Below are 70,844 nucleotides of genomic sequence, written 5' to 3'. Positions count from 1 at the left end.
ACTTAGCCCGCGTCCCACCCGGGGCTCACCGTCTTAATCCCCGTTTTACAGAGGAGGGAACCGAGGCAAAGAGAAGAAAAGTGACTTGCCCCAGGTCACCCAGCAGACAAGGGGCAGAGCTGGGATTAGAACTCAGGTCCTCTGACTCCAAGGCCCACCCGTGCTCCATCCACTAGACCACGCTGCTGGAAAGGGAAATGAACCCACGCCCAACCCCTCAGAGCCCACCACCGGGCAGTCGGTCGGTCAATCGTGTTGATTGAGCGCTTACACTAAGGGCTTGGGCGAGTACGGCAGGACAATATGACATACAAATCCCCTGCCCGCGGCAAGCTTACGGTCTAGAGGAGCTTACAAGCCAAGCGCCCCGACTCCCTCTTTGGAGCCGAGCCCGCGGGAGGCTGGGAGGCGGGTGGCCACTCGAGGGTGACATTCCTTCCCCTCCAGGATGAGGGTCAGTGGCTTCCCAGCCACTGCATGAAGATGGGAGATGCCTACGTCATTGTATACTCGGTCACCGACAAGGTCAGCTTCGAGAAGGCCTCGGAACTGAGGATCCAGCTACGGCGGGCGCGGCAGACGGAAGACATTCCTATCATCCTGGTGGGCAACAAGAGCGACCTTGTCAGGTCCCGAGAGGTGTCCGTGGACGGTGAGTAGTGCCAGCCCCGGGGCACGGGCCCGCTGACAGAATTCCTGTCCCCCCGGCACCGAACTGTCGGTCCCCAAGTGGGGCCTACTCCAGGCCCGCGCGTGCTCCCCTCTGGGCCTCACCTCTCTGCGATGTGGGCACCCCACGGCCCGACGGGGATCTCCGGGGAGGGGCAGGTGGGGTTGCGTGGGTGCCGTTGTGGAGCCGGGAGGGTGCGTGGGGGTCCCGGAGGGACGCACTGGGTGGGTGCCTCTGCTCTGGGGACATGGCGGCCCGGAGCTGAGCTTGGGGACTCCCCTCCTCCCTGGGGACTCTGCAGAGCGGGGTTGGGCTGGTTAGTGGGGAGAGCCATCCAGGCCAGCCGGGATTTCCAGCTGAGGGAGGGAGAAGGCGAGGTCACCCCCGTTTCCACAGGGAGGTCACCTGGCGAGTCAGGGCCCGGACCCAACCGGCCAGTCCGGCAGCCACGTTTCCGGAGCCTCCGACTGGCCGTCCGGGGCCCCCACGGGGAAACAGCCGCGGGATCCGCGGCCCCCTTCCCCAGCCTCCCCCCACCGCCGTCCCCCCGGCGCGCCCCGCTGAACGACCCCTTTCCCTCTCCAGAGGGCCGGGCCTGCGCCGTGGTGTTTGACTGCAAGTTCATCGAGACCTCGGCGGCCCTCCACCACAACGTGCAGGATCTGTTTGAGGGCATCGTGCGGCAGATCCGGCTCCGCAGAGACAGCAAAGAGGACAACGCCCGGAGGATGGCCAACACGAAGCGGAGGGAAAGCATCGGCAAGAGGGCTAAGCGTTTCCTAGGGAGAATTGTGGCCAAGAACAATAAGAAAATGGCCTTCAAGGCGAAGTCCAAGTCCTGTCACGACTTGTCTGTGCTCTAGGGCCCTGGGACGGACCGGAGGCCGCCCGGGGTGCTTGGGAAACAGCCCCGGACTGATTGGGACGGGAAATCTGGACAGGCCCCGACAGTGGCCACCGACGGGTCACGGTGACAGACAACCGGCCGCCGTCTGGCTTGGCCTGGTCCGGTCCGGACCGGTCTCCCCTCCGCGCCACAAGTCTCCCGCGCAGCTGCCGCAGGAAGAGTCTACTGCTGAGGACTGCAGCTCGGGGCGGGCAGTAAGTAGAACCCACTTCGGCGCCGGGCAGGCCCCTGGGTTGCCACTGTGTTCGACTGGTCGTTTTTCGTCCTGTCCCGGGGGATGCAGGTGGTGCCGACGGAGCGGAGAGAACGGGGCTGGATCCTCCAGCAGCCTACTTGGCAGGCCCACGCGTTTTCACCAGTAAATAGACACGACGAAGACGTTTTCAAGACACCCTCGGGGTAGTTCATCCACATCCAGATTGGGGATAGATAATCAAAATATATGCATATATCTATGTATGTATGTATATATATGTATATTGGAGTTTCGTATGTTTTATGAAGTAAATTCATTTGCACTTCCATCAACTGCTATCCAATTTGTTACTTGTTTACATGCAGATTTTATAATAAAGTATTATTTCCTGTTCTAATGGCGAGGGAGTGTTTTTCTGCTGAGCGCAGTACGGTAATAATAATAATAATAATGTTGGTGATGGCATTTGTTAAGCGCTTACTAGGTGCAAAGCACCGTTCTAAGCGCTGGGGAGGTTACAAGGTGAGCAGGTTGTCCCACGGGGGGCTCGCAGTCTTAATCCCCATTTTACAGACGGAGTAACTGAGGCACAGAGAATAATAATAATGGCATTTATTAAGCGCTTACTATGTGCAAAGCGCCGTTCTAAGCGCTGGGGAGGTTACAAGGTGAGCAGGTTGTCCCACGGGGGGCTCGCAGTCTTAATCCCCATTTTACAGACGGGGGAACTGAGGCACAGAGAATAATGATAATGGCATTTATTAAGCGCTTACTATGTGCAAAGCGCCGTTCTAAGCGCTGGGGAGGTTACAAGGCGAGCAGGTTGTCCCACGGGGGGCTCGCAGTCTTAATCCCCATTTTACAGACGGGGTAACTGAGGCACAGAATAATAATAATGGCATTTATTAAGCGCTTACTATGTGCAAAGCACCGTTCTAAGCGCTGGGGAGGTTACAAGGTGAGCAGGTTGTCCCACGGGGGGGCTCGCAGTCTTAATCCCCATTTTACAGATGGGGGAACTGAGGCACAGAGAATGATAATAATGGCATTTATTAAGCACTTACTATGTGCAAAGCACCATTTTAAGCGCTGGGGAGGTTACCAGGCGAGCAGGTTGTCCCACGGGGGGCTCGCAGTCTTAATCCCCATTTTACAGATGGGGTAACTGAGGCACAGAGAAGTGAAATGACTTGCCCAGAGTCACACAGCTGACAATTGGCGGAGCCGGGATTCGAACCTCTGACCTCTGACTCCAAAGCCCGGGCTCTTTCCGCCGAGCCACGCCGCTTCCCCTGCTGCTTCTCCTACCACCCCGGGGTCCTATCATGTGCCTTGCAGCGGGCCGAAACAGTGTGGCTTTGGGTTTGAGCAGTCTGGACCTGGCTGCAGATGTCCACGGGGCACCCGGCTTTAATTGCTCACGTTGCGTTCGTTGGAGCTGGGCATCCCTGACCTGGTGTTTGGCCGGGACTCTGGCCAGGTGGCCGTCTGCCCGGTCGCCAATTTGCTGCTCTCTCTCAGCCAGGCAGGGACTGCTCCCAGGCAGGGCTGCCATTTTGTGCTTCTTCAGTGGGAGAGCCTAGCCCTTCTGAGAATCCACCTCTGCCCTGCTGATTGCCCCTTCTGTTTCCCGGCCATTTCCCATCCCCTCCAGGGGACGGTGGAAACATTTGGGCCGGCACTGGTGGTATCCAAGGAGTCCATCTGTTTCCCGCTATTTTCTTTTCCCCTAGGGGGGTGAGCTGCCATTACCGGCCCTTTTCTGTCTCCCATCCTCCCCCTCCTCCCGATCCTCCCCTTCCTCCTCTTATAATAATAATAATAATGATGGCATTTATTAAGCGCTTACTATGTGCGAAGCACTGTTCTAAGCGCTGGGGAGGTTACAAGGTGATCAGGTTGTCCCACGTGGGGCTCACAGTCTTAGTCCCCATTTTACAGATGAGGGAACTGAGACACAGAGAAGTTAAGTGACTTGCCCAAAGTCACACAGCTGACAATTGGTGGAGCCGAGATTCGAACCCATGACCTCTGACTCCAAAGCCCGTGCCCTTTCCACTGAGCCACGCTGCTCCTCTTCAACCTCCTTCTCCTTCTCCTCTCTCTCCTCATTCATTCATTCATTCAATCGCATTTATTGAGCGCTTACTGTGTGCAGAGCACTGTACCAACTGCTTGGGAAGTATATATATGTCTCTATATGTTTCCAGCTTGCACTTCCCAAACGCTTAGTACAGTGCTCTGCACACAGTAAGTGCTCAATAAATACGATTGAATGAATGAATGGGAAGTACAAGTCGGCAACATATAGAGACAGTCCCTACTCAACAACAGGCTCACAGTCTAGAAGGGGGAGACAGGCAACAAAACAAAACATGTAGACAGGTGTCAAGTTGTCTACAAATAGAATTAAAGCTAAATGCACATCATTAACAAAATAACTAGAATATATATATATATATATATCTCCTCCTCTTCTTCCTCCTCCCTCTCCAGCCCTATCGACGTCCCTGTCCTCTCTGGGGGCCTGCCTGAGCCCCACGCGCCTGCCCCGCGTCCCGGAACGTGGACGGCCTGGCTGGGAGAGTTCTTTGACTTTCATGGACTGAGCAGTGGCTTTTAGACTGTGAGCCCACTGTTGGGTAGGGACTGTCTCTATATGTTGCCAACTTGTACTTCCCAAGCGCTCAGTACAGTGCTCTGCACACAGTAAGCGCTCAATAAATACGATCGATGATGATGATGATGAAAAAGAGGCCCTCAGAAAGACTGCAGCAAACTTCCTAGCGTGTTGGTGCTTCTGAACGCCTGCTGATATGTCTGTCTTACCTCTTGAGGTTTACCGGGCAAGACAGGCGAAATCCCGTCTTCAACCCTGGGGAAGCAGCGTGGCTCAGTGGAAAGAGCACGGGCTTTGGAGTCAGAGGCCGTGGGTTCATATCCCAGCTCCGCCACTTGTCAGCTGTGTGACATTGGGCAAGTCACTTCACTTCTCTGGGCCTCAGTTCCCTCATCTGTGAAATGGGGATGAAGACTGTGAGCCCCTTGTGGGACAACCTGATTACCTTGTACCTACCCCAGCGCTTAGAACAGTGCTTTGCACATAGTAAGCGCTTAACAAATACCAAAAAAAAAAAAAACAAAAAACAAAAACCCTGCACCCCCTGGCCCAGCGGACTGGACTCCGCTAGGGAGGAGAGCTAGGGGAATTTCCATCTGATTCCCACTGTGTCTCTGAGGTGGTCACCCAGCATCACATTCCTAGGAGAATGTGTTGGAGAAGGACCTCGTCCCCCTCTCCATCCCCCCCATCTTACCTCCTTCCCTTCCCCACAGCACCTGTATATATGTATATATGTTTGTACATATTTATTACTCTATTTATTTATTTATTTTGCTTGTACATATCTATTCTATTTTATTTCGTAGTATGTTTGGTTTTATCTCCCCCTTTTAGACTGTGAGCCCTCTGTTGGGTAGGCACTGTCTCTATATGTTGCCAATTTGTACTTCCCAAGCGCTTAGTACAGTGCTGTGCACACGGTAAGCGCTCAATAAATACGATTGATGATGATGATGATGAAGGACAAGAGGAAGATCCGGGGGGTGGGGAGGGGGCGTCCCTGGGCGACGAATGACTTTCGAGTCATGGCGATGGATTATCGGGATTGCCAGGTCACCTCTCACAATGGGCTCCCCCCCAAAAGTTCCCCATGTCTTGCCCCCTGAATAAGGTGCTGTGCAACTCTGTTGTACTTCCCAAGCGCTTAGTACAGTGCTCTGCACACAGTAAGTGCTCAATAAATACAATTGATTGATTGAAGGAATTTTCTACTCCAGCTTTGCCTCCTGGCCTGGAGCCCCGCAACAAAATAATCTAAGGAAGGATGGGCTGGGCATTCATTCATTCAATCAATCATATTTATTGAGCACTTACTGTGTTCAGAGCAGTGTACTAAGCGCTTGGGAGAGTACAATGCAACAGGAAACAGATACAATCCCTGCCCACAATGAGCTGACAATCTAGAGGGAGGGAGGCAAAAAAATTACAGACATGTACATAGGTGTTTATTTATTTTATGATGGTATTTGTTAAGCGCTTACTATGTGCAAAGCACTGTTCTAAGCGCTGGGATCGGATACAAGGTGATCAGGTTGTCCCACATGGGGCTCACAGTCTTAATTGGGCTTTGTAGTCAGAGGTCATGGGTTCAAATCCCGGCTCCGCCAATTGTCAGCTGTGTGACTTTGGGCAAGTCACTTCACTTCTCTGTGCCTCAGTTCCCTCATCTGTAAAAATGGGGATGAAGACTGTGAACCCCCGGTGGGACAACCCGATCATCTTGTAACCTCCCCAGCGCTTAGAACAGTGCTTTGCACATAGTAAGCACTTAATAAATGCCATCATTATTATTATTATTAACCCCCATTTTCCAGATGAGGGAACTGAGGCCCAGAGAAGTGAAGTGACTTGCCCAAAGTCACCCAGCTGACAATTGGCCGAGCCGGGACTTGAACCCACAACCTCTGACTCCAAAGCCCGGGCTCTTTCCCCTGAGCCACGCTGCTTCTCTGCAGCGTGCTGTGGGGCTGGGCAGGGGGAAGAACAGAAGGAGCATCGTGTCAGGATGGGACCGTCTCTAGATGTTGCCAACTTGTACTTCCCAAGCGCTTAGTACAGTGCTCTGCACACAGTAAGCGCTCAATAAATACGATTGATTGATTGATTGATTGATTGATTGATTGACAACTGGAACGTGTTACCTAGAAGGGACTTTGCTCTAGGGCCAGTGGGTAAACTCTCTGAGGGCAGAAATCGGTGCCCTACTAATTCTTTTGAACTTTCCCCAGGGCTTGGGACAGGGCTCCGCATACAGTAAAGACCAACGATTGAACAATTCCTTGGAGTTCATCATCATCATCAATCGTATTTATTGAACGCTTACTGTGTGCAGAGCACTGGACTAAGCGCTTGGGAAGTACAAATTGGCAACATATAGAGACAGTCCCTACCCAACAGTGGGCTCACAGTCTAAAAGGGGGAGACAGAGAACTAAACCAAACATACAAACAAAATAAAATAGACTAGATATGTACAGGTAAAACAAATAAATAAAGAAATAGAGTAATAAATATGTACAAACATATATATATATATATATGTATATATACATATACATATATACAGGAGTTGGAGTTCTCCCTCCAGCCTGCTTCAGACTTACCGAGAGGGATTTGGGAGCTTTTCCACCTCTCCAGCTCTGTCCCCTGATGGGCTATTGCCATGGAAGGGTCTCAGAAAGGTGCCCCCCACAGCCCCCGACACCCCCACCTGAGCTCTGACAGGGTGGCAATGGGGCACACAGCTGTCAATCAGAAAGTCTAGTGGCTAGCGACTAGACCCTCGGCTGGGCCAGCGAGTGTGACTTTCATTCCTCCTGCCTCCCGTCCTCCTGAAAATCACCTGTGTCTGCCCTTCTCTCCCGTTGGACTCAGCTCCTTAGGGCTGCAGGGCAGGGACGGGGGTCTTCTTTTTCTTCTTTCATTCGATCGTATTTACTGAGCGTTTACTCTGTGCAGAGCACTGGACTAAGCGCTTGGGAAGTACAAGTTGGCAACATATAGAGACGGTCCCTACCCAACAATGGGCTCACAGTCTAGAAGGGGGAGACAGACAGCAAAGCAGAACATATTAACAAAATAAGATAAATAGAACAGTAAATATGTACAAGTAAAATAAATAGAGTAATAAATCTGTACAAACATATATACAGGTGCTGTGGGGAGGGGAAGGAGGTAGGGCGGGGGGGATGGGGAGAGGAATAAAATACCCTTTATTTACGGTATTTTTTTTATGGTATTCTTCGGGGGTACTCGCTCTCCCAAGTGCTCTGTCCTAAATTTACATCTCCAGCCCTGATCTCTCTCCTTCCCTGCAATCTTGCATATCCTCCTGACTTAAAGACATATCTACTGGGATTGCCCCCCCCCCCCCCCCCCGCAGCACCTCAAACATGTCCAAAATGAACTCCTTATCTTCCCACCCAAACCCTGCCCTCCCCATGTCTTTCCCATCACTGTAGACAACACCGCTATCCTCCCTTCCTCACAAGCCCATTACCTTGGTGCTGTCCTTCCTTCCTTCCTTCATTCAATCGTATTTATTCATTCATTCATTCATTCAATCAATCGTATTGATTGAGCGCTTACTGTGTGCAGAGCACTGTACTAAGCGCTTGGGAAGTACAAGTCGGCAATATATAGAGACGGTCCCTACCCAACAATGGGCTCACAGTCTAGAGGGGAGAGTCCTTGAGTCACTTCTCTCATTCCCTTCACATATTCCACATATCACCAAATCCTGCCGGTTCTACTTTCACAGCATTGCTAAAGCCTGCCCTTTCCTCTCCATCCAAACTGCCACCATGCAGATCCAAGCACTTATCCTGTCGCGTCTTAACTACCGCATCTGCCTCCTCGCTGACCTCTCTGCCTCCCGCCTCTCTCCACTCCAATCATCATCATCATCAATCGTATTTATTGAGCGCTTACTATGTACAGAGCACTGTACTAAGCGCTTGGGAAGTACAAATTGGCAACATATAGAGACAGTCCCTACCCAACAGTGGGCTCACAGTCTAAAAGGGGGAGACAGAGAACAAAACCAAACATACTAACAAAATAAAATAAATAGAATAGATATGTAGTTCACTCTGCTGCTTGAATCATTTATCAACAGAAACGTTCAGTTCACGTCTCTCCACTCCCCAAGAACCTCCAAGGGCTGCCCGTCCACCTCCGCATGAAACAAAAACTCCTTAACATCAGCTTGCCCCACCCTATCTCGCCTCACTAATCTCCCACTACAGTTTAGTCCGCACACTCTGCCCCTCTAGTGCCAGCTTACTCACTGTGCCCTGATCTCGTCCGTCTCACCGCCAACTCCTTTCCCGTGCCCTCCCCCTGGCCTGGAACTCTCTCCCCCTCCATAAACGCCAGACCACCAGTCTCTCCACCTTCAGAGCATGACTAAGGTCTGTGAGCCCACTGTTGGGTAGGGACTGTCTCTATATGTTGCCAATTTGTACTTCCCAAGCGCTTAGTACAGTGCTCTGCACACAATAAGCACTCAATAAATACGATTGATGATGATGATGATCTCCTCCAGGAGGCCGTCCTTGAATAAGCCCCCTTTTCCCTGGCTCGCTCTCCCTTCTGCATTCAGTCTGTGACCTTTGGACATTTGCTATTCGCCCCACCCGCAACTCCACAACAGCGACGTACATATCTTTAAATGATATATTATAAATTACTTATTTGTTCGTATTAATGTCTGTCTCCCCCTCTCGACTGTAAGCTCATTGTGGGCAGGGAACATGTCTGCTAATTCGGTTATATTGTACTCTCCCAAGTGCTTAGTACAGTGCTCTGCACCTAGTAAGTGCTCAATAAATACAATTGATTGATTGATTGATTGACAGTGGGCTCTCAGGAAATGCTCTCCCAGTAGTTGAAGGCCAAGAGCAGGGTACGGGGCCCGTTCAGTTAAGGCTCAAGTCTCCACTGGCTCTAGGGGGTGTCTGCAGAGTGGGCCTCCTCTGATTATTGTTTTCACTCCCCCTCATCCCCCTCTCCATCCCCCACATTTTACTTCCTTCCCTTCCCCACAGCACCTGTATATATGTATATATGTTTGTACATATTTATTACTCTATTTATTTTACTTGTACATATCTATTCTATTTATTTTATTTTGTTAGTATGTTTGGTTTTGTTCTCTGTCTCCCCCATTTAGACTGTGAGCCCACTGTTGGGTAGGGACTGTCTCTATATGTTGCCAACTTGTACTTCCCAAGTGCTTAGTACAGTGCTCTGCACACAGTAAGCGCTCAATAAATACAATTGATTGATTGATTGATTGATTCACTAGCCTTTGTCAAGTGCCTACTCTGTGCCAAGCACTGGGGAACTTCAGCATGATCCAAGTCAGACCCGATAGGCATCTGGTCCCCTAGAGATTCACAGTCTGAGTGGAGGATGACAGACACATGCGGATCCGCAGAATGTCATGGAAATAACAGGGAAAACAAGCTAAATTAAGTGGCTGGGATCCTGGGTGGACAAGAGGAAGAAGGTGAGCTTGTGAATGGAGCTCTCTCTCTCTCTCTCTCTCTCTCTCACACACACACACACACACACACACACACACACAAACACACACACACTCTCTCTCTCAGGCCACTATCTGGTCCAAAGCCTGGGCCATCCATCAATCAATCAATCAATCAGTGGTATTTATTAAGTGCTTACTTTGTACAGAGAGAAGCAGCATGGCTCGGTGGAAAGAGCCCAGGCTTTGGAGTCAGGGGTCATGGGTTCGAATCCCGGCTCTGCCGCTTGTCAGCTGTGTGACTTTGGGCATGTCACTTCACTTCTCTGGGCCTCAGTTCCCTCATCTGCAAAATGGGGATTAAGTCTGTGAGCCCCACGTGGGACAACTTGATTACCTTGTATCTACCCTAGTGCTTAGAACAGTGCTTTGCACATAGTAAGTGCTTAATAAATGCCATCATTATTATTATTATGATTATTACTAAGCACTTGGGAGAGCACAATAGAGTCATTGTAGACATGATTCCCTGCCCTGAAGGAGCTCAAGGACTCAGGGTCTCAGAGTGTGTACATATGTCTCTCCATCCTTCAGAAACCTCCAGTAGTTGCCCGTTCCTCTCTGCATCAAGCAGAAATGCCTGACCACCATCATCATCAATCGTATTTATTGAGCGCTTACTGTGTGCAGAGCACTGTACTAAGCGCTTGGGAAGTACAAGTTGGCAACATATAGAGACAGTCCCTACCCAACAGTGGGCTCACAGTCTAAAAGGCACCAGTTTTAAGGCACTCACTCAGTGCCCTCCCCTCCTACTTATCCTCACTCTCTACTATACCTCAACTCACACTCTCCATTCTCTTCAGCCGACCTCTCTCGCTGGGCCTCACTCTCGACTCTCCCACCTCCGACCCCTCGCTCCCGCTCTGCCCCCAGCCTGGAGTTCCCTGACCCCCTTCACCTGGGGCAGACCCCAGACCTCCCCATCCCCTCCGGGAGGCCTGCCCCGATCCATCTCTCCTCCCCCCCAGGTCACATTCCCCTCCCAAATCCCCGCAGCACTTCGGCACACACTTCCCACCCATGTCCGTCCCCTGGTCTCGGGCACTTCTGTAGGTTCTGATTTACACACTGCACCTGCTCAGACACGGAACATGATTTTGGAAGCCAAAGGCATGACCTCCCAAATCCCCAGCCTACGCCATTGCTCCACCCCTAGCTTGTCATGGCGTAGTAGGGAGAGCCCGGGCCTAGGAGTAAGAAGGTCATGGGTTCCAATCCCTGCTCTGCCACTTGTCTGCTGTGTGGCCTTGGGCAAGTCACTTCACTTCCCTGTGCCTCAGTTACTTCACCTGTAAAATGGAGATTGAGATTGTGAACCCTAGGCGGGACAGGGACTGTGTCCAACCTGATTTGCTTGTATCCATCCCAGCGCTTAGTACGGTGCCTGGCACTTAGTAAGCACTTAACAAATACCACAATTATTATTATTATTATAATTAGTAGTAGTAGCATCAGTAAGTGCTTGGGAAGTGCAACGAAAGCACAAGACGTGGGGAAAACAGAGAGAAAAGTTCACAAGGTCTGACAGACTTGGAGGGAAGAAGTTCTAGGCCCGGGAGCAATATGAGCAAGGAGTCCGAGGCGCCCAAGAAAACAGACAGGAGGGTACAGTCAGGAGGAGCTTCTAGACTGTGAGCCCACTGTTGGGTAGGGACCGTCTCTATATGTTGCCAACTTGTACTTCCCAAGCGCTTAGTACAGTGCTCTGCACACAGTAAGTGCTCAGTAAGTATGATTGAATGAATTGAATGGCTGAATGAGGTGGGCTTGGGAGGAGTGAAGGATGTGAGCAGGGGAGTAGTGGGCGAGGAGAGCAGAGGGAAAGGTGGAGAGATCAGGGGGACGGCTTTGAAGCCGATGGTCAGGAGTCTCTGCTTGATGCAGAGGAGGATGGGCAGCCACTGGAGGTTTCTGAAGAGGAGAAGGAATGACATTTTAGGAAGTGGATCCAGCCAGCAGCATGGAGAAGGGACTGAAGCGGAGGAAGGCCGGAGACGGGGCGGCCAGCGAGGAGCCAACACAGGAGTCCAGTAGTGAAATGACGAGCGCCTGACCTTGGCTGTTCATTCATTCATTCAATCGTATTTATTGAGCGCTTACTGTGTGCAGAGCACTGTACTAAGCGCTTGGGAAGTCCAAGTTGGCAACATCTAGAGACGGTCCCTACCCAACTGCGGGCTCACAGTCTAGAAGGGGGAGACAGACAACAAAACAAAACATATTAACAAAATAAAATAAATAGAATAAATAGAAATAAATAGAATAAATATAAATTCTGTATTCTGTTTGCGTGGAGGGGAAGAGGCTGTGAGCTGTCTTGGCCCTGTGTCAGACACCCACTCCTCCGCGCTCTCCCGAGGGCCATCTTTAAGGCCTGCTGGGCCACTGATCCACTGGGGACTGCCTAACCCTGCCCGCTCAATTCCCGTCTTCCCCCTCTCCCTCCAGCCCCATCCGGCACTTAGAACAGTGCTTTGCACATAGTAAGCGCTTAACAAATGCCATCATCATCGTCATCATCATCATCTAGAGGTACAGGGGGCCTACCGGGGGCCAAAGCGGTGCCATTAGCTCACTAGCAAGCAAAGACCACCCCCACCTCACCCTCAGCTGGAAAAACCCCAGAAACCCTCGAGGCCTCATGAGTCCTGTGCCCAGGTTCACCGCCCAGAGACCCCGCGCTGGTTAGTGATTGGTACATTTTTCGTTCGACGGTCAATAATTAACAAAGGAGACTTTTGTTTCTTTGCCCTCCCACGTCCAGCTCATGTCCTTCACGAATCCAGTGGGGTGAGCGGGCGTTTTCTTGGAGCTCCTCTGCCCATTTCACCTCAAGCCTCAAAGTCCGGGACCCACACGACCACCGCAGGGTAAGGGGGCCAGTTGGATAGGAAGATGGGGGAGTGGGGGGCCGTAGGTCATGGCTGGGTACTTGGGAGGGAAGAAATTCTCCACGCTAGGCAAGGTTAGAATCCTGGGCAGAATCCATTCATTCATTCATTCATTCATTCAATAGTATTTATTGAGCGCTTACTGCGTGCAGAGCACTATACTAAGCGCTTGGGAAGTACAAGTTGGCAACATATAGAGACGGTCCCTACCCAACAGTGGGCTCACAGTCTAGGAGACTCCATCTGGAATCCATCCACCAGAGATATTGATTGAGTGCTTATTGTGTAGGGGGGGTCTGCTCGAATTAGTAAACGTGATCCCTGCCCTCCAGAAGCTGACAGTCTACTGTATTCAGAGCACTGGACTGTGAGATTGGGAGAGGACAATGGAGTAGGCTGAAGGTCCCTGATTTTGAACTCTAAAATGCTTTCCCAGCAAAGGAGAGGAGATTCACTGCTTTGCCCACTTTGCTCTAACTTCATCCCTTGGCCTTTGCTTCGGTCTCGGGTTTTCGGCTGGGGGCCCTCAGGTGCCAATCAGGCTATTTAAAGAGGAAAACAGGTAAGTGAAGTTCTTCTGAGAAAAACTGGTTTTAATAACGTTTGGGAGGGAGGGAACAAAAATAGATCCAGGAGGGCAGAGGAAGCCACCCCAACAAGGGCAGTGGTGCAAGCAGACAAATGTCCGTTATCAATTTGGGAGGAAGGAGAGGCAGTCCATCTTAGAAACCAATTATGAAGCTGACAGGATTTCTCATCGGCTTCTTTCTCAGAATGAGATGTTTGCTGTCCTAAGGGACTGACTCGGAAGGGGCCTTGAGAAGGCGTTTGATTTCAATCACTGACTATTGTGTTTCCCGAGGAGCCAGACAACGGGGGTGGGAAAGGTCCGGGTGACTAGCGATTGAGACCGGCGGGGCGGGGGGGAAAGGCCAGTTATGACGGGGGCACCAGGCCGAGAAACCCGCATTTTAACTGGAAGCCTGAGCGAGAGACAGGAAGAAAGAGAGAGAGAGCCCAGCATCCCAGCATCCAAGCGCTTAGTACAGTGCTCTGCACACAGTAAGCGCTCAATAGATACGATTGAATGAATGAATCCCAAAGCCTCATCAAATCCCCATCAGTGACATGGTAATATTGCCTGGCTGGAGAAGACCGTGGTCTTCAGAGTGGGCAGAGTGGGATATGGAGGCAGGGTCCGAGTGGGTGGAATCAAAAAGACTGGGAAAGGAGACGGAGACCGTGAGAAAGAGAAGAGAGGCAGCAAACGGACTGACAGAGACACCCAGAGAGACAGGGACCTAATAAAATGAACATGCTTTCTGAAGCTCAAACCGGGATAGGGCGTCTGTGGGAGTGGGTTCAGTGGTCCCAGTGGTCTAGGATCAGGTGGGAGAATAAAGTGGGAAAATGGGAAGGAAGACAATAATAATAATAATAATAATGGTATTTGTTAAGCGCTTACTCCATTCATTCATTCAATCTTATTTATTGAGCACTTACTGTGTGCAGAGCACTGTACTAAGTGTTTGGGAAGCACAAGTTGGCAACATATAAAGTCCCTACCCAACAACGGGCTCATATATGCCAAGCACTGTTCTAAGCACTGAGGTATTCATTCATTCATTCAATCGTATTTATTGAGCGCTTACGGTGTGCAGAGCACTGTACTAAGCGCTTGGGAAGTACAAGTTGGCAACATACAGAGACGGTCCCTACCCAACAGTGGGCTCACAGTCTAGAAGGTAGATAGAAGGTAATCAGGTTGCCCCACGTGGGGCTCACGGTCTTAATCCCCATTTTACAGATGAGGCAACTGAGGCACAGAAAAGTTAAGTGACTTGCCCAAAGTCACACAGCAGACAAGTGGCGGAGCTGGGATTAGAACCCACAGCCTCCGACTCCCAAGCCCGTGATCTTTCCACTAAACCACACTGCAAAGACAGACAGACTGAGTGACAGATAGATAGCAAAAGATTATGATAGACTGAGAAAAAGAAAGAAAGAGTCAGCAAAGTTTAACAGAAAGAGCCCAGGCTTGGAAGTCAGAGGACCTGTCCTCTAAACTGTAAGCTCGTTTTTTAAAATTACATTTATTAAGCGCTTACTATGTGCAAAGCACTGTTCTAAGCGCTGGGGAGGTTACAAGGCAATCAGCTTGTCCCACGGGGGACTCACAGTCTTCATCCCCATTTTACAGATGAGGTAACTGAGGCACAGAGAAGTTAGGTGACTTGCCCAAAGTCACACAGCTGACAACTGGCGGAGCTGGGATTTGAACCCATGACCTCTGACTCTTTCCACTGAGCCACGCTGCTTCTCGTTGTGGACAGGGAACGTGTCTACCAACTCTGTTATATTGTACTCTCCCAAGCACTTAGTACAGTGCTCTGCACGCAGTAAGTGCTCAATAAATATGATTGATTGATTGAACCTGGGTTCTAATCCCAGCTCTGCTACTTGTCTGCTGGGTGACCTTGGGCAAGTTACTTAATTTCTCTGTGCCTCAGTTACCACATCTGAAAAATGGGGATTAAGACTGTGAGCCCCAAATTGGACAGGGACGGTGTCCAACCTGATTATCTTGTATCTACCCCAGTGCTTATTACAGTGCCTGGCACATAGTAAGCACTTAATGAATACCTATCTATTCTATCTATATCTATCTATATCTATTCTATTGATTTTATTTTGTTAGTATGTTTGGTTTTGTTGTCTGTCTCCCCCCTTTTAGACTGTGAGCCCGCTGTTGGGTAGGGACTGTCTCTACGTGTTGCCAACTTGTACTTCCCAAGCGCTTAGTCCAGTGCTCTGCATCATCATCAATCGTATTTATTGAGCGCTTACTATGTGCAGAGCACTGTACTAAGCGCTTGGGAAGTACAAATTGCACACAGTAAGTGCTCAATAAATACGATTGATTGATTGATTGAATACCATTAAAAAAAAGAGTCAGCCAGAAAGGGGCTGGGAGACAGGCAGAGTTGGAGTGAGACCATAAAAAAGGAAAGAGAGAAATCCACCTAGGCCCCCCATCCCCCTGCAACACACACACCGGCTCTTATGCACATATTTTTAAACTCTCTTGCTTCCCTCACCCCAACTCTAGTCTGCCATCCTACCATCGCCTCTGCTCCACACTGAATCAGGGTTGTCAGGGAGGGGCAGCTAGGCTGTTTCTCTATCTCTCCCTCTCTCCATTTACCTACAGTGACCCTCCAGCCAACGAAACAGATGTCCAGTGATGGGCTCCAGCTGCTGCTGCCATAATAATAATAATAATAATAATGGCATTTACTATGTGCAGAGCACTGTTCTAAGCGCCGAGGGGGATACAAGGTGATCCACGTGGGGCTCAGAGTCTTAATCCCCATTTTACAGGTGAGGTAACTGAGGCTCGGAGAAGTTAAGTGACTTGCCCAACGTCACACAGCAGACATGTGGCGGAGCCGGGATTCGAACCCATGACCTCTGGCTCCAAAGCCCGTGCTCTTTCCACTGAGCCACGCTGCTGCTTCTCACTAGGGCCCCTCCCTCACCACCCTGGCCAAAGGGAAGATTTTTCCTCTATATCTTTCCTTGAAAACAGTGCATTTGGATGAGGTTGAAAAAAAAGAAAAGAAAAGAAGCTCTCTGCCCAAGCAAAGGGATATGGAGAGTGGGACAAAAGCTTCTTGAGGACAGGGATTGTGTCTACTATCTCTATCGTCCTCTTCCAAGTGCCCGGCACAGTGCTCTGCACAGAGTAAGCGCTTAATAAATGCTACTGGTCGATTCATGGATTGAATTATCTAGGTTTCTCAAAGCCGATCAAGTAAAAGGAGATTCCCTGGATAATAATAATAATAATAATAATAATAATAATAATAATAATGATGGTATTTGTTAAGCGCTTACTATGTGCCAAGCACTGTTCAAAGAGCTGGGGGAGATACAGATTTTATCAGGTTGTCCCAAGTGGGGCTCAGTCTTAATCCCCATTTTACAGATGAGGTAACTGAAGCACAGAGAAGTGAAGTGACTTGCCCAAGGTCACACAGCAGACATGTGGGAGAGCCGGGATTAGAACCCATGACCCTCTGATTCCCAGGCCCGGGCTCTTTCCACTGAGCCACACTCCTTCTCATTGTCCAGCTCTCCCTGCCCCTGGACCAGGGTAAGTGTAGACCCAAGAATCCAGACCCACTGAGCTTGCAGGGCCATTCATTCCTTCATTCAATCATATTTATTGAGCGCTTACTGTGTGCAGAGCACTGGACTAAGCGCTTGGGAAGTACAAGTTGGCAACATCTAGAGACGGTCCCTACCCAACAACGGGCTCCCAGTCTAGAAGGGGCAGGCAGACAACAAAACAAAACATATTAACAAAATAAAATAAATAGAATAGTAAAAATGTACAAGTAAAATAAACACAGTAATAAATCTGTACAAACATATATACAGGTGCTCCAATTATCTGGAAGCTCTAGGATTAAAAAAAATTCCCAAAAAGCAGTATAGCCTAGTGGAAAGAGCACCGGCCTGGGTGTCAACGGACCTGGGTTCTCATTCCAGCTCTGCCACTTGTCTGCCCTGTGACCCTGGGCAGGTCACTTCACCTCTCTGGGCCCCAGTTTCCCAATCTGTAAAATGGGGGTCCAATACCTGTTCTCCCTCCTTTAGACTGTGAGCCTCAGGAGGGGCAGGGACTAGGTACTTACCTAATTATCTTGTACCTACATCAGTGATTAAAACAGTGCTTGGCACAGAGCAAGCACTAAACAAATACCACCATTGTCGTCATCATCATTATCATCAGTATCATCATCATGCTATTCAGCAGGAGACAGCGGGAGAGAGGGCACGTCTCCTTCATGCCTCCTTATCGGGCTGGACGTCTATTCATTCATTCATCCATTCAATCGTATTTATTGAGCGCTTACTGTGTGCAGAGCACTGGACAAAGCGCTTGGGAAGTCCAAGTTGGCAACATATAGAGACGTTCCCTACCCAACAGTGGGCTCACAGTCTATTCATTCATTCAATCGTATTTATTGAGCACTTACTGTGTACCAAGCACTGGACTAAGTGCTTGGGAAGTCCAAGTTGGCAACATATAGAGATGGTCCCTACCCAACAGTGGGCTCACAGTCTATGTGATTGATAGCTGGGGCCCAGGAGTGTGGATGGCCCTGAGTTCCCCTCGAAGCACCCTTCTGGCCACCACCCTGCCTGGTCCTTGGGGGGGGGTCACCTATGCTATCCTGGCTGGCAGCGGGATGGCGGGACAGGGCGGGAAGGTGGCAAAGCCCAACCAGCTGCCAGACAGCGGGTGGGGTTTCCAACGGGAATCCTGGTTGGGCTCAGGGGTGGTAACACTGGTGTTGCCTTCACAAACATCTCTTGTCCCTGTCTGGCCCAATCCCTGGAGCTAGTGCTGGAACTGAGCGAGAATCGTGCCCTGGTTGAGGTGGAGTATTCGTGTGTGGGGGGGAGAGACTCGATGCCTTAAACAGAATCTTTCCCCGAAAAATTCAATAAGAAGCATATGCTCCCCTGGTGTAGACTGACATCTCAATCCAAATCGTTGAGGCCCAAGTGGGGGGCCTGGATTATCTGGATAATTTTGGAGTGAAGATCTGGCCGTGATCCATCTGTTCCTTGCAGATAGGGTGGCTGGGGGCTGGACAGAGGTAGAACTCTCCCATCTGTTTGGCCCCATGGCAACCGCCTCATCTCCTCATCTCCTCAGCTCCTCAGCTCCTCCGTTGAGCAAACTTTTCCAAGAAGCCAAACCACTTTCCTTTATCTTGCAACTAAGCGGTGCAACTTGTTTCAGGGGAGCAATGAAGCGTAGCAGCCGAGCCAGAGAGTTTAGCAACCGGGTGCTGGGCTCCTGCTGGGTTCCAGGCGGTGGGATCCGTGACTGAGGCTGGCTCAGTGCCTGGCCCGGAGCCGGCTCCCGAGGCCTGTGCCAGCTGGTATTTTCTTGCCCGGCCCTCCTCCGTTTGTGTGTATTGGACGGGGAGGGTCAGGACCAGTTGGGGTTCTGAACAAATGAAGTCAAGCAGAGCTCGGGAACTGAGGCTTGACTTGCCGCTGGCACCTCGGTCCTTTCCTTCTCAATGACTTCAACCAGGGCAACCACAGCGGATCTTCGCTGCCCACTCCAATCTGCTGGGCCAATCCTGCTTTGTTTTTATGAAAGAACCCGATCAATCAATCAATCAATCGTATTTATTGAGCGCTTACTGTGTGATCAGCGTTTCTGTGCAGTCAATGGAGAGAATTGGAAGGGGTGAAGACAGTATACCATTCTCACACCTGTCTCTCCTTTTGTCTGACTTTAGGCTCCGGGAATGGATCCTGTCTGGCTCTGGATCATCTGTCTGGGCTTCAGCCACGTGAGTGACCCTTTTCCCTCAGCCATGGCCCTCCAGACACACCTACACATGAGAAGCAGCGTGGCTCAGTGGAGAGAGCCCGGGCTTTGGAGTCAGAGGTCAGGGGTTCAAATCCCGGCCCCGCCGCTTGTCAGCTGTGTGACTTTGGGCAAGTCACTTTGCTTCTCTGTGCCTCAGTTCCCTCATCTGGAAAATGGGGATTAAGACTGTGAGCCCCCCGTGGGACAACCTGATCACTTTGTAACCTCCCCAGCGCTTAGAACAGTGTTTTGCACATAGTAAGTGCTTAATAAATGCCATTATTATTATTATTATTCTCTGTGCCTCAGTTACCTCATCTGGAAAATGGGGATTAAGACTGTGAGCCCCCCGTGGGACAACCTGATCACCTTGTAACCTCCCCAGCGCTTAGAACAGTGCTTTGCACATAGTAAGCACTTAATAAATGCCATTATTATTATTATTATTATTATATTATACTTACACATGCCTAGCATCCTTTGTGCTTGAAGAATGTGCCACTGTCAGTGAAATTCCCCACTGGTGGCGTGTGTGTCCCGACTGCACTAGTTTGAGAGTCAGAGGTCATGGGTTCTAATCCCGGCTCTGCCACTTCTCAGCTGTGTGACTTTGGGCAAGTCACTTAACTTCTCTGGGCCTCAGTTACCTCGCCTGTAAGATGGGGATTAAGACTGTGAGCCCCACCTGGGACTACCTGATAACCTTCTATCTCCCCCAGTGCTTAGAACGGTGTTTGGCACATAGTAAGCACTTAACAAATACCATCATCAACATCAACATCACTGACAGGACTCACACACACACACACACACACACACACACACACACACACACACACTGTCCCTTGTGCTGTCACGTTTGCTGTTGGCAGCCCTTGACCCTGTGTTCACTTTTGTGAACACAGAAGTGGCATGGCCTAGTAGATAGCTCCCGGACTTGGGAATCAGAAGGTCATGGGTTCTAATCCCGGCTCCGCCACTTGTCTGCTGTGTGACCTTAGGCAAGTCGCTTCACTTCTCTGGGCCTCAGTTCCCTCATCTGTCAAATGGGGATTGAGACTGAGCTCCATGGGGGACAGGGACTGTGTCCAACCCAATTTGCTTGTCTCCACCCCAGAGCCTTAGTACAGTGCCTGGCACATAGTAAGCGCTTAACAAAATACCATAGTTATTATCATTATTATTATTTTGCCTCCTTATGACACTTCTGCTCAAAAAGAACCGCTCCTTTTCTGACTGCAGTGTGCCATGCTGTTCTATCCATGGCAACTGATTCCATTTTCAGCTGGGATGCAGCAGCATGGGAGATTTTGCTTTCGTGTCCTCGCCTTTCCTCTGCCCTCCTGTTTTTCAGTTTCTCAACTTCAGCTCCTGATACAGCAGTTGCTTGGGCATCCGACAGTCGTCCATTCTCTTCACGTGTCGCACTCGGCGCGCTCGCGTTGCGGCAAGCCTAGCTTCGGTGCCGGGAGACTGACTTGGTTCTAGGGAATCCCACCCTGCCGATTTGAAGTTGAGTCTTGCCCGTCAGTGACGCTGGCGGAACCGGTGGAGGAGCCGGACGTGCCGCCTGTGTGGGGTCCGGGCCTCCCAGCCGGAGAGAAGGATGGACACCACTCCATTTCTGTAGGCCTTTAGTTTGGTTTGGAGCCTGATGCCAGGAGGCTGCCACGCTCAGTTTGACAGCCCTCCAAAGGGTGTGCCGGCCTTCTTCATTCAGTTTTCCACTTCCTTGTCTATCACTGCATCATTGGCCAGCGTGCTGCCTAGACAACAGAATTCCGTGACAACATTTAATTCTGTGTTGCCAATATGGATTTTCCTTGTTGTGTCCGTGGCTCTCCGGGTGCAGGCCGATCCGTCCACTTGGTTTCCCTAGACTTAGCGTCAGCCCGTAACACCTGGCTGATTCCATGAAACGGTTTACAATCATTTGCATGTCTTCTTGGGTGTGAGCCTGTAGGATGCAGTCACTGGGTGCAACAGTCCAAGAATGACGGTTTCCAGGATTTGGGATTATGCTCTCCGTCTGAGTTTCCAGAGAAGTGGAAGTGATTTCTAACACCTACTCCTCCAAATCGTAAGCTCCTTGAGGACAGTGATCACATCTTCTAACTCTGTTGTACTCTCTAAAGTGCTTGATACGGAGCTTTGTACACAGTAGGCAATCAGAAAATACTGCCGATCAACTGAATTTCCTCGTCACAAGATCCAGCGTGGCTGCACAGACTAGGTGGAACTAGTGGCAAGAGCCCAGGCTTGGGAGCCAGGGGATCTGGCTTCTAATCCCAGATCGGGCCCTTGCTTACTGTTTGACCTTAGGCAAGTCATTTCACTTCTCTGTGCCTCAATTTCCTCATCTGGAAAATGGGGATCCAGCACCTGTTCTCCTTCCTACAGAGAATGTGAGTCCCATTTGGGACAAGGACTATGTCCAACCTAATTATCTCATATCTACCCTGGCACTTAGTACAGTGCTTGGCACATAGTAAGCGCTTAACACATACCATCACGATTATTACTGTTTAGACCGGGCCACGTCTACATCCCTGCTTTGGAGAATGGATGGGACAGGGTACCTCTCGGCTCTGGCCCAGCCAGTTGTGCCATCAGCACAGTAGTATCAGAACCTTGATTCATTCATTCATTCAATCATATTTATTGAGCGCTTACTGTATGCAGAGCACTGTACTAAGCGCTTGGGAAGTACAAGTTTGCAACAAAAAGAGACAGTCCCTACCCAACAGTGGCTCACAGTCTAGAACTTTTCGGGGCAGCCAAATTTCCTAGGTAATTTCCAGAGTCCAGATTCATTCATTCATTCATTCAATCATACTTATTGTACGCTCAGTGTGTGCAGAGCGCTGTGCTAAGCACTCACATCATCATCATCGTCGGCATCACCAGTCGTATTTACCGAGGGCCTACTGTGTGCAGGGAGCTGTACTAAGTGCTTGGGAGAGGACGATAGAATTAGTAGACACGATCAATCAATCAGTCGTATTTGTTGAGTGCTTACTCGGTTCAGAGCGCTGTTCTAAGTGCTTGGGAGAGTGCAGAATAACAGAGTCGGTAGACACCTTACCTGCCCACAGTGAGCTTCCAGTTTAGAGGGGAAGACAGACATTAACATAAATAAATTACGGATAAGGACATAAGTGCTGTGGGGCTGAGGGAAAGGTGAAAAAAGGGAGCACGTCCAAGTGCAAGTGCTGTAAAGGAGTTTACAGTCTAGCAGGGTAAACAAACACTAAAATAATTTACTGTTAGGAGGAAGAAGGAAAAAATATGCTAGTGCCTAAGCGACAGGGTATGGAGATGTGCTATGAGTGGTTGTGAGTACAGCGCTTAGAACAGTGCTTGGCACATCGTAAGCGCTTAACAGATACCATCATTATTACAGTGCCTAGGTGCCAAAGAAGTACAAGCACTGAGCACAGTGCATTGCACCCAATGAGCATTATTACTTTTACAGCAGTGCTGAAGTGGCCGTTGAGAGGGGAACTTAACTTAGTGAGATGAGAGCTTCAGTCAGGGAAGGTGGCCTCCTGGAAGACATGGAATTCCAGGAAGGCTTTGAAGTTGGGAAGAGTAGAGGTCGGATGCGTGGATGTGAAGGGGGTGGGCAATCCAGGCGGAAGGACAAAGGTGTGAGCCAGAGGCCAAAGCTTCGGCGAGAAAGACGAGGATGAGACACAGTGAGTTAGTTGGTTGACTTGAGAGGAGCGAGGCGTGTGACTTGGGGTGGAGTGGGAGAAGAGAGTGGTGGATTTAGTAATCAGTCGATCAATCGATCAATCGTATTTATTGAGTGCTTTCTGCGCGAAGAACACTGTACTAAGCTCTTGGGAGAGTACACTATAATCGAGTTGGTAGACACGTTAGTAGGAAAGAGATTGCTGATAGAGTGCTGTAAAGCCAGCGGTCAGGAGTTTCTGTTGGATGCAGAGATGGCGGGGCAGCCATTGGAGGTTTTTGTGGGGGCGGCGGGGGAGACGTGCACGGGACGACATTTTAGAAAAAGGATCCGGCAACCGAGTGAAGTCTGGACTGGTGAGAGGGAGCGCGTAGGATGGTGTCAAATGTCACAGCCACCCCAAAGCCAATGTGCTTAATCCTTGAAAGTAGGAATCCAGCTACCGTGTAAGGCAAATGGTGGCACACCAAGCCATTCTGGCCAGCACACTAGCCTCTGGCCAGTGACCCGGACCCTGACGTCTTAGCTCAAAGAAGTTGGGTTTCCGCAATGGGGGACGGGTCATTCAGTTACAGCCCATCTTCCCCGGGCTGGTAAAGCCCGCTTGAGCTCCGTCTCGGTCTGGGCTTTTCGGGGAGCCAGAGATCGAAGCCCGGTGCCACCCTGGGGCTGGGCTCCCTGGGTCCCATCGGGCAGGCCGAGAACTCTGGGTGGCTCTTCGTTCCCTGCCCCCCACCCCACCTCCCCCACCGTGCTGCCTTTGATGAGCACTGTGTGTCTCAAGGCAATGCTGATTTGCTCTTCTGCCCATTATCTCAGAGCATTGGAATAATGAGCAGCTATCGTGCGTCTTCCTCTCTGCGTGGAGTTACACAGATCGTTTTGACTGACAAGACCTTGCAAATGAATGCGTGTTGGGGGTGGTGATTACTGTTTATTTATAGCAAGGACACACAATGAGGAGAAGAGACATACGCAACTCGGAGGCTACGGGTGCTCGTATTGATGTGGAAAGTTATATTTTAAGAACACCGGACCTGAAGTGATGCCATTACTGAGTCAGGCCCACAGTCCACCTAACCCAGGACTCCGTCTCAGCCAGGGGACCAGGAGGACTGGCTCAGAGGGACTGGGTGCTGATGGCCCCCTCCTGGTCCCCTCCCCTCATAGTTAAGGATGGACCAGTCAACAACTCCTAGCTTTCTTCCCTTCGACCCTTCAATCAATCAGTGGTATTTAGTGAGTGCCTACTGAGTGCAAAACATTGTACCAAGCGCTTGGAAGAGTACAATGAGACAAACGTTCCTTCCTAATGGTGCCGAGTCTGAACCATCCTACACCCCTGACTCCCCTAACAGTGATCCAGCATGGACCATCCAACACCCCCGAGTCTCCCCTCTCCATCTCTGACTCTCCTCTGGTGATGCAGCATGGACCATCCAACACCCCTTGACTCTCCCCTCTCCACCCCTACACTTCCCCAGTGACCCAGCATGGACCATCCAGCACGCCTGAGTCTCCCCTCTTCATCCCTGACTCTCCTTCACTGATGCAGCACAGACCATCCAACACCCCTGACTCTCTCCAGTGACCCAGCAAAGCACATCCAACACTCCTGAGTTTCCCCTCTCCATTCCTGACTCTTCCCCACTGACCCAGTACAGACACCCCTCACTCCTGATTCCCCCCTCCATCCCTGACTCTTCCCCCAGAGGTGCAGCATGGGTGGCTCATCCAAAGGTTCACCTACCTGACGATGCCCCGGTCTGTGTGAGGACGTATGGCCAGTAGAGCCCTCAGGAGGCTCCCTCCATCCTCCAAAATGCAGCTGGGTCTCATGCTGTGAGCGGCTCTGCCTCTTGGGCTGTGTGATGAGCTGGGCTGACTGCTGCTCTTGTTGCCCAGAAGCCCCTGGCATAATCCCTCGGCTCCATCCTGTGCTAGGTTTTTGCACGGCACCATCAGCCAGCCGAGTAGATCCTCCTACCCACTGGACACCTGCTGAGTTCAGGATCTTGGGCGCAGAGAGGAATCATCATAATCACTGTGGTATCTGTTAAGCACTTACCAGGTGACAAAGCACTGGAGTAAGTGCCGAGGTAGAGAAAGGTAATCGGGGCCGACATAGATCCTGACACACACAGGGCTCACAGTCTAAGGGGGAGGAAGAACAGGAATTTAATCCCCATTTTACAGATGAGGAAATGTGAGGCCCAGAGAAGTGAATTGACTTGCCCAAGGTCACACAGCAGACAAGCTGGGATTAAACGGAGGCTGGGATTAGAACCCAGGTCCTCTGATTCCCAGGCCTGTGGTCTTTCCACTAGGTCAGGCTGCTCTTCTATCTTTATACTCTACTGCTTCTCTTACCTGTAATGAATTTTAGTGTCTATATCTTCTGTTAGATTGGAAACCATCTGAGGGTATGGCTCTGGTCTACTAGCTCTGTTGTGCTCTCCTAAGAGCTTAGCGCAGTACAGGGAAGTAACGTGGTCTAGTGGAGTGGTGGAAATGCCTGGTGGAGGGAGCGACTGCCATGTGAGGCAGGGGACCTGACTCCCTTCCATGGCTTCGCCCGGCAGCCTGGCCCCAAGACAGCCCACCCACCCCAGGGAATTGAGAATTGGGTCTTCAGATTAGGCTCCATTCCCAAAGCCTCATTCTTCAGATCAAGAAACTGAGGCCCAGAAAAGTTAAGGAACTGGCCTAGGGTGCCACAGCAATGGACCGGGGCTTCTCAGTGGCTGAGGAAACGGAGGTGGGAATGGGAGGGCCTGAGGAGGGTGGCCTGCCATTAAGCGCTTAGTACAGTGCTCTGTCCACAGTAAGTGCTCAATAAATACGATTGCATGAATGACAGACATCTCCAGAGATGGGCCTGGCTTGACTGATGATTAAAAGCGATCATCCTCTACAGGCTGTCCCGGGAGCTGTCAGCCAGGATCCCTACATCGAGATCCCAGAAAACTACCACGGTCACTTCCCTCTGTACCTGAAGAAGGTGAGGACTTGGCCTTGCTTCCTCTGGCTTGTGACCCCCACCACGGCCACGCTTGGGATTGAAGGACTCTTCCTGGGAGCTGTTGGCACCGCTGCCACTGTGCCTGGGCAGGGAATAGCCCAGATTGGGAAGCCTGGGCCATTACGGGCCCAGGCGGTGAGAGGAGATACTGCTGTCAAGCACTTAGTCCAGTGCTCTGCACACAGTAAGCGCTCAATAAATACGATTGAATGAATTGAATGAACGAATGCCATCCCCTGGGCCCCTGCCGGCCATGTGCTCTGCCCTTGGGGGGCCATCAGCAGATGTTCCAGGCTGTTGGCCAGGGGCCTGGGACAAAAGATCCCGCCGTGTGGGGTGGACCCAGGCTGGGAGGCCCCCAGTTCGCCCTGGTCTCCCTGCTGCTCTGAGGGCAGGGGAGAGGGAGCCAGAATGCAGACCCATGGAACAGGTAGGGAAACTGAAGACAGGAAAAACTGGCCCTCCAAAGCCAGGGGAAGTCCCAGGAGGAGGAGGTACTGAGGCCTCAAGGCTGACAACTCAGTCCCTCTGGGGCCACTCCTTGGCATCACCTTCACTCTCGGCACCCAGAGCCTCAAAGGACCCATGTTTCCGGGACTCAGAGGCTCCTCCCCTTTCTTCTCCCTTCCTCTCCTTCTTTCCTTTCTACTTCCAGCTGGAAATCCAGGGTCCAGAGGGCCCTGCCCCGATGCAGGTGGTGGACAGCTATGATGGCCTCTTTGGTGTGGAGCCTGACTCGGGCTTCCTGTTTGTTACCCGGCCTCTGGATCGGGAGGAGCAGGCCCAGTACACACTGCAGGTAAGGTCAGGCCGGGCAGGACCAGCCCACCAGCCTCCGTTGCTTGCTTTCCGGGGCTCCCCCCGGACCCCCACCAGTCCGCGGCTGGGGATTGGGTTGGCCAAACCCTCCCGGTGGCCCCTGTCTTGAGGTGGAGAGGGGTTTGCCCCCGGCAGACCCTGGTGTCCCTCAGCTGGGACCCCCACAGATCCCCCCTCATTGTCCCCTCCCCAACCCCCGCCGAGGAGCTCTGGGGCTCCTCCCTGCCGAGTGACCCTCTCTCACACCCACCAGGTGATTGTGACCAGGGACGACGGGCAGCCACTCTCTGGCCCGGAAACCCTGACGGTGAGAGTGAAAGACGAGAACGACAATGTGCCACGGTTCACTGAGGATGTGTTTGCGGGAACTGTCAGCCAAGGGACCGGCCAAGGTCAATGACAGCACCATCCATAGCCCAGACTCCTGGAGCCATCTCCCTTCTTGGCCCTGCCTCTGGCTCTGCCTCAGCCTCGGCCTGTCTCTCTCTGTCTCTGTCGCTGACTCCATCTTCACTTCAGTCCTTCTTCCTATTCAGCCTTGGCTGCCTTCGCCGCTCCCGACCCTCCACCCCCTGTTTTAATTCTCTCCCACAGCTATTTCCTCTCCTACCCATCCTTTGGTCCAAACGGCCCACCTCTCCACCCGAGGCCACCCTCAGGGCCCAGGGGCCCTGCTGGCCATGCTAGTCTGCAGGCTTGCAGCTGGTGGGCTCCCTCCTGGGAGAAGACGAGCATGGCCTGTCTCCGTAGCCTCAGCCCCAGCCCTAACCCCCCAGCCCCCGCCAGCCAACGCCACACCCTCAAGTGTGGATGTGAGAGGCTGAGGGCTGCACTCTTTCGGATTAGTCGACCCCTTTCATTCGGCCTAGGAGTGATACCGCCCAGTAAACAAGGGACAGAATTTAGAAACCATGTGACCAATTGTTCCATAGCTGGGTCCAGGCTGGGCCCAGATTTCTCCCCATCATGCTGCTGAGCCTCCGTCCCCCAGCCAGCCCTAGATAGTCCCCTTTTAGCTCCCTTATCTACCCCAAGGGCTGCCCTATCATTCCCTCAGAGATAAACTTCCTCACACATCCCTGGGCATCAGAGAGAGAGAGGGGGAGGGCGAGAGAAAGAGAAAGAGAAGGAGAGGGGAAGGGAAAAAGAGAGACACCTTTCTTAATTTCAACTTGGGAAGAGCTGGGGGCGGGGAACAAAGGGAAGGGAGGAGGGAGGGACCTGTGGAAGGCTTTGTTTCCCCACAAAAACCATGTGTTGGAAGAGCTGGAAACTGGATCTGGCTGGGAGGTGTCCCAGGGAGGGAAGAGCTCTGACAGATTGGCATTTTCCAAAACATGTCACACACTATTACAAATCACTTTGCTGCCCCCCAGGGAAGCACGGCTGGGGGCTGTCTGGGACCTGTCCCTGCCTGCCCAGGTAATATAATAAAACCTTCTTCCAAATGGCAGGGATGATGGGCCAAGCCTTTTCCAGCTGAAGATGATGCTGATGCTGATGATGATGATAATAATAATAATAATAATAATAATGGCATTTGTTAAGCACTTACTATGTGCAAAGCACTGTTCTAAGTGCTGGATAACAATAGTATTTCTCAAACACTGACTCTGGACCAAGAGCTGTGATGATAACAATAATAATAATAATAATAATATCTGTTAAGAGCTTATTATGTGTCGGGCTCAGTTCTAAGTGCTGGGGTGGATACATATAAATCAGTTTATACTGAGTCCCTGTTCCACTTGGGACTCACAGTCCAAGTAGGAGGAAAGGAGAACAGGTAGTGAATCTCCATTTTACAGTTGAGGAAACTGGGGCACAGAGAAGTTAAGGGACTTGCCCAAGATCACCCAGCAAGCAACCAGCAGAGCCGGAATTAGAACCCAGGTCGTCTTACTTCCAGGCCCATGCTCTTTCCACTAGGCTATGCTGCTTCTCTAGGAGCGGGGATAAGAGATGATCAGATTGGACACCTCCCCTGTCCCACATGAGTCTCACAGTCTATGAGGGAGGAAGAGGAGGGATCTTTATTTACAGAGGGCAAAACTGAGGCCTAGATAGGTCCAGTGACATGCCCAAGGTCAACAGCAGGCCAGGGTCGGAGCAGAGACTAGAAGCCGGGGGGTTGTCTCTTGACTCCTAGTCTCCTGTTCTGTCTACCAGACCTCACTGCTTACTCTCAGAGATCTCAAAGCATTTGAAAAGCCTCACCCTTGGGTGCCCTCTAATCTCCTGGGAAGGAGGTGAGAGCCTTGCCCATGGCCACCCAGAGGACAAAAGAGAACGGGAATTCAGAAGCCCCGGTAGCAGCAGTAGCCGAGCGGTAGTGCTCTTTACCAGGTTTCCACTGAGTGTGATACACGCTTCCAAGAGTTTGGAAAGGTCACCAGATGTAGGAGACAGGAGTTGTGTTGCCCATCTTCGGCACCACCCCGGGACCCCCACGCTTACCAGGGGACTGGAAGAGGGAGGGAAGCCACTGAAGCCGAGGAGAGCTGGCAGGGAGAGGACGGAATGTCTTGCCAGGAAGTCGGTGGCCAGTGGCCAGCTGAGGCCCATGGAGGAAGCCAGTGGTGGGTTTGGAGCGGCGGGACTGGCACACCCAATGTGGCCTCTTCCCTCCCAGGGGTCTCCTTTCTGTTTGTCAGTGCGGCCGACCTGGATGACCCCTTGACTCCCAACGCAGATCTGCGTTACCAAATCATCAGCCAGGCTCCTGGTCTTCCCTCTGATGCCATGTTCCAGCTGGACTCCAGGACTGGAGCTCTTTCCCTCACTGAAGGAGGTTGGTTCCCACCCTCTTGCCCCACTGCTTCCCCTTTCCCTCATACCCCGCTCCTCACCGACTGCCTCCCACGCTCTCCTCTCCACTACTGCTTCCTCCCCTGGGCAATTTGAGAAAGCCTGAGCCTAGCAGGGGCCCTACCTGGGCAGGGAGAGTGGGAAGGCAGAGGCTCCTGGATGCCCCAAATCACAGATCTTTTCCTTCAAACTCAGGGTCCCATGCTTGGACTCTGTAAGTGTCTTCATGATTTTTGTTGTAAGGCCAGCTCACATTTTCCTTGGCCACTCCTGCCCTTCATCATGTTGAGGTCAGCTCCGGAGGGAAATCTCTTGCTCCAGAATTTAGAAGGGGCCCCAGGGCAGGATGCAGAGCGGGAGGCCTGGAGGGTGGGAGGGCAGGAGAACTGGAGGGTGGGCGGACCAAAGTACTTCCCAAGTGTTTAGCACGGTGCTCTACACACAGTAAGCGCTCAATAAATATGATTGAATGAATGAATGAATGGAGAATGGATGGCAGGGAGAGTGGGAGGCTGGGAGGTTGGAGGACTGGAGGGAGGTCCAATGAGGTCTCTATTTCTAGGGAATTCTCTGCTCGACCCGGCCCAGGTCGCCCACTACAGCCTCCTCGTGCAGGTCAAAGACCTGGGAGAGCAACCTTCGGGCCACCACGCCATAGCGAAAGTTGACATTGCAGTTGTGGAAAACACCTGGATTCCCCCCAGTTCTGTCCACCTTCCAGAAAATCTCAAAACCACCTACCCCCACCCCATCTCCAAGGTGAGTGCCTGCCCACCCCAGTTTCCCCAGAGCCATCCGTGCAAGCCCAAGGCATTTCAAGCAGAAGCCACCCCCGCCAATACCGTGTAGTAGCAATTGTAATAGTAGGAGTACGTGGCTCAGCGGAAAGAGCCCGGGCTTTGGAGTCAGAGGTCATGGGTTCAAATTCCAGCTCTGCCACCTGTCAGCTGGGTGACCTTGGGCAAGCCACTTAACTTCTCTGTGCCTCAGTTACCTCATCTGGAAAATGGGGATTAAGACTGCGAGCCCCAAGTGGGACCACCTGATCACCTTGTATCCCCCCAGCGCTTAGAACAGTGCTTTGCACATAATAAGCACTTAACAAATACCACCATTATTATTATTAGAGGTTGGAGAGCAGCGCTTAATAAATGCAATTATTATTATTATTATTACTTAACTTCTCTGGGCTTCAGTTCCCTCATCTGGAAAATGGGGATTAAGACTATGAGCCCCACGTGGGACAACCTGTTCACCTTGTAACCTCCCCAGCACTTAGAACAGTGCTTTGCACATAGTAAGCACTTAATAAATGCTATTATTATTATTGTTTATTAAGCACTTACTGTGTCAGGAGCACTGAACTAAGCCCTGGGAAAGAATACATAGGTGGGAATTAGACATGACCCCTATCCCTCAAGGGCCTCACAATCTGTGAATGTAAGTGGGGGAGAGGGGATTGGAGACAGGTACATCCCGAGTGATGAAACAATAAAACACTAAAACAACATAAAGAAAAGGACAAATACACAAAAGAAAAACATAATCAGTAGGGTGCTGTGGCTAGGGGAGCAGAATTTCAGGCTGTATTTCAGAGTCCATGGCACTAGCCTGTGTGAGCTTATACAGAGACGTCATGCTGCAGGTTCTGTTCTCTTTCCTCCCAGGGTGGTAGAACGCAGGACAGGAAGGGGGGCTCCTCAGTAGTGTGCAAGGGAGCTGGTACCAGTGTCCAAGAAATATTCCCTTTCCCAAGAGCGCTTAGAACAGTGTTTGGCACATAGTAAGCACTTAACAAATACCATTATTACTATTATTATTATCTCTTTTCCTCTCCCCTCTCCTCTCCTCTTTTCCCCTCCCCTTTCCCTCCTCCAGCTCCCTCCTGGTCCCCTACAAACTGGTTCTGCCCCTTCCACTCCACTGAAACCTCCCTCTAAGGTCACCAATGACCTACTTCTTACCAAATCTCCTCCTCCAAGAGGCCTTCCCTGACTGAGCCCCCTTTCTCCTCTCCTCCTCCCCATCCCCCCGCACTACCTCCTTCCCCTCCCCACAGCACCTGTATATATGTTTCTACAGATTTATTACTCTATTTATTTTACTTGTACATATCTTCTAGACTGTGAGCCCACTGTTGGGTAGGGACCGTCTCTATACGTTGCCAACTTGTACTTTCCAAGCGCTTAGTACAGTGCTCTGCACACAGTAAGCGCTCAATAAATACAATTGATTGATTGATTGATTAATGATGTGCATTTAGCTTTAATTCTCTTTGTTCTGACGACTTGACACCTGTCCAAATGTTTTGTTTTGTTGTCTGTCTCCCCCCTTCTAGACTGTGAGCCCGTTGTTGGGTAGGGACCGTCTCTATGTGTTGCCAACTTGTATTTCCCAAGCACTTAGTACAGTGCTCTGCACACAGTAAGCACTCAATAAATACGATTGAATGAATAAATGTCAGTACAGTGCTCTGCACACAGTAAGCGCTCAATAAATATGATTGAATGAATGAAAAATCTAATCCACCTCGATCTCTCAGCAGTCTCTGACAACTGTGGACCACCCCCTTCTCCTGGAAACATTATTTCACCTTGGACCCTCTGACACTGTCATCTCCTGGTTCTTCTCTTGCCTCTCTGGCCACTTCTCAATCTCTTTCCCTGACTCCTCTTCTAGCTCCCACTTCTTTAACTCAGTTCTGGGTCTCCTTCTGTTCTCCATCTACGCCCACTCCCTTGGAGAACTCATTCACTCCTTTGGCTTCAACCGCCATCTCGAAGTGGATGATTCCCAAATCTATTTCTCCAGCCTCGACCTCTCTTCTTCTCTGCAGCCTCGCATTTCCTCCTGCCTTCGTAACAGCTCTATCTAGGTGTCCAGCCGACACTTCCCACTCAATAAGTCACCACAAGAGAACTCCTCCTCTTCCCTCCCAAGCTGTCTTCTCCCTGAAACTTTCCCATCACTGCGGCCACACTACCAATCAATCAATCAATCGTATTTATTGAGCGCTTACTATGTGCAGAGCTTACTATGTGCAGAGCTTACTTTGTGCAGAGCACACTACCAACCTCTCTGTCTCAAAAGCCCACCACCTTGGCATTATCCTTACCTCTTCTCTCTACTTTAAGCCACAAAATCAGTCTGTCACCAAATCCTATGGGTTCTATCTTCACAACATCTCCAGAATCCTCCTCTTCCTCTTCATCCAAACTGCCACCACCCTGGTCCAAGTACTTGTCTTATCCCATCCCAAGTATTGCATCAGCCTCCCGGCTGACACCTCCAGCCTCTCCCTTTGTCATTCAATAGTTCACTCTGCTGCCTGGATCATGCTTCTAAAAACTCATTTTTCCACACATCTCCCCACTCCCCCAAAACCTCCAATGGTGGCCCATCCATCTCCACATCACACAGGAACTCCTCACCATCGCTTTAAAGCACTCAGTCAGCTTTCTCCCTATCTATCCTGGCTCCAGTCCCGCAAACGTCACCTACTTATTGTGCCTTGCTCTCGTCTCTTTTTTATTTTATTTTTTATGGTATTTGTTAAGCGCTTATCATGTGCCAATCACTGTACTAAGCGCTGGGGTAGGTACAAGTGAGCGCATAGTGAGCGCTTAACAAATACCATCATTATTACAAGCCAATCAGGTTGGACACAGTAATAATAATAACTGTGGTATTTAAGTGCTTACTAGGCGTCAGGCACTGTACTAAGCACTGGAGTAGATACAAGGTAATTGGGTTGGACACAGTGACTGTCCCACATAGGGCTCACAGTCTTAATCCCCGTTCTGCAGATAAGGTAATGGAGGCACAGAGAAGTGAAGTGACTTGCCCAAGGTCACACAGCAGACGACAGAGACAGGATTAGAACCCAGGTCCTTCTGATTCCTAGGCCTGTGCTCTATCCACTAAGTCAGACTGCTTCTCAAGCTCTGCACCCATTAGATTCTCAGTCAGTACTGTCGATCTGATGATGATGATGATGATGCTCTGCACCCATTAGATTCTCGGTCAGTACTGTCGATCTGATGATGATGATGATGATGATGGGGAAAATTCCTAGATTCAACCCGACGGCGTTGCCTTGGTCGCCGGGCAGGATACCCTGGCCACGTGGCACTAAGCCAACAGTTGGGTCAGCTCCTACCGGCTCTCCACTGGGGGAAGGAGAGCCCAGAGGGAAGGGGTGGTTGGACCAGGCCTCCAAACGTAGCCAGCCTGAAAGCCAACCCAGTTCAAGCTTCTCTGCTTCTTCCCCAAGATGGCTTGGGGGCCTCTTTTAACACGGGCTGGGCTGTCCCACCCTGCCCTATTTATATTAATGTCTGTCTCCCCCTCTAGACTATAAGTTTGTCATGGGCGGGGAACACATCGTTGATTCTGTTATAACCGTACTCCCCCAAGTGCTTAATACAGCACAAAGTGGGCGTTCAATAAATACCATAGTAATTGATTGATAGATTACCCAACCACTCCAGCAGCTCTGAAACTGTCCCCAGCCATGGGCCGCCCACCCGGCTGGGGTGCTACCTCTGACCCCGTGGTCCCGCGGGGCTTCTTCCTGCTTCCCTGGTAACTGCCACTCTCTCAGCACTAAAGTTCAGCTCCCCACGGCCACGCGCCCGGGGTCCCCACTGCTTGGGCCATCTTCTTCGTACCAATCGGCCTCTCGGGCAACTCAGAACCAGCGGCCGTGGGACATCCTGCAGGTGGCCTTGGCCGGCCTGGTCCCTGGAGGTCATAGAAGGGAATCTCCCTGCCAGAGGAAGCGATTGGGGGCTCAGAGTCACTAAGGAGCCCGTTGGAGGCCCACCCCCACCGTGCAGCCTCCCCCTGCAGCTGCCCTCCCCCTACACCCCGCCCCCTCCTAACGGAACTCAAGCGATGGAAGGAGCTCGGAGCCAGCCACCACATAGTTTGGGAGTCGAGTCATCTGGGGAGGGAGAGGCCCCAAATCAAAATAAAGTCACCCAAGAAACACATTAGTGGCAGCACAAACAAACGCTGTTGAATTTAGACCCAGCTCTCCCGCCCGGGTGGCTATTTTGAGAGCTGGTCTGGCGGGGCTGCACGCGGTCCCTTTCAGTGGTGCAGCCCCCCTCAGCTTTCTCCTTGTTAGGAGCTGTTCTGCGCTGGCCACGGGGCCGAAAGGGTTTGGGGCTCAGAGATCCCCTGACGGGCCGGGTTTCACCAGGGCGGCCACTCAGCCTCTCAGTCCAAGGCCCGTGGGGCTGCGGCAACTGGGAAACCCGTGTCGATCCGCTGAGTCCGGGGGATGGGAGGAATGGGGCATGTGGGGTGGGGGGTGGGTTCGGAGGCCTCCGGCCACCTGTCCCCACTCCTCCCTGAGTGTGTTTTAGCAGGAGACAGATAGACAGGCTGACAGATACACGAGGAGTCCTCATTAGCCCCTTGTCCTGCCCAGGCACGGGGGTGGGGGTGGGGGTTCTGGGCTGGATGGGGCCATGGGAACCCTGTCAGCCTGGGTGGGCTACAGCGGGCCAAGGAGCTCTGGAGGCTGGGGGCTGAGTCCCTCTCACCCCCAAACCAGGTCTTAGAGAGGCCAAGCAGTGACCAACCAGAGACCAAACAGCTGCGTTCTGGAGAGTTTGATCCCATGGGGAAAAGCGTGGCCTAAGGGAGAGAGCTTGGGACTGGGAATCTAATCCCCACCCTGCCACTGGCTTGCCCGGTGACCTCGGGTGAGCCCCTGTACCTCTCTGGGCCACAGTTTCCTCCTCTGGAAGAATGGGGACCAGATTCCCACTCTCCTTCCCCCTTGGACTGTGAGCCCCATGTGGGGCCAAGGACTCTCCCAATCAATCAGTGGTATGAATTAATTAATTCATTCAATTCATTCATTCAATCGTATTTATTCATTCATTCATTCAATCGTATTTACTGAGTGCTTACTGTGTGCAGAGCACTGTACTAAGCGCTCGGGAAGTCCAAGTCGGCAACATATAGATACGGTCCCTAACCAACAACGGGCTCACAGTCTAGAAGTGCTTCTCGTCTATTTAGTGCTTACTGTGTCCTGTCTGATTATCTCGGATAAACCCCAGGGCTTAGCCCAGTGCTGGCCACGTAGTTAGGACTCAGTCAATCCTACAAAACTATCGATTGCATTTGTGTAAGCACAGTGCTCCTCCAGGGGTTTTTGGGATGTGAAACTTTGCTTAATCAATCCATGGTATCTATTGAGGGCTTACTGTGTATAGAGTGCTCTACTGAGTGCTTGGGTGGGTACGATCCAGTTGGCAGACACGATCCCTGTCCCTGAGGACGTCACAGTCTACTGTCCATTGTGAGCCCTTCGAGGGACAGGGTCGGTGTTCTAATTTCCACCTGAATACCCTTTCCCAGTGCTTAGTTCAGAGCTCTGCACACAGCGAGCACATAAGAAACACTCCTGCTGCTACTACTACGGCTGCTATTACTACAACTACTACTAGTACAGTGTTCAGAGCACTGAACTAAGTGCTGGAGAGGGCACATTGGAGTTCATAGACCACACACTCCCCAGCCACTGCATGATCACACCTTATCCACCTCCCAGTTCTAGACGGCTTGAAACCTGGGGGCTTCTGAGCCTGGCCCAAACCTGGATGAATGTGGCGTCCCAACCAGACTCAGACCATCGGCTGCTTGGAATCCCGCCGGCTCCTTCTGGGACACCCTCCTATTGGGCCAGAACCCAGGACCTGGTGGAAGCCCAGCTGGCCCAGCCCTGCTCACCTGTGTGCCGTCTGCCTGCAGGTCCACTGGAGCGGTGGCGGAGTGGCTTACTCTCAGGAGAGCGTGCCAGTGGGGCTGTTTTCGGTGGATGGAGAAGGTCAGGTCTACGTGACCCAGGAACTGGACAGAGAGGTGCAGGCCGAGGTAATGGAGAGTTTCAGGGTCTCTCCCAGCCTTTCTCAGGCTCCCAGCTCCCCGTATGGCCACCAGGTTGTGGAAAATCTGGCTTGTTCCTGGATGAAAACTGCCTTGCAAATTAGCATAGACCCCCCCCCCCCCCCCCCCCACCCACCGAGGCCAAAACCAGCCAGGTTTGGACAAGAGCAACTCTAATCCCAGGGGAGTCCACTTCTCCCCCTCTCCCATCAACCCCCACAGGGAGCAAGCAGGACGTTGATGGGTTGGACTCCATCCCCAGCCGGTCACCTGGTAACACCATGGGTTCAGTTCAGTTCTACAGGAGGACCCTGATTTGTCCAGAGCCTGCTGGTGGCCCCGGGAGAAGCCAGGAACTGCTCGTGCCCTGGGGCAGCCTGGCCAGAAATTCAGTTTCCTGTCTGTTTCTTCTGGAGTCAGGGGGGTGGGGATGGGAGGGTGGGAAGAGCGAGAGAATCCATAAGAGTGCAAGCAGGGGTATTGGAATTGGTGGAGGGGAGTGAGGGTGGGAATCAGGGGTCTCCCCATTAACATGTTCCTTTGGCTTTTGTCAGTATGTGATCCGGCTGTTTGCCCGAAACGCAGAGGGCACGCCCTATGCCCATCCCTTGGAGCTGCAGGTCTTGGTCACTGATGAAAACGATAACCCTCCTGTCTTCTCCCGGGAGAGCTATGAGGCTGAGGTCAAGGAGGGGAGCCCCCCAGGTGGGAGTTGGAGAGTTGGGCAGAGCCTGGTGGGGAACTCCAGGGAGGAGGGAGGAGGGGTGGGGGGCGAGGGCACCCTGAGAGAGTCATCTCCGTGTGCTTCTAGGAATGACGAGTCCCGGTGACTCTGGGGCCCTTGGGGCTGTCACTCTTTCCCATGGGAAAGGGACCCCTTCAGATGAGGGCCAGGGAGCTGGGCTGCGGGGGTGGTGAATCTGGCTGACATGGACCGGCCCAATCCGGACGACTGTGCCGGGCCCCGCATCCCAGCGGGGTTTGCCCTCTCAGAGACCCCAGCAGACGAACGAGGAGCCGGGGGCCTGGGGACTCCTACTGTGGCACAATGGCCACTGGGGACAGAGATTTAAGGCCCAGCTGCCAAACCCCACCCTAACACAGCCCTGGCCAGTTGCCCCCAACCTGAGGGGGTGGCCTTGCCTCAAGGGCCTTCTTGGAAGGCTCATTCAGCACCGGAATGAGTCGACTGAGGTGATTAGGAACCGACGATCCTCCCACCCTGCATCTCCCTGAATTGGCCAGGGCCTCCCTCCCAGAGGCAGGGAGAGGGATGAGATGGGCTCTCGCTCTCTGTCCGGGGAGCAGGGACGGTGGTCCTTCAGGTGCAGGCCGAGGATGCTGACGAGGCTGCGTCCCTCCACGCCCATGTGGTTTATGAGATCGGGAGCCAGGAACCACCCAGCGCCCAGGGCTCGGCCTTCCACGTAGACCCTGGCACGGGGACCATCACCCTGCAGGATGGCCAGCTGCGGGCAGGGGATGTGGAGGAGTACAGACTGCGGGTGGTGGCATCCGACCTAGCAGGAGCTGCAGGGGGTAAGCTTCATTACTCTCTGCCATTGCCTCCCCTCCCTTCTTCCCTCCTCCCTCCCTCCCTTCCTGGTTGGGGGCGAGCCAGAGCTGGGGGAGGACCAGCCATTAGATTGAAAACTCCTCCGGGTCAAGGATAGGGTCTTATGGCCGCTGCTCTGTCCCCCACCCTAAGGCCCCAGTGTAGTGCTTCACTCCCAGGGAAGGGGAACAGAGAGCAGAGTGAGTGGGGTGGGCCAGAGGAATGGAATCTATTCCTGAAAGGCCCAGCAAGTTGAACAAACACCCACGATGCCAGGCCAGGGTGCCCCAAGGGATGCCACTGTTTATTGTTGCATTGCACTTTCCCAAGCGCTTAGTACAGTGCTCTGCACTCTTTTAATTAATTCATTAATTAATGATGGTATTTGTTAAGCGCTTACATTGTGCCAAGCACTGTTCTAAGCACTGCTATCAATACAAGGTGATCAGGTTGTCCCACAAGGGGCTTACAGTCATAATCCCCATTTTACAGATGAGGTAACTGAGGCACAGAGAAGTGACTTGCCCAAAGTTACACAGCTGACAAGAGGCGGAGCCGGGATTAGAACCCACGATCTCTGACTCCCAAGCCTGTATATATGTATATATGTTTGTACGTATTTATTAGTCTATTTATTTATTTATTTTATTTGTACATATTTATTCTATTTATTTTATTTTGTTAATATATTTTGTTTTGATGTCTGTCTCCCCCTTCTAGACTGTGAGCCCGCTGTTGGGTAGGGACCGTCTCTATATGTTGCCAACTTGTACTTCCCAAGCGCTTAGTACAGTAAGCGCTCAATAAATACGATTGAATAAGTTACCTTGTATCCCCCCCAGCGCTTAGAACAGTGCTTGGCACATAGTAAGTGCTTAATAAATGCCATTATTATTATTATTATTATTCTCTAATGTAATTATTTAATGAATAAATGAATGAACGAGCAGGACCTCCTGGGATTGCTGACCCCCAAAGGGCTTGGCTACAGGGTGGGATCACAGATGGAACCCAGAGCACCTCACTACCTGGTTGCCATCCATCCATCCATCCATCAGTCAATCAATCAGGGATATTCACTGAGTGTTTACTGTGTGAAGAGCACTATGCTTAGAGCTTAGGAGAGCCCAATACTGTGGCCATGGGCTATAATCCCGGCTCCTACGCTTATTCATTCATTTCATTCAATCGTATTTATTGAGCGCTTACTGTGTGCAGAGAACTGTACTAAGCGCTTGGGAAGTACAAATCGGCAATTTATCGGCTGTGCGACTTTGGGCAAGTCCTACCTTCGGCTTTAAATCACTTTACCCCTTCTTACCTCACCTTGCTACTCTCCTACTCCAACCCAGCCTGCACATTTCGCTCCTCTAACACTAACCTTCTCACTGAGCCTTGATCTCATCTATCTCACCGCAGACCTCTCACTCACGCCCTGCCTCTGGTCTGGGTTCCTCAGTTGCCTCTTCTGTAAGGTGGGGATTAAGATTGTGAGCCTCACGTGGGACAACCTGATTACCTTGTATCTCCCCCAGTGCTTAGAACAGTGCTTGGCACATAGGAAGTGCTTAACAAATGCCATCATTATTATTATTATGGAGTTGGTAGATATGATCCCTGCCCTCAGAGAGCTTACAGTCTAGTGGAGGAGACAGATGTTAAAATCAATTACAGCTAGGTTGTGGTGGCAGAGTTTGTGGATATGGATGTAACTGCTGTGGGGTTAGGAGTGGGGGGCTATCCACGTGCTTAATCAAAAAATCAATCAATCATATTTATTGAGCACTTACTGTGTGCAGAGCACTGTACTAATCGCTTGGGAAGTACAAGTTGGCAACACATAGAGACAGTCCCTACCCAACAGCGGGCTCACAGTCTAAAAGTCTAAAAGTGCTTAAGGGATACAGGACGAAGTGCATAGGTGATGTGGAAGGGGGGGGGGAGAAAAGGGTGGGGAGAAGAGAGGTTACTCAAGGAAAGCTTCTTGGAGGAGATATGATTTTTGTACGGTTTTGAAGATGGGAGAGTGGTGGTGTGTCAGATATGAAAGCGGGGGAGTTCCAGGGAGGGAGGGAGGGAACAGGTGAGGGGTTGATGGCAGGAGAGATGAGATCTGGTGAAGTGTATGGGCTGGGTTGTAGTGGGAGATGAGCAAAGTTAGGTAGGAGGGGTGGGCTGTGAGCCCACTGTTGGGTAGAGACCGTCTCTATATGTTGCCAACTTGTACTTCCCAAGCACTTAGTACAGTGCTCTGCACACAGTAAGTGCTCAATAAATACGGTTGAATGAATGAATGAATGAATGGGCTGATTGAGGACCTTAAAGCCATCACTGACTGCCCCCTCCCCCTCAGCCTCCTCAGCAAGGAGGCCCCGAGCCCTGGGTTCTGACTCCCCACATCCTTTCAGTGCCTCCTCTCAGGGCACAGAGTGGAGATCTGTCCTGCCGGTCCACCCCTCTTCCTCCTTCCCCCGTCCCCCAAGATCAGGAGAGCAGCTCTGAGGAAGCGCAAGGTTCAGACTGGGCCTCCTCTGGGCCTCCTTCCCAGCTCACCCAGCCTCCTCTCTGCTTCCAGGCCTCAGCAGCACTGTGGAGGTCACTGTTCGGGTCATGGATGTGAACGACCACCCTCCGGTGTTCTCAGAGATGCAGGTGAATGCGTGGAGCCCTGGCATTTGAAGGGAGGGAGGGGAATCTGAGGCTAGGAGGGTAAGGTGTGGAGGGGGGAGAAGCAAATGAGAGCCCCTAGGATTCGGGTACCTCACTGAGAAGCCACGAGGCCTAGTGGAATGAGCCCAGGCCTAGGAGTCAGAGGACCTGGGTTCTAGTCTTGGCTCTGCCACTGGCCTGTTGAGTGATCTTGAGCAAGTCACTTCACTTCCCTGTGCTTCAGTTTCCTCATCTGTCAAATGGGGATTCAAGCCCTGGTCTCCATCTTACTTGGACTGTGAGCCCCATGTGGGGCAGGGACTGTGTCCAGCCTGATTAGCGTGGCTCAGTGGAAAGAGCCCGGGCTTTGGAGTCAGAAGTCATGGGTTCAAATCCCAGCTCCGCCACTTGTCAGCTGTGTGACTTTGGGCAAGTCACTTCACTTCTCTGGGCCTCAGTTCCCTCATCTGGAAAATGAGGATGAAGACTGTGAGCCCCATGAGGGACAACCTGATCACCTTGTAACCTCCCCAGCGCTTAGAACAGTGCTTTGCACATAGTAAGAGCTTAATAAATACCATCATTATTATTATCATTATTACCCCAGCACTTAGTACAACGCTTAACAAAGACCACTACAATTACGGATATTATTATCACTGGTCGCATCCAGTTCGGGCTGGGTTGCCCAGTCAGCATGCCAGGGTCCCTGCCCTGACCGGAAAGCTGGGGGTGTGTGCCGGGGCAGGGTGGGGGAAGAGGGGGGAGGGTCCATCAATCAACTGATTGATCGATCAGTCTATCAATCAATGGTATATCTTGAGCGCTTACTGGGTGAGGAGCCGTTCTGACTCCTCCGCTGACCAAAGGCAGTCCCAGGAGCGCAGGACCCCAAGCCAGACCTAGCCTGTGCGGTGGCCATACCCTTTCGCCCTCCCTGGGGTCACGGTAGCCACCCAGTTGACACCGACTCTGTCCCAGGACCCAGTGAGGGACTGGAGCCTTTTCCTTCTTTTCCTGGCCCACCCAGTATGGGCCGGTCAGCCTCCCCGCGGATGCTGCCATAGGTACCCTGGTCTCTACTCTCACCGCCACTGACGCTGACTGGGAGCTGGAGTTCAAACTCATCAACTTTTCTATCGTCTCTGGAAACGACAATGGGACCTTTGCCCTGGAATCCGACCAGCAAGACGGCAGTGCCAGGATCCGGCTTCATAAGGTACTGGACGGGGAGCGGAGATGGCTCGGGGGAGAGGGACACCCATTACCCCCCCGGGATCCAGGGACACTGGGGCAGCCCAGGAACCCTACCCACCTCAATCCTTCTGGCGTATCCATTGGGTGCCACTGTGCGGAACTGGTACTGTTCCTGAAACAAAGCACCTGGTCCCTGCCCTCAAGGAACTTACAGTCGAACGGGGGAGGTGGGCCAGAAACAAAGATACAGACATAAGCGAGGATCCATCCAGAATGAGCTAGTTGGAGCACCCAGGGCAGGAATCACAGTAGCAGCGGCGGTTATGGCCGTGGTCGGGGTAGCTACAGTAGTTATGGAGCGTCTGCTGGCTGTGCTGCACGGTACTGGGCATTTGGTGACATACAGGCACAGGAACACGAATGACAGCGGGAACACGGAAACATCTGTGCAGCGATAAGCCCCACCCGTGCGGAGGATTGCTGGTAACGCTGGAAAGCGGGCAGAGGGAAATCTCCTCTCTTAGGTCCGGCCTGGCCCACTGCCCAGTTGGCTCTGGGCACTTGCACTGCCTCCCGGGGATCCCAGCCTAAAGCAGCCCAAGATGGATGGGAGGGCGGGAGACAGGGAGGGAGGGAGGAAGGCGGCCAGAACCTGAAGCCGGTAGGAATAGCTGCAGGGTAACTGCCCAGAGACCCCAAGCGCCAAGTTTGGTGGTGGTGGTGGCGGCAGCGGTGGCAGCAGGGCAGGCTGCCACCGGATGGTCCGCCACTGCCGCAGAAGAAGTGTTTGCTGGTTTCAGGGCCTGGGATTCCAGCCTCTCATCCAGCGCTGGAAATCAAAAGGAGGAGACTTGGTGTCAGGGGAGTTTGGTGATTTCCTCCTGGCCAGTTGGGATGAAGCTCCTCTTGACAGTTGGAGGCCCGAGCACAGCTTTAATAATACTAATACTAATAATAATGATGGCATTTGTTAAGCGCTTACTGTGTGCAAAGCACTGTTCTAAGCGCTGGGGAGGTTACAAGGTGATCAGGTTGTCCCGTTTTCCAGATGAGGTAACTGAGGCCCAGAAAAGGGAAGTGACTTGCCCGAAGTCACACAGCTGACAAGCGGCGGAGCTGGGATTTGAACCCATGACCTCTGACTCCAAATAATAATAATAATACGATGGCATTTATTAAGCACTTACTATGTGCAAAGCACTGTACCGGCTCTTTCCACTGAGCCACGCTGCTTCTTGCTACCATAGCTACGCTTTACACCTCACTCCAAGGACAGCTGTCTCAGCTGCCCCCGCTGTCCATATACACCAGGGCGGGGGGTGTATTGATAAAGGCTGGGGGCTGCTCTGTCCCTCCCCCAGCTCCCGACTCCATCCGGTCTCCAAGAAGGAGAGGCCAGTCAGGCCCAGTTCCTTCAAAGGAACAGGGGAACTTGCTTGTGGTGGTGACAATATCAAGTGAGGGAGTGGGCGGGTATGTGTGCGTAAGAGTGTGCATGTGGTTGTTTGCATTTCCAAGTTTATGCAGATGTGTGCACTGTGTGAGTGCCCAGGTGTGCATGGAGGCATACGTCTGAGTGCTCAGTGTTTGTAATCATGGCCTGACAGGAGGGCAGGCGGGCAGGGCAGGTCTGTCTTCCTTTGGGGCTTGTTTGAGTGGGTGGTTGCCAACACCTCATGGGGCTTGGCCCGGGGCGAGTGATACGGGGCCCCGGGGACGCTGGGCGGAGGGGTGGACTGTGATTTGGATTGTTCCCTCTGGGAGGGGATCCCGGGAGCTGGGTCCCTGTGAATTCTCTCAGGCCAAATAAGGCAAGAAGCCGGGCTTCCTCTCCCAAGCCTGCTGAGTGGGCAGGGGTGCCCTGGCCTGGGCCAGAGGTGCCCTGGGCAGTCAGGCACCTCACCCAGTGGGAGAGAGGATGCTCCAAATCACAGAGCCGTGGGAGTGGGGACAGTCTGCCCACAGGCCTTGGGCCCCAACAAACTGGCCCGTCCTTTTGGCCTGTTTTTCCACCGGTGAAAGTTTAAGAAACGGGGGCTGTTATCCCGGGGAAGAGAAGGTTGAGGAAAAGATGATGGGATGGTTATGTGGCGAGAGCTGAGGCCTTCCTGACTGCAGAAATTGTTATACATTGGAAAGATGGGGGAGCAGCTTGCCTGGAGGTAGGGGGCTGGACTCTTCCAGCCCAGGGATTCTGCGCTCAGTATGCACCTTGGGGTAACGGGGTCTCCATTTTTAAAGCCATGATGGGGCGGGCGGGTGTGCCGGGGGTGGGGGTAATAATAATAATAATTGTGGTATTTGTTAAGCGCTTACTATGTGCAAAGCACTGTTCTAAGCGCTGGGAAGGATACAAGGTGATCAGGTTGTCCCATGTGGGGCTCACAATCTTCATCCCCATTTTACAGATGAGGTAACTGAGGCCCAAAGACGTGAAGTGACTTGCCCAAAGTCACACAGCTGACAAGTGGCGGAGCCAGGATTTGAACCCCTGCCCACTGACTCCAAAGCCCGGGGTCTTTCCACTGAGCCGGGAGAGGTCGGGGCCCGGGGGTCGTCTGGTGGCCAGGCGCAGTCACCCTGGAAGGCGGGAACATCAGACGGAGTCAGAGTCCGCTCCTGGGCCAACTCTGAACTTCTCCGACTCCGTCTCTGTCTCCCTCCATACGTCAGTGGGGCCACATGGTCCATCTGCAACCACCAATCAATCAGCCAACCAATCAGCCGCCCGAGGGCCCACGGTTTTGGATCGCTAGGGAATTGTCGAGTATAGGCCTTGGCTCCCCCCATCCCCACCGATCTGGAACATTGTTCCTGGGGGACAGCCGGCTCCTGACCTAGGGCATGCCGCCAGCCCAACGTCGGTGGGTCCAGAGCCAAATAACAGTCCCTTTTGGTTCCAGAAACTCAACTATGAAGAAGCCCAGAGCCATGTCCTGATCGTAACTGCTCACAACCCAGAGGATTTGGTGGGGGCTGAGCCGGGCCCCCGTTCCACAGCGACGGTGACCATCCTGGTGGAAGATATTCCGGAGCCCCTGGTTTTCAGCCAGGAGAAGTACGAGGTCAGCGTTCCGGCAGATGTCCCGCCTGGGACAGTGCTGCTGACCATCCAGGTGCTCAATCTGGAGACTCATCTCCTGAGGTAAAGTGTCGCAGCATCCTCCCTAAACTGGGTGCCGAGCGCTGGGCTGAGGGCCTCCTGCCTGCAGGGCGCAGTTTGGGATGCTTCTTGGGTGCAGAGCTCTGTACTGGGAGCCCGCTGAACATGCAGAGCACTCACTGTACTGGGTGCCTACTCTGCCCAGAGTGCTGTACTTAGCGTTGGGGAATAGTCAAAATCAATCCATCAACCAGTGGTAGTTATTGAGTGCTCACTGGATGCAGAGCACTACACAAAAGAAAAGGAACTGAAGCATTTGCGGGAGATAAACAATCTGCAGTCAGCTGGGGATCCTGCGCCAGAAGCAACTCGACTGAGTACGAGTGGGAGGGCCGGGAGAGGAGGAGGAGGAGGAGGCCGTGGGAAGGAGCCAGGGATTTCAATCGGACTCTGAACTCCCTATGTCTGGGCTGCCCTAATGACGGCCCCATCAATCAATCAATCAATCAATCAATCGAATTTATTGAGCGCTTACTGTGTGCAGAGCACTGTACTAAGCGCTTGGGAAGTACAAGTTGAATCCCAGCTCCACCTGTCTCCCTCCTATCTCTGAGCCCCCATGGGTGGGAGGGCAAGGCAGACCAGAGATTGGCAAGGAGACCCTTCCAGCCTGGGGGTGAGAAGGCAGGGGACACGTTTTGTTTTGTTGTCTGTCCCCCCCAGCACCCCCGCAACACACTTCTAGACTGGGAGCCCGTTGTTGGGTAGGGACCGTCTCTATATGTTGCCAACTTGTAGTACAGTGCTCCGCACACAGTAAGCACTCAATAAATACGATTGAATGAATGAATGAATGAGTGCTCCAGCTGGAGCAGGGCCCAGGCCGTGTTCCTGCCAATGGGCAGAGGAGCCTGGTCCCAGTTGGCCCTGCCGTCTGGCTGGCGGAGCAGCCCCTTGGAGGGAGGAAAGAGGTAGCAGTGGGGAAGATGGGGAGATAGTAATAATAATAATAATAATGGCATTTATTAAGCACTTACTATGTGCAAAGCACTGTTCTATGCGCTGGGGAGCTTATAAGGTGATCAGGTTGTCCCACGGGGGGCTCACAATCTTAATCCCCATTTTACAGATGAGGGAACTGAGTCACAGAGAAGTTAAGTGACTTGCCCAAAGTCACACAGCTGACAATTGGCGGAGCCGGGATTCGAACCCATGAACTCTGACTCCAAAGCCCGGGCTCTTTCCACTGAGCCACGCTGCTTCAATGAGGGGGAGCCCAGGGGAGCTGTGGGAGCAGAAGCCAGTCACCGACCCCTCTGGTCTCCAAGACAGAGAGGCAGGAGGAGGGAAGCCAGAAGGCCCAAATGCCCCATCCGCGAGCTGGAACCAGAGTTCCCCCGGAGACTTCTCCCAGTGCTCACGCCACCTCAATGGGCCCCTGAACCCTGGCCCCCAAATGGCCTCTGGACTGGCGCCCAGGACCCCTTTCACTCTGGCCTGGGTGGATCGACCTGGCTGAGGGGAAGCTCATAGTCTCTGGGGCTGCACGGGGGCCGGGGCTGGAGAATGCAGTGGGAAGGATTGAGGTTAGATTTCCGCAAAGCAGCGTTGCCTAGGGAAAAGAGCCCGGCTCTACCTCTCGGGCTAGTCACTTCGCCTCTCTAGGCTGTCGTTTCCTCATCTGTGAAATGGGGAGGAGATAACCTGCCTCTGCTTACCTCCTGGGGATGTTACGAGGGCAAAATGCCAGAAGCGGTATGAACGCGCCTTGGAAAATAAAAAACACTCAGCAAATTCATTCATTCATTCATTCAATCGTATTTATTGAGCGCTTACTGTGTGCAGAGCACCGTACTAAGCGCTTGGGAAGTCCAAGTTGGCAACATCTAGAGACGGTCCCCACCCAACAGCGGGCTCACAGTCTAGAAGGGGGAGACAGACAACAAAACAAAACATATTAACAAAATAAAATAAATAGAATAAATATGTACAAATAAAATAAATAAATAGAGTAATAAATACGTACAAACATATATACATATATACAGGTGCTGTGGGGAGGGGAAGGAGGTAAGGCAGGGGGGATGGGGGGGGAGAAGGGGAGAGGAAGGAGGGGGCATAAATTCAAGGCATAAATAGAGGAGGGGTGCATGGTGGCAGGGAATGTGGGCAGGACGGGGCTATATACGGTGGTAAAAAAACGTCTAGCAGTGCTTTCATTCATTCATTCATTCATTCAATCAATCGTATTTATTGAGCGCTTACTGTGTGCAGAGCACTGTACTGAGCACTTGGGAAGTACAAGTCGGCAACATATAGAGACGGTCCCGACCCAACAGTGGGCTCACAGTCTAGAAGGGGGAGACAGACAACAAAACCAAACATGGAGACAGGTGTCAAAATCGTCAGAAGAAATAGAATTAAAGATATATGCACATCATTAACAAAATAAATAGAATAGTAAATTCATTCAATCGTATTTATTGAGCGCTTACTGTGTGCAGAGCACTGTACTAAGCGCTTGGGAAGTACAAGTTGGCAACATATACAGACAGTCCCTACCCAACAGTGGGCTCACAGTCTAGCAGGGCTCACAGTCTAGAAATACGGCCCGTAGTACACTTAACAAATACCGTAATTATTATTATTATGGATAAGACTTAAGAGGGGCTATGAGAGGCTGAGGGATCATCTTCCACAGCAATGCTTGGGGTCCATCCCTGCCCCTGCTCATATCCCTGCCCCGAGTCTTGGGGATGGATTGCCCAAGGACTGGGGAAAGAAGAGAGGCTGGGAAGTTGGGGATCTGGGAATTGGGGTCATCAGGTACCTTCCTGGGGTGGGGGATCTGTCCTGCCACTCAGAGCCCAAGTGAGCCCGCTGTTGGGTAGGGACCGTCTCTGTATGTTGCCAACTTGTACTTCCCAAGCGCTTAGTACACTGCTCTGCACACAGTAAGCGCTCAATAAATATGAATGAATGAATCTGGGGGCACAGGGAACATGGCGCCATAGCAACCCCCACGTCCACCCTTCCTTTGCCCAGGCTACAGCATAGTCACCTTTACAGGTTATTTCCAGCCCCACAGGGGAAGGGCAGGACGGGGGTAAGGGAGGGACGAAGAGGGCCAGTGATGAGAAGCAGCGTGGCTCAGTGGAAAGAGCCTGGGCTTTGGAGTCAGAGATCACGGGTTCAAATCCTGGCTCTGCCAATTGTCAGCTGTGTGACTTTGGGCAGGCCACTTCACTTCTCTGGGCCTCAGTTACCTCATCTGTCAAATGGGGATGACGACTGTGAGCCCTCTGTGGGACAACCTGATCACCTTGTAACCTCCCCAGCGCTTAGAACAGTGCTTTGCACATAGTAAGCGCTCAATAAATGCCATTATTATTATTATTATGGGGGAGGAGAAGGAGGAGGGGCAGGGATGGGCAGAAGGAAGAAGAGAGGGAGGGGCTGGGGCAATGGGCCCCAACCCCAGCCGGACACACACGGATGCAGCCGCTGGCGCGGCCAAGCTGCTTGCCCTGCTCCGTCCCCGGGCTGGACTCTGTGGTGGCCTGCTTGAGGAGCAGCATGGCCTAGTGGCAAAGCCCGGGCTTGGGAGTTAGAGGTCGTGGGTTCTAATCCCGGCTCCGCCACTTGTCTGCTGAGTGACCTTTGGCAAGTCGCTTCACTCCTCTGGGCCTCAGTTCCCTCATCGGGAAAACGGGGATTGAGACCGTGAGCTCCATGTGGGACAACCTGATTACCTTGTATTTACCCCAGCACTTAGTGCTTGGCACACAGTATAAGCGCTTAACAAATACCATCATCATTATTATTATTATTACCCTGCTCGGTCCTCCGCCCAACCTGGTTAAAGCAACCTGTCTCGCTCCATCCCCAGGCCGGTCCAGTCAAGCAGCCTGTCCCACTTAATAATAATAATAATAATGGTATTTGTTAAGCGCTTACTATGTGCAAAGCACTGTTCTAAGTGCTGGGGAATACAAGGTGATCAGGCTGTCCAACGTGGGGCTCACAGTCTTCATCCCCATTTTCCAGATGAGGGAACTGAGGCCCAGAGAAGTGAAGTGACTTGCCCGAAGTCACACAGCTGACAATTGGCGGAGCTGGGATTTGAACCCATGACCTCTGACTCCAAAGCCCCCAGTCTTGGCTCTGTAACTGCTTGCCCTCCTCCGTCCCCAGGCCGGTCCTATAAAGCTGCCTGTCCCGCTCCTCACCCAGGCTCGGATCTGTGGAGCCCTGTCCTGTTCCCTCCCTAGGCTTGGCTCTGTGGCGACCTGCTCCACTCCATCCCCCGGCCAGCCCAATCAATCAATCAATCAATCAATCAATCAATCGTATTTATTGAGCGCTTACTGTGTGCAGAGCACTGGACTAAGCGCTTGGGAAGTCCAAGTTAGCAACATATAGAGACAGTCCCTACCCAACAGTGGGCTCACAGTCTAAAAGGGGGAGACAGAGAACAAAACCAAACATACTAACAAAATAAAATAAATAGAATAGATATGTACAAGTAAAATAAATAAATAAATAAATAAATAGAGTAATAAATATGTACAAACATATATACATATATACAGGTGCCGTGGGGAAAGGAAGGAGGTAAGACGAGGGGGATGGAGAGGGGGACGAGGGGGACAGGAAGGAACTGACTGTCCCGCTCCAACCCCTGGCCCGGCACTGTGGTGGCTGCAGTGGGGACGCTGTCGCCGGTCCCAGAAGGCTTTACCCTTCCCAGTATCAGGCCCAGAGTTGGTTGGTCAGGGCTGTCTTTTGGGTGAACATCAGGTTTGTGAGCCCTATCAGACCTTGGCACCGAGATTCACCACTGTACTGCTCCCAAGAGCTTAGTACAGTGCTCGGCACACAGTAAGCGCTCAATAAATAAATCAATTGAACGGTTGAATGAATGCCATGGCCATACCGTGGCAGGAATCCAAAAGCTGCTTTACCGGAGGACTGGGTGCCATACCAACTCCCCAGTCAGAGGGGACATTTGTGGAAAACCCCCAGTGGGAGCTGAGATGTTTTGTCTCATCCCCTCAGGAGGCAGGGGAGTCTGAGTCTCCTCATATTGTCTGAAGGCTCCCAGCTGAGGGCATCTCCCACCACGACCCTTCTCTCCCTCCCCCTCTCCTCCCAACTCTCTCCCATTCCCTCTCCCTTCCCCATCTCTTCTTCCCCAGGTCCCCATTCCCAGTCACCTCAACCTTCATCCTGGGCCCTCAGGCTGGACATGGAGCTGAATTCCTCCCAAACCAGATCCCAGGATTTCTTCCAGGTCCCCTTCTGAGAGGCCCCATCCAAAGGCTGGATTCTTTTCTTATTCATTTTAAAATTTCAAGCTCATTTTTTCCCTGGGTAGAACTTGGTCCGGCTTCTGTCCAGTCCGTCTCTGACTCCCAGTCCCATCCCACTCTTCCGGATCCCAGTCAATTTGACAATCAATATTGACTCAGGGTCCCAAGGGCCCACTCCTTCTGGGTGGAGCCCCCATGGTCCCCACTCCAGGAGGCCCCGGCCCGAGACCATGCTATCAGTGTCCACTGTTCTGCCCTCCTTGGCATGAGAATAATAATAATAATAATAATGTTAATGGCATTTATTAAGCACTTACTATGTGCAAAGCACTGTTCTGAATGCTGGGGAGGTTACAAGGTGATCAGGTTGTCCCACGGGGGGCTCAGAGTCTTCATCCCCATTTTACAGATGAGGGAACTGAGGCCCAGAGAAGTGAAGTGACTTGCCCAAAGTCACACAGCAGACAAGTGGCAGAGCCGGGATTTGAACCCATGACCTCTGACTCCCAAGCCCGGGCTCTTTTCCACTGAGCCATGCTGAAGATTGTTAGCCCCCCATTGGACAACCTGATCACCTTGTAGCCTCCTCAGCGCTTAGAACAGTGCTTTGCACATAGTAAGTGCTTAACAAATACCAACATTATTATTATTATTATTATTATTATCCCTGCAGCCCCGTCCTGTCAACTGGTCTGCCAGCTTCCTGCCCCAGGGAGCTAGGAAGCGAGGGAAGATGAAGGAAGGAAAAGAAAGAGGGAGGGAGGGTCCCAACCCATGACTGTTCTCTTCCCAGGTTTTCACTGAGGAACGATTCCAGGAAGTGGCTGTCCATCGATGAGCATTCGGGAGCCATCCGGACAGAGCAGGAGCTAGACCCGAGGCTGGGGCGAGAGCACACGGTGGTGGTTGTGGCCCAGAAGCGGGGTAAGAGGACTGGTGTTGACAAGTGTTTGGAAAGAGGCAGCCAGTCTCCAGCCTGCCCTGACCACCCACTGGCACCTGGGCGGGATGAGGGGTAAGGCTCAAAAGGGTGGTGGCAGAAAGAGAAGGAGGGAACGGAGAGAGGGGGAGAGAAGGAAAGAGGGAGAGGGGAGAAAGACGAGGTGAGGGGGGAGGGGATACTCTTACCCCTCATCCTCCACCTCTATGGCTGCCACCCTGCCACACTAAAATCGTGACTGTCTCACCTATTGAGGGCCATCTGGTCACCTGACCTCTCCCGCTTGCTGTGGGGCTGGGCAGAGGAAGGAGGGGATGCCATCAGGTTATAACAGGGGGTCACCATCTTTGTTGCGACTCTGTCCCCTGTGGTCTCAAGGTTTCACCCGAAATCCTTCCCCCCAGGCCTCCTCCGGGTCTCCTTCAGAAGGCCCCCGCCTCATCCAGAGTCCCTCTTCTACACCCCTGCACCCCTCCGCCCCTCACCCCAGCCATTGAGCCCTCTTTGTGGTGGTGCAGAAGGGGCAGTGGCTGCATGGGAGATCTGGGCTGCGGAGCACAGCGCTTCTGTCACCAGCTGCCACCGCTACCACCATCCCCGCTTCTTCTCGCCAGGCTATCCGTCACCGGGGCGTCAGGTGGGGCGGGCTTGGATCGGGGCCGTGGCTAGGGGAGTGGGAGTGGAGGGCAAGGGGGGAATCTGGGAAGGTGGACGAGGAAGCAGATGGAATGGGAAGGACGATCAAGACGGGGTACCAGCCGGGGCAGGCAGAGGGAGAGGCTCTGAGGGAGGTTCCCCCTATCAGCCCTATGCGGAGAGGGGGGTTTTCTCCGGTCCCGGGCAAGGTAGCTGAGCTACTGCTTCCTACTGCCGAGGTCGCGGACACGTGGACACATGCACTCACACACGTGTGTATGCACACATGCGTGTGGGCTTTTAGGAGGGCTCTGAGGGTGAGGAGGGCTGAAGTCTGGTAGATTTGGTTGAGTGCTTTTTTATTCTTTGATAAGTTAAGCAATAAGAAGAGATGCCCTTGGGTAAGAAGGGGAGAGGTTAGCCCATTCCTAGCCCCATAGCACTTATGTCCATGACCCAGACTGAGCCCTCTCCTCCCAGACTGAGCCCCCTCCTCCCCCTCCCCATCCCCCCACCTTACCTCCTTCCCCTCTCCACAGCACCTGTATATGTTTGTACTGATTTATTACTCTATTTATTTTACTTGTACATATTTACTATTCTATTTATTTTATTTTGTTAAATGTCTTGTTTTGTTGTCTGTCTCCCCGTTCTAGACTGTGAGCCCGCTGCTGGGTAGGGACCGTCTCTACATGTTGCCAACTTGTACTTCCCAAGTGCTTAGTACAGAGCTCTGCACACAGTAAGCGCTCAATAAATATGATTGAACGGGTGAATGTGTCCACACAAACACTCACACCCACACAAGTTCCACTTGCAAAGATTCATTCACCCAGTCAGTCTAGTTCTGCCCCTCTTGGCCTGCTGCCCCTTGTCCCCATTCTGAATCATCATCTCCACCCGGGGGGGTTCCGGATAAAGCAGGAGGCTGTGGGGAGAAAGAGGCAGCAAGAACTTGTACTTCCCAAGCACTTAGTACAGTGCTCTGCACACAGTAAGCACTCAATAAATACAATTGAATGAATGAATGAATGAAGAAACCTCCTGGAAACCCCCCAGGGCCTAGGTTTGGGGCCCGATAGGTGACTGGGTGTGAGCCCTGGGGTCTTGCCTGCTGGGGCAGGGATGCTCCCCCAGATTCAGGGGACCCTACCCCCCTGCCCCAACCATCTCCTCCATCTCTTCCCACCTTCATCCTCCCCTGCCCTGTGAGCCCACTGTTGGGTAGGGACCGTCTCTATATGTTGACAACTTGGACTTCCCAAGCGCTTAGTACAGTGCTCTGCACACAGTAAGTGCTCAATAAATACGATTGAATGAATAAATGAATGAATGGCCTGAGCTCCTTCTCCAGGTTCTGGGCATTCCTTCAGAAAGGACACATGTATATATGTTTGTTCGTATTTATTACTCTATTTATTTATTTATTTTACTTGTACATATCTATTCTATTTATTTTATTTTGTTAATATGCTTTGTTTTGTTCTCTGTCTCCCCCTTCTAGACTGTGAGCCCACTGTTGGGTAGGGACCGTCTCTATATGTTGCCAACTTGTACTTCCCAAGCGCTTAGTACAGTGCTCTGCACACAGTAAGCGCTCAATAAATACGATTGATTGCTTGATTGATTGACTCACCTCATCTATGGGCTCAAGTAATACCCCTCCCCACTCTGTCCCCAGCTTAGCTTTGTGGGAGTGACTCAGAAACCAAGGGCCTGGAGACCAGCCCTCACCTCCACCTCCACCCCGACTCACCCTCCCATGTGGGTCCTGAGGCCCTGAGGTGGCTGCACGGTTAATAATAATAATAATAATAATAATAATAATGGCATTTATTAAGCATTTACTATGTGCAAAGCACTGTTCTAAGCACTGGGGAGGTTACAAGGTGATCAGGTTGTCCCACGGGGGGCTCACAGCCTTAATCCCCATTTTACAGATGAGGTAGCTGAGGCCCAGAGAAGCGAAGTGACTTGCCCAAAGTCACACAGCTGACAGTTGGCAGAGCTGGGATTTGAACCCGTGACCTCTGACTCCAAAACCCGTGCTCTTTCTTCTGAGCCACGCTGCTTCTCCTGGTTGTGAGTGCCACTGGGCCGTTTCCCCAGAGAACAGTGCTCTGCGCATAGTAAGCGCTCAGTCAATACCACTGATTGATTGCCTGTCTTCCCTTCCAGGAAACCCGGGCTTGGCCGCCACCGCCGACGTGGTGATCCACATTCTGGGGGGCCGGTCCGCGGCTCTGGTCCTGGGGAGACCCTCTACCCCCCAGCACCTCTGCACCCCCCAGCAGAAGCAGCAGGAGGTCCTCGTTTCCGTGCAAACCCAGGGCCCTCCGGGCGGGGCAGGTCCATTCAACTTTGCGTTGGCAGAGGACGTGACCCTGCGCAGAAACTGGAGGATCAGGGTCCTCAACGGTGGGTCTGGAGCCCCGTCCCCGCTTTCTCCTGCCCGCCCCCATCTCTCTGGGCCCTCTCCATCCTCCGCTTCCCTCCCTCTCTGCCCTCCACCGACCCTCCCCGCCACGTCTGCCCACAAGCTGGCCCAGATGAGTAACCATGGCCCGACTGTCCTGGATTTGTTTTTAAGGGTATTTGTTAAGCGCTTAGAACAGTGCTTTGCACGTAGTAAGCGCTTAATAAATGCCATTATTATTAGTATTATTATTAAGCATTTACTATGTGCCAAGCACTGTTTTAAGGGCTGGGGCAGATGCAAGCTAATCAGGTTGGACATAGTCCATGTCCCACATGGGGCTCACAGTCAACCCCCATTTTACAGATGAGATAACTGAGGCATAGAGAAGTGACTTGTCCAAGGTCACACAACAGACAAGTGGCAGGGCTGGGATTAGAACCCAGGTTCTTCTGACCCCCAAGCCCATGCTCTAACCATTAGGACATGCTGCTTGTTGTAGGACTTCAAATTCCCCGCCACCCTCAGGAGCTGGAGACTTTAGTCTGGTGGGTAGAGTTCAGGCTGGGTATCCACTGAAATCTTCCCGCTTTGGGAGCACAGTAGGGATTGTCGGGGCAGGGAGGGTAGAGCAATGTTGGGACCTTGCCCTCCCCACTGTTTTTCTCCTCCTCCTCCTCCTCCTCCTCCATCGACCAAGCTTGTTATGAACTGGCTGCTTGCCTTTCCTATCTGACTGTCTATCCCTCCATACCCAGGTACCCATGCCTCCCTCTCCATGGGCATCAGCTGGCTGGAGCCAGGGACCCACCAGGTCCCCATTATCCTGACGGATTCAGCTGAGACTTGGCCCATGGACGTCCCAGGTAAAATGTGACGGCCAGTCAAGGTCCCTGGGTGGGTGGTCACTGAAGAAGAGAGTGGGGAGGGTGGCGAGTGCGAGCCGGGACAGGGTGCTGGGGTGGGGTGGCGGACCGGCACCACAGTCCCTCCCTCGCTTCTTAGCCGTTGGGCAAGGGACAGGAAGCCCGTCTGGCTTTATCCCCTCCGCAGCCACAGAGCCCCCGGCCAGGGTCAGTGTGACTCAAGTTGGCATTTCCACATCATCCACACCAGAGCACCCGGTCTTATTGTTTGGCTGGGACCGCGTCCATTTCACCTCCACCTGCTTCTTGGTAGGGGAACGGAGACTCCCAGTCAGGCTGCCGGTTCTCACGTGGGGGCCTCTCACATCCATTTCTACCTGGTACTAAGAGGGCGACTGAGGACAAGGCAGGAGGGAGGAGGAGGAAAGAGAGCAGGGCTCAAGCAATGATATTGAGTGCTTACTGTGTGCGGTGCAATATGATATAATACAGAGTGCAGAGAAGTAGCGTGGCCTGGTGGAAGGAGCATGGGCCTAGGAGTTAGAGGACCTAGATAATAATAATAATAATAATAATAATAATAATAATAATGATGGCATTTATTAAGCACTTACCATGTGCAAAGCACTGTTCTAAGCACTGGGGAGGTTACAAGGTGATCAGGTTGTCCCACGGAAGTCTCACAGTCTTCATTCCCATTTTACAGATGAGGGAAGTGAGGCACGGAGAAGTGAAGTGACTTGCCCAAATTCACACAGCTGACAATTGGAAGAGCCGGGATTTGAACCCATGACCTCTGATTCCAAACCCCGTGCTCTTTCCACTGAGCCATGCTGCTTCTCTGCACTCTCTATTGTATCATATTGCACGTATCGTATCGCAGATTCTAATGCTGCCTCTGGCAATTGCTTGCTATGCAACCTTGGGCAAGTCACTTCGTTTCTCTGGGCCTCAGTCCTCCCGTTCTCCCTTCTACGTAGGCTATAAGCCGCAAACGGGTTAGGAACTGTGTCCAACGTAACTCACTTGCATCTACCCCAGCATTTAGAACAGTGTTTGACGCATAGTAAGTGCTTAATAAATACCATTAATTAAAAGAAAAGACTTGGTAGAGGAAATCCCTGCCCACAAGGAGCTTCCAGTCTAGAAGACCACTTGGGGATCCATTCAGGGAGCCATTTAGAGATTCTCCCAGGAATCTAAACACCCCTGGCCTAGCAGGAGCAGCCTCCCAGCCACCCTCCTCCGCTGCCCTAACCCCAGGCCACAGAGAGCATCTTTAGCTAATAAACATGAGTGATGGCCTCAGGGCTGGCTGGCTCCTTCCCGGCTCTGCTCCTGGGCTGGGAGCCGGGCCCACTGGGTAAAGATACATATTTCTTTGCTGGCTTCCCGAGCCACTCAGGGTACGAAGAAGTTTAAGTGTTCAGCGCAAACAGCCATTTGTTTGGTCTCTCGTGAGCTCAGCTCTGGTGGGGAGCTGAGGGCGGAGGGAGTACATCCAACTGGGTCCTGCGGCTGCAACACAGCTTGGGGAGAGAAGGGGAGCAAAGGCGAGGGAGTGAGCGGGAAGATGTGAAGGGGGGAGGGAGAGGGAGCTGTTTATGTAGCCAGGAGGATGGGAATGTTCTTTTCCCTCCAACTGGACCCAAGTTGTTTGGAAGCTGAGACAGCCGCCGGGGGTTCTGCCCCTTCTGAGCAAAACACATGCCAGCCTGCCAGTTCTAGCTCTCTCCGGGCTGCCAGGTCTGGCTCTCCCCGGGCTTGCCACTTGTCCTGGAGGCCCTGGCTGCTTGTTCAGTGTGAGGAGGGTTAATGATGAAGCTCATTCCTTAGACAAGATGCCACTGGACTTGGTTCCCCACCCCCAGTCTCCAGCCTGGATGGATACCAGCTGGTTGGTTTGGGTTTTCGATTCCACGGCGGGAGGGCAGGGGTGGAGCAACGGGGCCAAACTGACTCCCGCCGGGGCCCCAGGCTCAGAGAGCCAGCCCTGTCGCCGACTGGTCCTCTGGCTACCTGTATAGAAGGTCCTTCTTTTGGTGGGGGAGGGAAGCCTGGACATCCCCACAGGAAGGGCCCGGGACACCCCACACCCTCAACAAAGGCCAAACTCTGTCCTGCGCAGCCCCCGGCCTGTGTGCACTCCGGGCCCGGTGGGCAGCTCCACTCCCCCCACTGTATTATTGTTATTAGGAGCCGGGGAAGGGGTGGATGAGGGCCCATGAGATGGTCTGGGGGACCATGGGCTGACAGGCTGCTTGGGGCTCTTCAGAGATGCAGCCCGAGAGGAGACAGTGTTGGAGTGTGCAGGGCCACGAAGGGGGTGGACAGGGTGAACATGGATTTGATGTTCCCCAAAACTCATAACGGTAGGACGACGGGCAATCCCTGGAGCTCGAACTTCGAAAGGTCCGAACCCAAGGAAATACTTCTCCACTCAGTGGTAAACTTAGGGAGTTGGCTCCCACCCGAAGCCAGGGGTCAGAAAAATATCAAAAATAGCAGTAGTGTTATTTATTGAGCACCTACTGAGTGCCACCAAAGGTCCTAAATACTTGGTAGGTACAACAATTATCACAGTAATAATAATAATGATAATAATGATGGTATTTGTTAAGCGCTTTCTCTGTGTCAAGCACTGTTCTAAGCACTGGGGTAGATACAAGTTGGACACAGTCCATGTCTCACATGGGGTTCACAGTCTTAATGCCCATTTTACAGATGAGGTGACTGAGGCAGACAGAAGTTAAGTGACTTGCCCAAGGTCTCATAGCAGACAAGTGGAGAAGCAGCATGGCTCAGTGGACAGAGCATGGGCTTGGGAGTCAGAGGTCATGGGTTCAAAACCCAGCTCTGCCACTTGTCAGCTGTGTGACTTTGGGCAAGTCACTTCACTTCTCAGTTCCCTCATCTGTAAAATGGGGATTGACTGTGAGCCCCCCATGGGACAACCTGATCACCTTGTAACCTCCCCAGCGCTTAGAACAGTGCTTTGCACATAGTAAGCGCTTAATAACTGTCATTATTATTAGTACTATTATGTGCCAGCCACCGTTTTAAGGGCTGCGATAGTTACAGGCTAATCAGGTTGGACACAGTCCATGTCTCACATGGGGTTCACAGTCTTAATGCCCATTTTACAGATGAGGTAACTGAGTCAGACAGAAGTTAAGTGACTTGCCCAAGGTCTCACAGCAGACAAGCGGAGAAGCAGCGTGGCTCAGTGAACAGAGCATGGGCTTGGGAGTCAGAGGTCATGGGTTCAAATCCCGACTCTGCCGCTTGTCAGCTATGTGACTTTGGGCAAGTCACTTAACTTCTCTGTGCCTCAGTTACCTCATCTGTAAAATGGGGTTTAAGATTGTGAGCCCCACATGGGACAACCTGATCACCTTGTATCCTCCCCAGCACTTAGAACAGTGCTTTGCACAGAGTAAGCGCTTAACAAATACCAAAATTATTATTATTATTATTATTCTTATTATTATTCTTATTATTATTATTATTGTTACTATTAAGTGGCAGGGCCAGAATTAGAACCCAGGTCCTTCTGACTCCCAGGCCCATGGATCACTTGGGAGGAATCCTGGGTCATTCATTCATTCATTCATTCATTCAATCATATTTATTGAGCGCTTACTGTGTGCAGAGCACTGTACTAAGCGCTTGGGAAGTACAAGTTGGCAACATATAGAGACAGTCCCTACCCAACAGTGGGCTCACAGTCTAGAAGGGGGAGACAGAGAACAAAACCAAACATACTAACAAAATAAAATAAATAGAATAAATATGTACAAATAAAATAGAGTAATAAATATGTACAAACATATATACATATATACAGGTGCTGTGGGGAGGGGAAGGAGGCAAGACAGGGGTCACTTGGGAGGAATCAAGAGATGGAGAGGGGAGAATCAGGGGTGTTGGACTGTCTGGGCTGGGTCATTGTGGGCACAGTTAGGGGTGTTGGATGGTCTGTGCTGAGTCCCTTGGAAGGGAGAGACACAAATCAATCAATCAATCAATCAATCGTATTTATTGAGCACTTACTGTGTGCAGAGCACTGTACTAAGCGCTTGGGAAGTACAAGTTGGCAACATATAGAGACAGTCCCTACCCAACAGTGGGCTCACAGTCTAGAAGGGGGAGACAGAGAACAAAACCAAACATACTAACAAAATAAAATAAATAGAATAGATAGGTACAAGTAAAATAAATAGAGTAATAAATATGTACAAACATAAATACATATATACAGGTGCTGTGGGGAAGGGAAGGAGGTAAGATGGGGGGATGGAGAGGGAAGAGTCAGAGGGTGTTAGACGGTCCATCCCTAACCATGAGGGTGGGTGTCCTGGAGGGCAACCAGCACCCAGTTTCTCCAAAAGCCTTGGTTTCTCCCATTAGAAAGAGAGTCTCGGGCTGGAGAGACTTTCTCTTTGTGACTCATAAGATTGGGAAAGATTTCCTCATTTAAGGCAACTTTCCCGCAGACATCCATAAAACTATCTTAGCCTGAAGATGAATTGGGGGGTGGAGGTCCCCAGCTTTTCATGATGAGTGTGGGGGCAAATAGGGGGCAGGGCTTGGGGGTTTGGGGTGGGATAAGGACTGGGAGGGGGCAGGTTTCAAAGAGCTCAGTCATAGGCCCTAAAGCCACCATCTTGGGCTGTTGTAGCACCAGTTGGAAACTTGTCGGAGCCCTGGGACCAGCGAGGCTGGGAGTCCTCTTGCTCCCCTCACCGGCTCATGCTCCTGTAGTCACTGGATGCGATATCCTCAGTCCAAGCCCCTGGAGCAAGGCATGGGAGTATCCAACATTCATTTCTCCCCGGCCTCCTCCTCCTCCTCCCCCTGGTAGCATGCCCTGTGTATGAAGAGGAGCAGGGCGACCAATCAGCTGCACAGAGAGCTGGTTCAAGGGAGCTTTTGGATGGGGTGGAGCCACGCTCAGAGCCCAAAGCCTTTGAACCATCCCCTGCCCTGGTGCCAGACTGCCCTTCTGGAGGGGCACCAGGCATGTCGGGGGCCAAGTGGGCCCTGGGTTCTGCCTCGGCACCCTGAAGTCGGATTCCTGCCAGCGCTGGGGGCAGCGGCCAAGCTGAACGGCCGGGACGGTGCCTCCTGCCCAGGCTGATTCTCGACCCAATGGGCTCCGAGGTGCTCCGTTCTCCCCCAACCCATTCATTTATTCATTCAATCATATTTACTGAGCGCTTACTGTGTGCAGAGTACTGTACTAAGCGCCTGGGAAGTACGAATCGGCAACAGATGCTTTGTTTTGTTCTCTGTCTCTCCCTTCTAGACTGTGAGCCCGCTGTTGGGTAGGGACCGTCTCTAGATGTTGCCAACTTGTACTTCCCAAGTGCTTAGTCCAGTGCTCTGCACACAGTAAGCGCTCAATAAATACGATTGAATGAATGAATGAATGAATGAACAGATAGAGACGGTGCCTACCCAACGAGGGGCTCCCAAGCGCTTAGTACAGTGCTCTGCACACAGTAAGCGCTCAATAAATACGATTGAATGAAATGAATAGAAGGGGGAGGCGGACAACAAAACAAAACAAGTAGATAGGTATCAATACCAACAGAATAAAGATTTATAGCCATATAGACATCATTAATAAAATAAATATAGTAAATATGTACAAATAAAATAGAGTAATAAATATGTACAAATATATACAAGTGCTGTGGGGAGGGGAAAAGGGAAGGGCAGAGGGAAGGAGGGGGGAGATGGGGAGGGGACGAGGAGGAGAGGAAAAGGGGGGCTCAGTCTGGGAAGGCCTTCTGGAAGAGGTGAGCTCTCAGTAGGGCTTTGAAGGGAGGAAGAGAGCTATTTGGTGGACGTGAGGAGGTAGGGCATTAAGGGAGTCACCAGGCAGCTGTCCCCTAACCAGAGCTGTGCCCGAGCCAGAGCCGTGCCCAAGCATGCTGGAGACGGAGGGTTGTTTGTCACTGACATCACTTCCTATTTTTAAATCCCTCTCAGGACTTCCTCCAATTTCCCTCCTGGTTTCCCTGGGGGGACATGTTGCGGGGGGGGGGGAGCTGAAGGGGAGGGGTGAGAGTGAGGGCTTGGACATCTAAACTGGGCTGTGGGCCTAGCCATGGGCCTACCTAGAGAGGCATTGGGAGCATAGGGGCACGGTTGCAGGTCTGGATCAAATCAGCGTCTTTCCCTGGGGGCTGGCACAACCGCCGTTTCTTGGCACAGTCCAAGTCTTCATCCGAGGAGCTCCTGGGCCTGGCTGGGATCCGGCCGGCTGGCTGGATGGCCGGCTGGATAGTATGGGATGGCTGAGTGGGACCGGAGTGGGACTCCAAAGGGCCATCCCGGCTCTTCTTCCCGCCCCACTCTGAGCTCTGAAAAGAAATCAGGCAGTGGTGGGGGCTACAAGAAATCCAGCTCAATTTGCAGCATGGATCACCACGATCCCCTGTGTCCCGGCCCTTCCCGGCAGCCTGGATAGCCAGACTGGCTCAGTATTTTCCCCCTGGGCCGGGTTTCCCCTGCCGGATCCAAGCCCCTCCCTCCAGCCCCCCAGCCACTGATGTCACCACCTCGGACTGTGCTGGCCTGGGTATTTTAGGCTCTGGCAGCAAAATGAGGCAGGAGCTATTTTGGAACTGAAAAGTCAGCTCTCTCCCTCTGTCTCTGCCTCCTGCTGTCCCAAGATAGCAGGGGTGCTGGGGCTGCCGAACCCCCATCCCCAGCCCGTGGAGTGACCCTTTGCAAGGGCTAGCTGTGAGCACATGGGACAACTTGATCACCTTGTATCCTCCCCAGCGCTTAGTGCTTTGCACATAGTAAGCGCTTAAAAATGCCATTATAATTATTATTATTATTATTATTAGAGACTCCAAGGAGAGGCCTCCACCTCCCACTTCCAGAAGGGCTGGATTGTTCCTTTCTGCTGTCCCACTGGGCCAGTAAATAATCCCAACAGCCACCTCCCCCGGCGGTGCTTCATTAGGTGTCTACAATGTGCCAAGCACTGTGCAAAGCATGGAGTAGCTACAGGAGAGGAAGAGTAAGCACAATCCCCGGCCCACAAGAGGCTCACAGTTGAAGAGGGACTGAGGGAGGTGGGGGGCAGGGGAGAGGGAGGGAAGAAGAGCAAGGATCTTCTCTGCATTGTCCGGTGGGATGGAGGGAGGCCCAGAGAGGTTCAGTGACTTGCTCAAAGTCACACGAACAGCGTGGTCGAGAAGCAGCGTGGCTTAGTGGAAAGAGCCTGGGAATCGGAGGACTTGGGTTCTAATCCAGGCTCCGCCATTTCAGTCAATCAATCAATCAATCCGATTTATTGAGTGCTTACTCTATGCAGAGCACTGTACTAAACACTTGGGAGAGTACAGTGTAATAATATAACGGACACATTCCCTGCCCATAACGAGCTTACAGTCTAGAGGGGGGAGACGGACATTAATATAAATAACTAAATTGTGGATGTGTACATAAGTGCTGTGGGGTTGCGGGGGAGGGCGAATAAAGGGAGCGAGTCAGGGCGACGCAGAAGGGAGTGGGAGAAGAAGAAAAGAGGGCTTAGTGAGGGAAGGCCTCTTGGAGGAGATGGGCCTTCAGTAAGGCTTTGAAGAGGGGAGAGTAATTGCCTGTCAGGGATGAAGAAGAAGGGCATTCCAGGCCAGATGCAGGATGTGGGCAAAGTTCGGGGGTGAGATGGATGAGATCGAAGTACACTGAGTAAATTGGCATTAGATAAGCGAAGTGTGCGGGCTAGGAGAGCAGCGAGGTGAGGTAGGAGGGGGCAAGGTGATTGAGTGCTTTGAAGCCAATGGTGAGGAGTTTTTGTTTGATGCGGCGGTGGATGGGCAATCGCTGGATTTTTTTGAGGAGTAGGGAAACATGTCTTGAACGTTTTTGTAGGAGAATAATCCGGGCAGCAGAGGGAAGTATGGACTGGAGTGTGGAGAGACAGGAGGTTGAGAGGTCAGCAAGGAGGCCGATACAGTAATCAAGGCCGGATGGGATAGGCGATTGTCCTGACGGTGATAGAGAGGAGAGGACAGATTTCTATCAATGTTGTAGAGTTTGAATCAACAGGATTTAATGATAGATTGAATATGGGGGTTGAATGAGAGAGGAGTCAAGGATAATGCCAAGGTAATGGGCTTGTGAGACAGGAAAGATGGTGGTGCTGTCTACAGTAATGGGAAAGTCAGGGGAAGGACAGACCTTGGGCAAATCATTTAACTTCTGTGGGCCTGGTTACCTCATCTGTAAAATGGGGATTAATAATAATAGTAATAATAATAATAATGATGGCATTTATTAAGCGCTTACTATGTGCAAAGCACTGTTCTAAGCGCTGGGGAGGTTACAAGGTGATCAGGTTGTCCCACTGGGGGCTCACAGTCTTCTTCCCTATTTTCCACATGAGGGAACTGAGGCCCAGAGAAGTGAAGTGACTTGCCCAAAGTCACACAGCTGACAAGTGGCGGAGCCGGGATTAGAACCCATGACCTCTGACTCCCAAGCCCGGGCTCTTTCCACTGAGCCACGCTGCTTCTGAGCCTGTTAACCCCTTATAGGACGTGGACGGTGTCCAACCTGATTAGCTTGTATCTACTCCAGTGCTTAGTACAGTGCCTAGCACATAGTAAGTGCTTAACAAATAACGTTAAAAAAAAAAGCAGACCGGAGGAGAACAAGGACTAGAATTCAGGTCTCCTGACCCTGAGTCCCATGCTCTTTCCACCCGATCAAGTGGCTAGCTCAGTCAATCAATCAGTGGTATTTATTGAGTGCTTTACTGTGCGCAGAGCCCTGGACAAAAGTGCTTGGGAGAGTCCAATACAACCGAGTTGTTGGACATAATCACTGCCCACAAGGAGCACCTGGTGGGTCACTGGGATTCACTGGAATTGGATGTCCTCTCTCCTTCCCTTCTCTCCTAGTGGCCTCTGGCCCTGAGACCGAATGAAGCCTGGGCCTCCTCAAAGGCCTTGGAAACAGAATTTCCTAGTCTTCGAGTCTCTCTCTTTTTGATTTCAGTTACTGTCTGCCTGTGTAACTCCGAAAACCTCTGCATGGTAAAGGTCGGCAAGATGAGAGGGATGCCCACACTGCTGTCGGCTGTGGGAATCATGGTGGGCACCCTGGCCGCAATAGGTAACTGAAAAGCCACCCGTTTGCCACGGTTGCCGGGCTGGATGGGCCGAGTCCAGGGTGGATGTGTGCACATGGTGGGGTGCGGCTTTGGGCCACGACGGCTGAACTCCGTTTCGCGTGCCCAGCGCACCGTTCCAAGGCAGACAGACTCTTCCCATCCAGTAACTGAAACGCCTCTTTTTTCCTGGCCTTGCTTAGGTTTCTTCTTGATCTTAATCTTCAGTCACCTGGCCTTGAAGAAGAAGAAGGAGGAAGTTGGGCCTTCTGACACCCTCCCCCTGCAGTCCACCGCCTGATGGGCCCCAAGGAGCCAGGGGCCGAGGGGACAGACACTGGAGAAGGGTCTCAGAGCCAGTGTTCCTTGAAACAGGAGCTGCTAAATGGACGGGGACCTCCACAGCGCAGTCACTTCTTCCTTTGAACATGGGGCATGGAGCTAGTCGGGGTGGGGTGATGCGGGCTTTAACCATGAGACTGCCTGGATCCGCAGGGGCTGGACTGGAGTTCCGTCTTCCGGGAAGATTTGAGTGGATCCAGTGTGCCCCTTTGGTCGGGGGTAGCGTTTGGGGGGAAGAAACAGAAGTCCTCATGGCAATGGCCTCCTGGTCAGGTCTCTCACCGGGACACTTTGTTTTCTGTCTCACCAAGTCTCCCACGAGCCAGTCGATCCTGCCAGCAGCCGCTGGGTTGGAACCGAAATGTCTCACCCTGCCGTGCCAACTCTCGGGCTCAGTAATCGGGCCGCCTCCAGCCCTTCGGTCTCTGCCCGTGTCCTCTGCCTCGGTTGGTTGATTGTGCCTCCTGGAGCTGCTCTCTAGTGCCTCAGTTTTGGGTTAGAGTTCACCGCATCTCTTTCTGGTCCAGCTTGTAGGCAGGTTGCTGCCACTCTGGCTGCTGAATAAAGGCAATGGGGAAACACTTGAGTTTTGTTTCTAAAATGAGATAACTTCCACTGCTCCTCTCAGAGAAGCTTCGAGGTGGTTGGGACTGCCTGTCCGCCCCAGGGGCCTCATCATCTCTCTTCACCCCAGGGACAGCGTTTACCCAAGGCCATCAGGACTCAAAGGTGGTGATTGTGCAGACAGCTCTGCTGCTCCCTGCAAATGAAGACGCCAGATCTGGCAGCCACCTAACTGCCCGTTGCCCCTCTGAGACAGCTCCTGGAGCAAGCCCAGCCAAGGGGATCAGGCCAGTTAGCTGATGTCTGTCTCCCTCCCTGGGGGGGGGGGGGGTTTCTGTGCGTGTGTGTGTATGTGTGTGTGTGTGTGTGTGTTTGCGTGTGTGTATGATCATACCAATAATCATAATAATAATAATCCCTGTGGTATTAGTTGAGCATTTACTCTGTGCCAAGGATTGACTGACTGTACACTACTTATGGGCAGGGAACGTGTCTACCAGCTGTTTTGTAGACAGAGCTGCAGTAGATACGAGATAAGCAGTTCAGACGCGCTCCCTGGCCCACATAGGGTTCACAGTCTAAAGGGGAGGGAGAACAGGTCTTGAATCCCCATTTTGCTGATGGAGAAACTGAGACCCAGAGAAATTAAGTGGCTTGCCCGAGCTCAAATGGAAAAAGGTGCCACATGGGGTGCCCCCTGGGTGCCACACTGACTCATCGGGGTTTTCTTCTTGGTTTGCAACGTTTTCTCATCTCCAGCCAAAGATCTGACTTCCCTGTCACACAGCTGGCAGCTACTTACCTACCTGATGCCCAGTTTGGGGCATTTGGGGCTGGGGCACACAGTGCCCAGGACTGCGTGTTCTGTACGGCTGGGCCGGGCCAGCACAGGGGCTGATCCCTTTAGGATCAATCAATCAATCAATCAATCAATCAACCAATCAGTGGTATTTACCAAGTATTTACTGTGTGCTGAACACTGGACTAAGGGCTTTGGAGAGTACAGTGCAACAGAGTGGTAGACATGTTCCCTACCCACAAGGAGAGTACAGTCACCAGAGGGAGGCAGACGTTAAAATAAATTATGGATATATACAGCTTCATCTGTGGGGCTGAAGGTGGGATGACTAACGTGGCTCAGTGGAAAGAGCCCGGCCTTTGGAGTCAGAGGTCATGGGTTCAAATCCCGGCTCTGCCAACTGTCAGCTGCGTGACTTTGGGCAAGTCACTTCACTTCTCTGGGCCTCAGTTACCTCAGCTGTAAAGTGGGGATTAAAACTGTGAGCCCCCGTGGGACAACCTGATCACCTTGTAACCTCCCCAGCGCTTAGAACAGTGCTTCGCACATAGTAAGCGCTTAACAAATACCATCATTAATTAATTAATTAAGTCGATCCTGCAGTGTTTCTAGACCCTTCCAGGTGGGTGACACTCCCCTCCACGCCACAGGGTATCAGCGAGCGTGGCCGGTCCAGAAAGGTCAGGGTTGAGAAACAGCTGTTGCCTGGTCTGTTTGCTCCAGCTCGCCCGACTGGCAATCGAGCTGGGGCAGAGGCTGAGCAACTGGTAGCTACACCATCTCGGCAGTAACATTCTTCAAGCAATCAGCTATTTACTGGGTGCCTCCTGAGTGCCTGAGACTGTACTAAGTGCTCTGGAGAGTACAACAGAAGCCAAACACACAATATCTGCCCCCAAGGAGCTCCCACGCAAGTTCTTCCACTTGGCTTCCCGAGTGGGAGGGGCTGCTGGCTCAGCTTTTCCTCCCCAGCCGATCTGGGAAGCAGCGTGGCTTAGTGGGAAGAGCCCGGGCTTGGGAGTCAGAGGTCGTGGGTTCTAATAATAATCATAATCGTGGTATTTGTTAAGCGCTTACTATGTGCCAAGCACTGTTCTAAGCGCTGAGCACTGCTCTAAGCGCTGGGCACCGTTCTAATCCCGGCTCCACCACTTGTCAGCTCTGTGACTTTAGACAAGTCACTTCACTTCTCTGTGCCTCAGTTACCTCAGCTGTAAAATGGGGATTAAGACTGTGAGCCCCACGTGGGACAATCTGATTACCCTGAATAATAATAATAATAATAATAATAATAATGATAATGGCATTTATTAAGCACTTACTATGTGCAAAGCACTGTTCTAAGTGCTGGGGAGGTTACAAGGTGATCACGTTGTCCCACAGGGGGCTCACGGTCTTCATCCCCATTTTACAGATGAGGGAACTGAGCTTCTGAGCTTCACAGCTTCTAGACTGTGAGCCCACTGTTGGGTAGGGACTGTCTCTATATGTTGCCAACTTGTACTTCCCAAGCACTTAGTACAGTGCTCTGCACACAGTAAGCGCTCAATAAATACGATTGATTGATTGAAGTGACTCGCCCAAAGTTACACAGCTGACAAGTGGTGGAGCCGGGATTTGAACCCATGACTTCTGACTCCAAAGCCCGGGCTCTTTCCATTGAGCCACGTTGCTTCCTGAATCTACCCCAGCGCTTAGAACCGTGGTTGGCACATAGTAAGCACTTAACGAATGCCATCATCATCATCATTATTATTATTATCTGTTTTACAGACCCCCGTCTCTCCACTCCAGATTTGCTAGTATGGTCTGACCACAGTCGCCTGGCTGGGGGCAGGGGAATGGATGAAATGACTTGCCGGCCCTTCTAACTTCACAGTTCCACGATTCTCTAGCATAACGTCTGATGCGTGGCCCTCATTCATTCAAGATGCCCCTACCAGATGCAGAGCACTGTACTGAGTGCCTATCGCAGGCAGAGCACACTACTGGGGGTCTACCACGGGCAAAGGACCCTACTGGGGACCTCCTGGGTGCAAAGCACTGTCTTGACGTCGAGCAAAATTTTCAGGGATTCCTTGCTCCTATCATTATCATCATCATCATCAATTGTATTTATTGAGCGCTTACTATGTGCAGAACACTGTACTAAGCGCTTGGGAAGTACAAATTGGCAACATATAGAGACAGTCCCTACCCAACAGTGGGCTCACAGTCTAAAAGGGGGAGACAGAGAACAAAACCAAACATACTAACAAAATAAAATAAATAGAATAGATATGTACAAATAAATTAAATAAATAAATAAATAGAGTAAAAAAAATATGTACAAACATATATACATATATGTATATACATATATACATACATATATACATACATATGTATATACATATAGGATATAAACATATCCTATGTTCCATCAGTCGCTGCCAGGAGGTCAGTGCCCAACCTCAGCTGAGGGACAAGAGGTGGTGGGATTGGACAGGGATGAAGAAGGGAACAGCTCATCAACAGCCTCCCTGCTCCCAGGCCGGCCCCAGTCAGCCCATTGCCAGTAGGAAACTTCAAACTCAGCAGGGTCTAGTCCGAGGGGAAAACAGGAAGGGGGACAGAGTGGCCTCTGGGGAAGAAATGTAAACAGGAAGAAGGCTATTTTTAACCTTTTTTTCCAGTTCCAGGGAGTACAGCCCTTTAAGCAAGAACAACTTTCTCTAGGTCTGAGGAAACGGAAAGGGAAGGAATAGAGGACCCTCTAGGGGCTGTCTCGCTCATACCCCCTGCCTTCAAACGGCTGACCATCTGGTCAAGGGCAGAACACCCGCCGCGCCCCCCACCCGCACTCATTTAGGGCCAGAGGTATAGAATTTGAAAGAAAACGAGTGCACAAGCTGCAGGGACATAGCCCTTCCGCCGACAACAGAGCTGGAACACTGGGGCCTGGAATAAACAGAAAAAGCCAGATCCAAAGGAGGATTTGGGCCTTGAGGGAGGTGAAGGGAGCCCCCACCCCCCGCACCCCATGGCCCAGCTCCATCTTCATCCTAGGGAGAGATAGTAGAGATAAGAGGCTCGCCAGGGCTGGGAGTCTAACATGCAGGAAAAAGCCTCAATCAATCAATCATTCATATTTATTGAGCGCTTACGGTACACAGAGCACAGTATTAAGTGCTTGAGAGAAGACAATATAACAGGGTTGGTAGACACGTTCTCTGCCCATAAGGAGCTTACAGTCTAGTGGGAAAAGCTTTCCGGGGAGCAATAATCCAAGCAGTCAAACTGGGTTGGGCTGACCGTTCCCCACCCACACTGGGAGGGGCTGAAAGGGACTGCGGGTGTTGTGAAGGAGGGCTTGGGGGGATTACTGAAGATCCACCTTGTGAAAACCTACTGTGTGCAGAGTGCTGTACTGGATACCTCTCCGGGCTTCTGCCTCATTTTACAGATGCAGATCAGATTCCTGTCTGCCCTTCTTCTTAAATTGTGATCCTGACGTGGGACAGGGATTGGGTCCGATCTGCTTCTCTCTTATCTGTCTCAGGCTAACCCTGAATCCATCATCCCATCGTTCTCATTTTTATGGGGATTGGGGACTTGGGTGGGGGGGGGGGGGGAATAGCAGCTCCAGCCATTCCGTGGGGCTGTCTCTGCCGGGAAGCACTGTCCACTGGGCCGCCCCCCTGAGCCAAAGTGCACGGGCCAAGAAATCCCAAGAATCTGAAGAGAGCATGCTCAATGGAAAGAGCACGGGCTTTGGAGTCAGAGGTCATGGGTTCAAGTCCCGGCTCCGCTACTTGTCAGCTGGGTGACTTTGGCCAAGTCACTTCACTTCTCTGAGCCTCAGTTCCCTCATCTGTAAAATGGGGATGAAGACTGTGAGCCCCCCGTGGGACAAGCTGATCACCTTGTAACCTCCCCAGAGCTTAGAACAGTGCTTTGCACATAGTAAGTGCTTAATAAATGCCATTATTATTATTATGGGTTCAAATCCCGGCTCCGCCACTTCAATCAATCAATCAATCAATCGTATTTATTGAGCGCTTACTATGTGCAGAGCACTGTACTAAGCGCTTGGGAAGTACAAATTGGCAACACATAGAGACAGTCCCTACCCAACAGTGGGCTCACAGTCTAAAAGGGGGAGACAGAGAACAGAACCAAACATACCAACAAAATAAAATAGGATAGAAATGTACAAGTAAAATAAATAAATAAATAAATAAATAGAGTAATAAATATGTACAACCATATATACATATATACAGGTGCTGTGGGGAAGGGAAGGAGGTAAGATGGGGGGATGGAGAGGGGGACGAGGGGGAGAGGAAGGAAGGGGCTCAGTCTGGGAAGGCCTCCTGGAGGAGGTGAGCTCTCAGCAGGGCCTTGAAGGGAGGAAGAGAGCTAGCTTGGCGGAGGGGCAGAGGGAGGGCATTCCAGGCCAGGGGGATGACATGGGCCGGGGGTCGACGGCGGGACAGGCGAGAACGAGGTACAGTGAGGAGATTAGCGGTGGAGGAGCAGAGGTTGCGGGCTGGGCAGTAGAAGGAGAGAAGGGAGGTGAGGTAGGAGGGGGCGAGGTGATGGACAGCCTTGAAGCCCAGGGTGAGGAGTTTCTGCCTGATGCGCAGATTGATTGGTAGCCACTGGAGATTTTTGAGGAGGGGAGTAATATGCCCAGAGCGTTTCTGGACAAAGATAATCCGGGCAGCAGCATGAAGTATGGATTGAAGTGGAGAGAGACACGAGGATGGGAGATCAGAGAGAAGGCTGGTGCAGTAGTCCAGACGGGATAGGATGAGAGCTTGAACGAGCAGGGTAGCAGTTTGGATGGAGAGGA

General features: G+C 52.0%; 2 protein-coding genes across 2 annotated transcripts in view; both read left to right on the top strand.

The window, feature by feature from the left end:
• Positions 1–2,133, top strand: part of RRAD (RRAD, Ras related glycolysis inhibitor and calcium channel regulator) — a 6,231-nt gene extending 4,098 nt beyond the window's left edge. The window contains exons 3-4 of the mRNA XM_038740781.1: positions 448–652; positions 1,256–2,133. Of these exons, the coding sequence (XP_038596709.1) occupies positions 448–652; positions 1,256–1,533 (483 nt within the window). The 3' untranslated portion in view covers positions 1,534–2,133. The remainder of the gene's footprint in view (positions 1–447; positions 653–1,255) is intronic.
• A 10,593-nt stretch (positions 2,134–12,726) lies between these two features.
• Positions 12,727–65,230, top strand: CDH16 (cadherin 16). Its single transcript, XM_038740709.1, has 18 exons — positions 12,727–12,816; positions 19,167–19,220; positions 25,855–25,938; positions 26,615–26,758; positions 27,032–27,170; positions 29,411–29,569; positions 30,149–30,345; positions 36,358–36,480; positions 37,047–37,197; positions 37,801–38,031; positions 40,623–40,699; positions 41,727–41,915; positions 44,797–45,038; positions 51,102–51,232; positions 54,063–54,302; positions 55,059–55,166; positions 64,191–64,307; positions 64,506–65,230. The coding sequence occupies exons 2-18, from the start codon at positions 19,176–19,178 to the stop codon at positions 64,601–64,603; spliced, it is 2,475 nt and encodes an 824-aa protein (XP_038596637.1). The 5' UTR covers positions 12,727–12,816; positions 19,167–19,175; the 3' UTR covers positions 64,604–65,230.
• Positions 65,231–70,844: the final 5,614 nt, after the last annotated feature.

This window comes from Tachyglossus aculeatus, chromosome X1 (assembly GCF_015852505.1).
Source record: "Tachyglossus aculeatus isolate mTacAcu1 chromosome X1, mTacAcu1.pri, whole genome shotgun sequence".
NCBI lineage: Eukaryota > Metazoa > Chordata > Mammalia > Monotremata > Tachyglossidae > Tachyglossus > Tachyglossus aculeatus.
The sequence above is the reverse complement of the archived record's forward strand: the minus strand, read 5'-3'. Positions and strand labels throughout refer to the sequence as shown.

What these genes read in the sequence shown, in the direction of transcription:
- CDH16 (XM_038740709.1), top strand. Translation starts at nt 19,176, where the DNA reads ATGGATCCTGTCTGGCTCTGGATCATCTGTCTGGGCTTCAGCCAC. An exon ending in CGGTGTTCTCAGAGATGCAG is followed by an intron (nt 40,700 to 41,726) that starts GTGAATGCGTGG and finishes TGGCCCACCCAG; the next exon opens with TATGGGCCGGTCAGCCTCCC. An exon ending in TTGGCCCATGGACGTCCCAG is followed by an intron (nt 55,167 to 64,190) that starts GTAAAATGTGAC and finishes TTTTGATTTCAG; the next exon opens with TTACTGTCTGCCTGTGTAAC.